This window comes from Hemitrygon akajei, unplaced genomic scaffold, assembly GCF_048418815.1.
Source record: "Hemitrygon akajei unplaced genomic scaffold, sHemAka1.3 Scf000049, whole genome shotgun sequence".
NCBI lineage: Eukaryota > Metazoa > Chordata > Chondrichthyes > Myliobatiformes > Dasyatidae > Hemitrygon > Hemitrygon akajei.
Genome location: NW_027331935.1, coordinates 4,850,302 through 4,922,390, shown reverse-complemented (window position 1 = coordinate 4,922,390; position 72,089 = coordinate 4,850,302). Strand labels below are relative to the sequence as shown.

General features: G+C 45.6%; 2 protein-coding genes and 1 non-coding gene across 4 annotated transcripts in view; 1 reads left to right on the top strand and 2 right to left on the bottom strand.

The window, feature by feature from the left end:
* LOC140721039 (uncharacterized) overlaps nt 1-18,404 on the bottom strand; it is an 18,432-nt gene extending 28 nt beyond the window's left edge. The window contains exons 1-3 of the mRNA XM_073035917.1: nt 18,135-18,404; nt 16,998-17,171; nt 1-6,393 (exon numbers count right to left, since the gene is read on the bottom strand). The exon at nt 1-6,393 is cut by the window's left edge and continues 28 nt beyond it. Coding sequence (XP_072892018.1) covers nt 3,958-5,988 — 2,031 coding nt within the window. The 5' untranslated portion in view covers nt 5,989-6,393; nt 16,998-17,171; nt 18,135-18,404 and the 3' untranslated portion in view covers nt 1-3,957. The remainder of the gene's footprint in view (nt 6,394-16,997; nt 17,172-18,134) is intronic.
* A 20,887-nt stretch (nt 18,405-39,291) lies between these two features.
* On the bottom strand, nt 39,292-52,738 carry LOC140721020 (uncharacterized). Of its 2 annotated transcripts, XM_073035889.1 has the most exons (3): nt 52,673-52,738; nt 45,549-45,898; nt 39,292-43,628 (listed from the first exon to the last, which is right to left on the bottom strand). In XM_073035889.1, exon 3 carries the CDS (start codon nt 43,302-43,304, stop codon nt 42,099-42,101), a length of 1,206 nt encoding a protein of 401 aa, XP_072891990.1. In that variant the 5' UTR covers nt 43,305-43,628; nt 45,549-45,898; nt 52,673-52,738; the 3' UTR covers nt 39,292-42,098. The 2 variants fall into 2 exon arrangements, with proteins under 2 accessions (XP_072891990.1, XP_072891991.1); XM_073035890.1 differs by lacking the exon at nt 45,549-45,898.
* A 14,686-nt stretch (nt 52,739-67,424) lies between these two features.
* trnal-caa (transfer RNA leucine (anticodon CAA)) lies at nt 67,425-67,538 on the top strand. Its single transcript has 2 exons — nt 67,425-67,462; nt 67,504-67,538. It is a non-coding gene; the product is annotated as a tRNA-Leu (tRNA).
* The last annotated feature ends 4,551 nt before the right edge of the window (nt 67,539-72,089 follow it).

Here is a 72,089-nt window from a genome sequence, read left to right as displayed (position 1 = left end):
ATATTTTTAAAAAATGAATATTATTAAGTATTTCAAAGACTGAGCCTCCGCAGAACCTCGGGAGACACCTATTTAAGGTCTGTGTCATTTAAGGTAAAATTGGATAGGTATATGGACAGGAAATGAGTGGAGGGTTATGGGCTGAGTGCGGGTAGGAGGGACTAGGTGAGATTAAGAGTTCGGCACGGACTAGGAGGGCCGAAATGGCCTGTTTCCGTGCTGTGATTGTTATATGGTTATATGGTTATTGTCTATTGTCTATTGAAATGTTGCAAACATACACTACATTTGCTGAAGGGTATTCTTCCCGTCACAGTTCCAAATCATCCCGATTCCTAACCCTTTACCTGGGGAAAATTCTCTCTGTGTCCTTTCTTTTGTATCCTGTCTTCACGTCAGTTCATTTCTGTCCCTTGTATTCACTCTGTGGTTCTCCTCAGCTCCGCCTTCTACATCCATTCCCCACCGTCATACTCCTCATTTGAAGCTATATTCTATTCTCACAGTTTTCATGCAGTATTTGTGTACAGAATTGTCAGCGAATTTTAGGAAAGATATCAACAAAATAGACAGAGTACAGAGAAGATTTACGAGAATGTTACCTGGGTTTCAGCACCTAAGTTACAGAGAAAGGTTGAACAAGTTAGTTCTTTATTCTTTGGAGCGTAGAAGGATGAGGGAGGTCTTGATAGAGGTATTTAAAATTATGAGGGGGATAGATGGAGTTGACGTGGATAGGCTTTTTCCATTGAGAGTAGGGGAGATTTAAACAAGAGGAAATGTGTTGAGAGTTAGGAGGAAAATGTTTAGGGGTATAACGAGAGGGAACATCTTTACTCAGAGAGAGGTAGCTGTGTGGAACAAGCTTCCAGTAGAAGTGGTAGAGGCAGGTTGAATATTTTCATTTTTTAAAAATAGATAGGTATATGGACAGGAAAGGAATGGAAGGTTATGGGCTGAGTGCTGGTCGGTGGGACTATGTGAGACTAGAAGGGCTGAGATGGGCTGTTTCCGTGCTGTAATTGTTTTATGGTTTTATGGTTTAAGTTGCTTGGGAGTAGGTGCAGAGGAGATGTCAGGGCTATTTTTTCTTTTACTTAGAGAGTGGAGAATGTGTGGAATGGGCTGCCAGCAACAGTGGCGGAGGTGTATACAATAGTGTATTTTAATAGATTCTTGGATCAGTACATGGAGCTTAGGAAAATAGAGGGCTCTGTGTATCCCCACTTATTTCTAAGGTAGGGGCATGTTTGGCACAACTTTGTGGGCCAAGGGCCCTGTATTGCGCTGTAGGTTTTCTATGTTTCTCTGTTAACCCTTTAGAAAAAGGGAAATGAGCCATAATGTGGAAAGAAGCCATGAATAAGTAGGTTAACTATCAATGTCATTCTTCCCCAGCCCAGAGCTTTGATGGGCAAAGAACATCACAGACAGAACTGCAGTCAAATTGACTTCTTCAGATTGCAGCAAATTCAAGGGGAACCTCTTCACCCACAGTGTGGTGACTGTTTGTAATCCATCACCAGAGGGAGAGTGGGAGATGGTCAACAGGGGAGGATTGAAAAGGACTGTTATGGAACTGAATCACTGGCAGAGTCCAGCCAGCCTGAGTTGACTCTCTACTGTACACTGTTATAACTTCACTAAGTACTGGAGCCAGAGTTAAAAATAGAACTGATTTATTTGTCTTCGATCCAGAATATTAAACCCCAATCCCAAAAAAGGTGAATATACAGCAGAAAAAAACTCCTCCCGTGCCCAGTGACCAGGGTGCAGAGCTGGTTGTGGTGAGAAGCAGCAATAATTGCAGAGTTCAGCACCAATAGTCACTGTCGAAATTGCATTCAGCAACGGTGATGGACAAATATCCAGCATGCAGCTTATTGAAACTTTCTTCCCAGTGTGAACCCGTTAGTGTGTCTCAAGGTTAGATAACTGATGATTGGGAAGTTTTTAAGGAACAACAGAACTTAACTAAAAAGACAATACGGGGAGAAAAAATGAGGTACGAACGCAAGCTAGCCAGGAATATAAAGGAAGATAGCAAAAGCATTTTTTAGGTATGTGAAGAGAAAGAAGATAGTTAAGAACAAGGATGGGCCCTTGAAGAATGAATTGGGTGAAATTGTTATGGGAAACAGAGAAATGGCAGAAGAATTTAATGAGTACTTTAGATCTATTTTCACTAAAGAAGACACAAGCAATCTCCCAGATGTATGGATGGGCCAAGGACATAGGGTAACAGAGGAAATGAAACAGATTGACATTCGGAAGGAAACGGTGATGAGAAGACTGATGGGACTGAAGGCTGACAAATCCCCAGGTCCAGATGGTCTGCACCCTAGGGTACTAAAGGAGGTGGCCCTGGAAATTGCAGATGCATTGGTAATCATTTCCCAATGTTCCTTAGATTCAGGATCAGTTCCTGAGGATTGGAGAATGGCTAATGTTATCCCACTTTTTAAGAAAGGAGGGGGGGAGAAAACAGAGAACTATCGACCAGTCAGCTTGACATCGGTTGTGGGAAAGATGCTAGAGTCCATTATTAAGGATGAAATAGTGTCATATCTAGATAGCAGTGATAGGATTGGGCCAAGCCAGCGTGGATTTACCAAGGGTAAATCATGCTTGACTAACCTGTTGGAGTTTTTTAGGATGTAACCAGGAAGTTAGACGGGGGAGATCCAGTGGATGTAGTGTACCTCGATTTTCAGAAGGCATTTGATAAGGTCCCACATAGAAGATTGGTGGGTAAAATCAAAGCTCAGGGCATCCGGGGGAAGGCATTGACATGGATAGAAAACTGGTTGGCAGATAGAAAGCAAAGGGTAGCGGTGAATGGGTGTTTCTCGGAATGGCAGGTGGTGACTAGTGGGGTGCCACAGGGCTCGGTATTGGGACCACAGCTGTTTACCATTTATGTTAACGATTTGGATGAAGGCATAGAAAATAACATCAGCAAATTTGCTGATGATACTGAGCTGGGTGGCAGTGTGACATGTGATGAGGATGTTAGGAGAATTCAGGGTGACTTGGATAGGCTGGGTGAGTGGGCAGATACTTGGCAGATGGCGTTTAATGTGAATAAGTGTGAGGTTCTCCACTTTGGGAGTAAGAACAGGAATGCAGATTATTATCTGAATGGTGTAGAGTTGGGTAAGGGAGAAATACAAAGAGATCTAGGAGTCCTTGTTCATCAGTCACTGAAGGTGAATGAGCAAGTGCAGCAGGCAGTGAAGAAGGCTAATGGAATGTTGGCCTTTATTACAAAGGGAATTGAGTACAAGAGCAAGGAAATCCTCTTGCATTTGTACAGAGCCCTGGTGAGTCCACACCTGGAGTATTGTGTACAGTTTTGGTCTCCAGGGTTAAGGAAGGACATCCTGGCTGTAGAGGAAGTGCAGCGTAGATCACGAGGTTAATTCCTGGGATGTCTGGACTGTCTTATGCAGAGAGGTTAGAGAGACTGGGCTTGTACACGCTGGAATTAAGGAGATTGACAGGGGGTCTGATTGAAACATATAAGATTATTAAGGGATTGGACAAGATAAGAGGCAAGAAATATGTTCCAGATGCTGGGAGAGTCCAGTACCAGAGGGCATGGTTTGAGAATAAGGGGTAGGTCGTTTAGGACAGAGTTAAGGAAAAACGTCTTCTCCCAGAGAGTTGTGGGGGTCTGGAATGCACTGCCTCGGAAGGTAGTGGAGGCCAGTTCCCTGGATGCTTTCAAGAAGGAGCTAGATAGGTATCTTATGGATAGGGGAATCAAGGGATATGGGGACAAGGCAGGAACCGGGTATTGATAGGAATTGATCAGCCATGATCTCAAAACAGCGGTGCAGGCTCGAAGGGCCAAATGGTCTACTTCTGCACCTATTGTCTATTGTCTATTGTCTATAACTGAGTGAATCCCTTCCCACATTCACAGCAGGTGAACAGTCTCTCCCCAGTGTGAACTCAAGGATGCACATTTGATGGAGATGGCTGAGAGAAAATCTTCCCAATGTCTGAGCAGGTAAATGGCCTCTGCCCAGTGTGAACTTGCTGATGTACCTTCAGCTGAGATGACCAAGTGAATCCCTTCCCGCAGTCCGAGCAGATGTACGGCTTCTCCCCAGTGTGAACTCTCTGATGTACCTTCAGGTTAAATGAGCAAGTGAATCCCTTCCCACAGTCCGAGCAGGTGAATGGCTTCTCCCCAGTGTGAACTGATTTATGTACCAGCAGTTTTGATGACTGAGTGAATCCCTTCCCACAGTATGAGCAGGTGAACGGCTTCTCCTCAGTGTGAATTTGTTGGTGTCTCTGTAGGTGGGATGACCGAGTGAATCTCTTCCCACAGTCTGAGCACAGGAAGGGCCTCTCTCCAGTATGAATTCGCTGGTGTGCCAGTAGGTCGTGTGACTTAGTGAATCTCTTCTCACAGACTGAGCAGGAGAATGGCCTCTCCCCAGTGTGAACTCGCTTATGTACCCGTAGGTCAGATAACTGAGTGAATCCCTTCCCACAGTCTGAGCAGGTGAACGGCTTCTCCCCAGTGTGAAATCGCTGGTGTCTCTGTAGGTCAGATGACTGAGTGAATCCCTTCCCACAGTCTGAGCAGGTGAACGTCTTCTCCCCAGTGTGAACTCGCTGGTGTCTCTGTAGGTGGGATGACTGAGTGAATCTCTTCCCACAGTCTGGGCACAGGAAAGGCCTCTCTCCAGTGTGAATTCGCTGGTGTGCCAGTAGGTCGGGTGACTCAGTGAATCCCTTCCCACAGACTGAGCAGGTGAATGGCCTCTCTCCAGTGTGAATTCGCTGGTGTCTCTGTAGGGGGAATAACTGTGTGAATCCCTTTCCGCATTCCAAGCAGGTGAACGGCCTCTCTCCAGTGTGAACTCGCTGATGTACCTTCAGTTGTGATGAGCAAGTGAATCCCTTTCCGCAGTCTGAGCAGCTGAACGGCCTTTCTCCGGTGTGAACTCGCTGATGTACCTTCAGCTTAGATGAGCAAGTAAATCCCTTCCCACAGACTAAACAGCTGAATGGCCTCTCCCCAGTGTGAACTCTCTGATGTACCAGTAGTTCTGAGGACCAAGTGAATCCTTTCCCGCAGTCTGAGCAGGTGAATGGCCTCTCCCCAGTGTGAACTCGCTGGTGACTCAGTAGGTCGGATGACTTATTGAATCCCTTCCCGCAGTCTGAGCAGGTGAATGGCCTCTCCCCAGTGTGAATTCGCTTGTGTATCAGTAGGTCGGATGACCGAGTGAATCGCTTCCCGCATTCTGAACAAGTGAATGGCTTCTCCCCAGTGTGAACTCGGTTATGTACCCGTAGATCAGATGACCGACTGAATGTCTTCCCACAGTCTGAGCAGGTAAACGGTTTCTCCCCGGTGTGAACTCGCTGGTGTCTCTGTAGGTCGGATGACTTAGTGAATCCCTTCCCACAGTCTGAGCAGGTGAACGGCCTCTCTCCAGTGTGAATTCGCTGGTGTGCCAGTAGGACAGGTGACTCAGTGAATCCTTTCCCGCAGTCTGAGCAGGTGAATGGCCTCTCTCCAGTGTGAACTCGCTGGTGTCTCTGTAGGTGGAATAGCCGTGTGAATCCCTTTCCACAGTCTGAGCAGGTGAATGACCTCTCTCCGGTGTGAACTCTCTGATGTACTTTCAGTTTAGATGAGAAAGTGAATCCCTTCCCGCAGTCTGAGCAGGTGAACGGCTTCTCCCCAGTGTGAACTCGCTGGTGACTCAGTAGGTGGGATGAGTTGGTGAATCTCTTCTCACAGACAGGGCAGGTGAACAGCCTCTCCCTAGTGTGAACTTGCTGGTGTCTCTGTAGGTGGGATGACTTAGTGAATCTCTTCCCACAGTCTGAGCAGGTGAATGGCCTCTCCCTGGTGTGAACTCGCTGATGTAGCTTCAGTTTGGATGAGCAAATGAATCCCTTCCCACAGTCTGAGCAGGTGAACAGCCGCTCCCCAGTGTGAACTCGCTGGTGTGCCATTAGGTCAGATGACCGAGTGATTCATTCCCCACAAATTCAGCAGATGACCAGCCTCTGCCCAGTGTGAACTGACTGGTGCATCTACAGTTAGGAAGACTGACTGAATCCCTTCTCACTCTGAGAACAGGTGAATGGCCTTGCCAAGTGTGAACTTGCTGATGTACCTTCAGTTGAGATGATGGAGTGAATCCATTCCAATAGTCTGGGCAGGTGAATGGCCTCCCCCATGAGTAAAATGATGGGTGTGCTGGTCGATCAGATGATCAAGTGAATCCCTCCCCACAGTCTGAGTAGGAAGAATGATTGAGTGAATCCCTTGCTCCAATTCTTAAATATCTGGACAGACAGAAAAACTGGTGTGTTGTGTCCGTGATTCCTGAAGAGAAATCCCTTGTCGTTTTTAACCTGTAAAAAGATTTACAACATCCATCAATGGGTGAAGGACAATATTTCAGATGAGATCACTTTGATCACCAAGGTGTGATCTGACATCACACTGTTACAGTGAGAGTCAACCTAAGTTGCAGAGAGAAATCATCTTCGAACTGGGCACAGGGCTGGTATCTGGAATGGAAGGGTACCTTGTATCTCTAATTTCTGTCACCAGCCCTGGATCATTTCCTAGTAGCTTGCTGCACACTTCTACTTTGGGAATTCTACTGATTGAGAGCACATTTGAAAAACTCTACCCCATCTTGTACTTTTACAGTATGGAAGTCCCAGTCAATGTAAGTAAAGTTAAAATCACTTCCTATATCAATCTTTGTTTCTCGGCATAGTCTGTGATCTCTCTGTAAATTTGTTCCTCTCAATCCCTCAGACTGATGGGTGCAACCAACTCCCAGTAATGGTAACAATGTCATAATTCAATGCAGTGAGCTCATCTGACTTTCCTACGGTGCTTCTTGCATTAGATATATGCAGGTCAGCACATTCGCCGCACCATGCACAACCTTTTGTTTGCTGACTTTGTCTGAAGTCTGAACAACATCTGATTGGTGTGAAGAAAACAACCACTTCCGCAATGTCACAGAAACAAAGGAGCTGATTGTGGATTACAGAAGGAATAGAGACAGGCTAACCCCTATTAACATCAATGGATCTGGAGTTGAGAAGATAAACAGCTTTAAGTTCCTCGGCATACACATCATTGTGGACTCACATGGTCTGTACTTACTGGCTGTGTGGTGAAAAGAGCAGAGTAGAACCTCTTTCACCTCAGATGGTTGAAGAAGTTTGGGATGGGGCCCCAAATCCTAAGAACTTTCTACAGGAACACAACTGAGAGCATCCTGACTGGGTACATCACTGCCTGTCATGGGAAGTGTATTTCCCTCAATCGCAGGACTCAGCAGAGAGTGGCTCGGACAGCCCAGCACATCTGTAGATGTCCGCTATTCAGGACATTTACAAAGACAGGTGCGTAAAAATGCCCGTATGATATTGGGGACTCAATTCACCACAACAACAAACTTTTCCAGCCGCTATCATCCAGGAGACGGTACCACAGCATAAAAGCCAGGATCAACAGACTCTGGGACAGATCCTTCCACCAGGCCAACAGACTGATTAATTCTTGCTGATACAATTGTATTTCTATGTTATATTGACCGTCCTATGTAAAAACTATTTATTATAAATTACTATGTTACACATTGCACATTTAGATGGAGAAGTAATGTAAAGATCTCCACTCCTCATGTATATGAAGGATATAAGTCAATTCAATTCACCCTCTCCACTATCCGTTCTGGCATTCTGACTCCAATCTCTCCTGCAACTTTAGTTTAACCACACACCTTGGCACACTAGCACAAGCAAGCTTTACCAGGAGGATATTAGACCTCTGCTGGTATTCATTCCCGAACTAACAAATCCCCTATCAGCCCTTTGACATTCCTCTGCTAGGTAATCCCCCCCAACAGTGTCAAATGTGGTCTAACTCTTGATGCAGTGGATGGCCACAAGTGTACTCGGTGGTGGCTATTTTACCTCATTCCCCTTCCTGACTCTCACCCAGCTTCCTCTGTCCTGTACCGTGGGTGTAACTCACCTCTCTTCATGACATATCCATCCTTCCCTCTGACTCCTGAATGATCCCGAGTTCATCCATTTCCAGCTCCAAATCCCTAATGTGCAGGGTTATATGGAGTCAGGTATGTGACAGTATCAGGGGCACTGAAAGTCTGCCTGCATTCCCACCAATGTCCACTCTAATTTGTAATGACCAGCCAGTGCAAAAATCTCGTGCTGTGCAGTTTTTACCCAGTGACAACAACATGTGTGAACTGAATTTTATTTAGAAAGGTATTCATTTCAACAGTGAGCAAATCAGTCAATAAGAACTTTGATCTCCTCTGCGTTTGATCAAGTTCATCTACACTCTCACACAACCTATGTAGCAGGCCTAGAGCCGGAAATGGAGGATTTTCCCACCAGCACTTTTGCACACAACCTATATGTGATTTTCTTGCTAAATGATGCTTTAAGAAGTCAAATTTCCAAATATAACTCCTCTTCTTCCCACTTGTAAATTCTCCAGCAACTTTTGCATCACCACAATACACACAGGTGTTACGAGTGTACTATTACTGTTGCTATGCTGCTCATGGGAGAGAGAGACGAAACACAGGCACGACCATTTGCTACAGATAAGATGGGAGAGAGAGAGACTGTTGATTTATTGTATTTTGACTCTTCCTGGATTATTTACTTTCACTACAAGGACTTTACTTTGCTCGTTAACATTTCTCAGGAGACTGCAGGAGTGGCCTGATTTGATTGACACCATCATTCAGAGTTGATGGATAGCTGAGACCCCGTTAGTAGGGATAAAAGACAGGTCTGGAGAGACACCCTTCAGACACACCAGTGGACATTGACTGAGGGCTGTGAACCCACAAGGAAGGTGGGGGTTTTGGAGACCGAAGCAGGAGATCGGTCAATAAAACTCCCAGGGTAACAGCAGGGCTGGTGGGTACTTGTGTGTGTGTCCACTCATGCCAGAGTGACGAGACCACCACAGAAGAACGGTCTAGCTGAAGGACGGAGGGGTCAATAGCCGAATGACCACAATGGTGCAACGGAATCAAAAGGCAACAGGAAGGTTTGCTGACTGCAGCTGCTCAATCTCTCACTCTCTCTCTCTCCAACGATTACCACACAACAACTATACCTACCTCAGCACGCATAAACTAAACTGAACTTTATACTTTTCTATGACAATTCATTTACCCCTAGACATCGATAGAGCTTGTTTATTATTGCTAATTATTATTCCCACACTTTTAGTTTTATTATTGCTAACCTGTGTTATATGTATATTTGCATTATTGGTATTGTTTTGCTTATTTTACTAATAAACACTTTTGAAAAGTCTAGTACCACCAGACTCCAACAGATTCTTCTCTCTCTGCTGGTCTGACACCCAGTTACGGGGTACGTAACAAGTTGGAGCCTCGTCTTGGGATTTGATTACCACATTGGGGGGCCAGTGAATTAGAATAAAAGTCCCTTATCTGATCTGGTTGTGCGGACAACCAGACCGGAAACCAGCAGAGAAGGAAATTGACAAATGTTTAAAAGAACCAACAACGGGGGCATTAGAGGATGCCAGAAAGTTGGAATTGGTGAGTGTTGCGAGACGATTGAATCTCTCGGCAGTGAAACCAGTGATGAGAGAGTTAGAAATGCAGACAGCAATAGCTGAGTATTATGTATCCCAAGATGTGTTTCCGTCGGGGGCATTGGACCTGTTCCCTGTGAGGAAACCAGTCGAGCGTGAGTTTCAGTTACAGATAGAAAGATTAAGGTTGGCTGCGGAGAAGGAGAAAAGGGAGCATGAGTTCCAGATAAAGGAAGAGAGAAGAAGCTGATAAGCAGAGGGAGGAAAGGGAGAAAGAGAGGCAGCATGAGCTGAAAATGGAGATGTTAAAGGCATCGCAGGGAAGAGACCAGACAGCAGACCCAAATGAGGGGTTCAAGATTGGTCAGGAGATCCAGTTGGTACCTCCATTAGAGGAGATGGATGTCGATAAGTTCCTCCATTTTGAGAAAGTGGCTGTGAATTAGAACTGGCCTAAGGGGAAATGTGCTGTTTTGTTACAGAGCGTACTGAGGGGGAAGGCTCAGCAAGTGTATTCGGCATTGTCTATGGATGAGTCTAAGGATTAGGAGGAAGTAAAAAGGGCTATACTGAGGAGTTACGAGTTGGTGCCAGAGGCATACCGGCAGAAGTTCTGGAACTTGAGAAAGCGTGGAACCACACGTATTTAGAGTTTTCCCGTGAGATGCAAATGTATTGTGAGCGTTGGTGTGCCTCAAAAAGGGTCGTTGGAGATTATGATAAATTGTTACAGTTAATGCTGATTGAGCAGTTCAAAGGTTGTATCCCTGAAAGTATGAAGATGTACTTGGATGAGAAGGAGACAGTGATTTTGTCTGCGACTGCCAAGTTAGCAGACAAGTATGCCTTAACCCACAAGACAACGTTTTCCTGAAATAAGAGCTACCAGACAGGCAATAGGGATGGTAGAGAAGGCCCACCGGCTAAGGTAGAGAATAAGCCGGGAGCTAGTGGAAAAGGTAAGGAGGAGGAAAAGCAGGCTGGCAGGAAGGCTCCTAGCTTTACGTGTTACAATTATGGGAAAGCTGGTCATATAGCATCTAAGTGCTTTGCTCCGAAGAAGGAGACAGGAAAAGGGAAAACAGCAATCCCTACAGGTTGCATTGAGCCGGTCAATAGATCGATGAGGAAGTTAGATACAGCGCAAGAGGGGTGTGAGAAGTTTATCTTGGAAGGGATGGTGTCTGTGAAGGAGGGTGAAACCCCAGTTCCAGTGCAGATCTGGAGAGGTACTGGGGCTGGTCAGTCATTGATTCTAAAGAAGGTGTTAGATTTTGGTCCTGACACCGAGACTGGGGAGGTTGTGTTAAGAGGTATCGGAAAAGGGACTGAGGCTGTACCTTTGCACAGGATATTTCTGAAATGTGACCTGGTATCTGGACCAGTCGAAATAGGGGTGCAGTGAAAACTACCGATGGATGGCGTGGACTTTCTACTTGGTAACGATCTGGCAGGTGGTGACGTGTATTCAGCAGTGAAATTAACAAGCAAGCCTGTAAGTGCTGAGGATCTGCCCCTAGATTCTAAGGCTTATCCCGCATGCACAGTCACTCGCAGTATGTCTAGAAAGGCGGCTGAGAAAGGAGCCAGTTTAAATGAGTCCAGTGTTGATTTAGCAGAGACATTTTTACCAACCCTGTACCAAGAGGGGTTAGAGGATGTGGAGTTAAGGAAAGTAAAACGGAGGATAGTGGAGTTAAGGAAAGTAAGGTAGACGAAGCAGATTTAGTGTTGTCAAGGAACAAAATTTTGACCTTTGCCCATAAGATACACCTAGGGGGACATTTTGGAGTGAGGAAGGAGGTTAAGGAGGCACAGAGTAAAGATAAGAAACAGATGGGGCAGGTAGAAGGTCCAGGGATGATCTGTCTGGCTTGACAGAGCTGTTTTCAGTTGAACAAGTTAAGTGTGTTCCCGATGACGTCAGAGAAGTCCTAGATGAAAGGGATGCCGCTACCTTGAGGGAGTCTGCTGGGTTAGCAGACAAAGTTGTTTTAACCCGCAAGGTTGTGTTTACTCCAGATGGGAGTGCCCAGAGAGTACCTGGGAAGATCAGGGGAACTTAGAATTTGAAAAAGGGACTGGTATTGAAAGCCCAGAAGAGGCAGATGTCCCATTTGCTTGTGTTCAGGTTGTGAAGGATGTGGAGTCACAGGGTACTGAACGCTGTGTGGAAGCTCAGAAAAAGTCTGAGGTATCTGATTTAGTTGAAAAGGAATGCAGTTCTTTTGGGTCAGATGGACTTGGTTCAGTGGAGAAAGGGGTAACCTTGGCACTGGTAGAAAGTGAGAATTCTCAGTCTCTTGTGTTAGAAGGTGTGTAAAAAATTAGCGATGAGATGGAAGCTGGTGAGATGAATATTATTGAAGGAAAAAGGAAAAGTATTGTTCCTAAACTTTTGAAAAAAGTAAATTTAAAATCGGGTTTGGTTCCAGAAGTTTTGACAAAAGGGATGGGACCGTTAACTAAACATTGGCTTGTTAACAAGGTGCCTGCGAATCAATTACAGTTTGTTTTGAAATTTAAGGATAAACAACTCGATGTTGTTCAAGGATGTGATTTGGTGAGGCAGAACTTGAAGTGTTGTTTTGATCAAGAGGGATCACCTGCAGAAGTTAAATTGGAAACAAATAGAATTAAAGATCCTGAAAATAAAATTAATGACCTGCTTAAAATTAGTGAATTGTGTGGAAGTTCAGAAAATGGGTTTAGTTTGGAAAACATTGGTAATAAGGCAGCTCCTGTGAAAGGAGTCTGTGAAGGCCTATTCCAAGCTGGTGAGCAAGCTAACCACGTGAGGGTTAAGTGGAAAATGGACAAAGGTTGACTAAATGCCACTTTGAATAACAGGATCTGGTTTTGAGGGAATTTGACTTTTTTTGACAAAGCATGTGAAAGATAAAAACACCATGGAAGATTGACTGTTTGAATGTTAAGTTTAAAAGTAAAATAGAGATTAGTATTCACAGAAACTTCTGTAATGTATTACATTATAATCACACATGTATTGGTTCACATTTTATAATATACACCTAAGCTAAGATCACAATCCCTTGGTACTTTTGGCTAACATGAAAAACAAATATAGGTGGTTATAAGTTGGAGTCTGTTGTTACAGGAATTCGATACTAAACTACAACATGTAAAGGGGAGTGACAATGTAATTGCTGATTGTATATCCAGATGTTAATTCGAACGTGTATCTATATTATTTTTGTAGTTAAGACAACTTCTGTATTTTGTTAAACTCTGTAATTCTGTAATATGTTTTATTAGTTAACTTTCACCTTGGTGAAAATTCCTGGAAGGATGGGGGCGTTATGAGTGATGAACAGACCTAATGCACAATGGGGTGCAGAGTTAACCACCCCCCCCCCCCCCTCCGAGAACCATGGACTATTACTGTTGCTATGCGGCTCATGGTAGAGAGAGACAAAACACAGGCACGGACATTTGCTACAGATAAGATGGGAAGAGACAGACTGTTGATTTATTGTATTTTGACTCTTCCTGGATTATTTACTTTCACTACAAGGACTTTACTTTGCTCATTAACATTCCTCAGAAGACTGCAGGAGTGGCCTGATTTGATGGACACAGTCATTCAGAGTTGATGGATAGCTGAGACCCCGTTAGTAGGGATAAAAGACAGGTCTGGAGAGACACCCTTCTGACACACGAGTGGACACTGACTGAGGGTTGTGAACCCACAAGGAAGATGGGGGTTTTGGAGACCGAATCAGGAGATCGGTCAATAAAACTCCCAGTGTGACAGCAGGGCTGGTGGGGTTTAGTGTGTGTGTCCACTCATGCCAGAGTGACAAGTCCACCACAGAAGAACGGTCTAGCTGAAGGACGGTGGGGTCAATAGCCGAATGACCACAATGGTGCAACGGAATCAAAAAGCAACAGGAAGGTTTGCTGACTGCAGCTGCTCAATCTCTCACTCTCTCTCTCCCTCCAACGATTACCACACAACAACTATACCTACCTCAGCACGCATGAACTGAACTGAACTTTATACTTTTCTATGACAATTCAGTTACCCCTAGACATTGATAGAGCTTGTTTATTATTGCTAATTATTATTCCCACACTTTTAGTTTTATTATTGCTAACCTGTGTTATATGTAAATTTGCATTATTGGTATTGTTTTGCTTATTTTACGAATAAACACTTTTGAAAATAGTACCACCAGACTCCAACAGATTCTTCTCTCTCTGCTGTTCTGACACCTAGTTACGGGGTACGTAACACAGGTAACACAATTTCTGTATTGGACATAAATATTTCCCCTGAACCTTCCACCTGACGGTGGTGAACTCAGTGATGGCAATGCCAATGTATATAAAGGGAAGGGCAGTAGTCTATCTCATTGGAGTCCGGCACATTTGTGATGTGAAAGCTACTTGTTGCTCAGGGCAAAAGTTTTGATATCATTATGTACCCAGAGAGAATGGGTTCAAACATGTTCTCACAGGTAGAAAGTTCAGAACATGAGGAGGTTGAACAAGCAACACACTCAAAATGCTGGAAGAATTCTGCAGGCCAGCGAGCATCTATGGAAAAGTCCACTAATGTTGAATTCCTCCAGAATTTTGTGTGATTGCTTAGATTTCCAGCTTCTGCAGATTTTCTCTTGTTTGTGATTGGTGGATGAACAAAGGTGATTTTCTCAACTGGTGATGTAAAAGATTTTGTCCTCTTTCTCCGAGTTCCCAATCCTTGCAATCAGATAGCTGGAGCTCAACTCTGTCTGAGAGATCCATCGGTCCCCATTCCCTCATTAGCCAGAAGCTCTCCGGGGCCCACCCTTTTTGACAGGTAACGGGTGACAGGTGTGTGACAGGTAACATTGTGGGATCTACATGGAAGAGACCGTTTTCACCTGTACTGGATGTGGACTAATATCCTAATAACAGCCTCATGTTTCTTCCAACAGTCTGCGACTTCTGTGTCAATTTGTTCCTCTGGATCCCTCTGAGTGTTCGGTGTCTGTTCTATAGTCCCACAAACATGGTTATACCTTCCATATTTCTCCATTCTACCCATAATGTCTCCCTTGATGATTCCTCCAGTTTGTCCTCACTGAGCACTGTAGTGGCTGAATACTAACACCACATATTTTCCTTTAATCTCTGCCATTTTGTCACCTCTAAAGCAACGGAAACCCGATTGTGGAGGTGAGGGTGGTGTTCAAGCGAGACGCATACGGTATATAAAGTGTTGTGCACTGGACTCATTCCCCACCCTCTCCACACACACACACACACACACACACACACACACACACACACACACACACACACACACACACACACACACACACACACACACACACACACACACACACACACACACACACACACACACACACCTCTTTAACACCACTGAGGCCAGACATATATCGCGAGTCATTTTGTCGAGGATTTTGGTTCCATCTACAACAGGGAGACTCTCTCCTTGGCCAACCTTTTTAATTTTATTTCTGATTTCCAATCAGACATGCTGGTCCACGGTCATTTGTACTACCAACATCAGGCTGAAGAAGCAACACCTCACATCCCGTGTGGGTGGCTCCAACCTGACGGCATTTGCATCGATTTCTCCAGCCTCTAGTAGTTTCCCACTTCTCTCCTTTTACTGTTTCCCCTCGGGAAGGGAAATGAGTGAAGAAGAGTAATGCATGAGGTGAGTGGTAAATTTAGAGGGTGAGAGAGAGGGGAAGACCGTGTGGGATATGGGAGCCAGAAGGGAGAGTGTTTGGGAGAGTGAGGAGAAGAGGGAGGGACATAGGGAGAGAGTTGGAATTGGAGAATGGAGGAGGTTACAGAGAGGCAGAGGTAAGTCAGTGAGAGAGAAGAGTTAGAGGGAGGAGAGAGGGTGTGCGAGGCAGGGGGAGATGGAGAGGGTAAGACAGAGGGTGACTGAGATTGAGGGTGAGGTAGTGGATGATGGGGGTAGGGACAGGGATTGTGGGATGGGAGAGAGAATGGAAGAGTAAGAGAAACAGAGAGGACTGAAGGGGAGAGAGTGTGAGAGAAATGAAGAGAGAGGCATGAGAGAGTAAGGAGATGAAGAAACAGGAGAGAGGAGTACGATTTGTTGATACAGGGGTGAAAGAGAAGGGGGGAGCGAGGAAAGGGGTGAAAGAGAGTACGACACTGGTCGAGTAAGGGTGTAACGGAAAGGGATAGAGTAGAGGAAAGGGGAGGAAGTAAGATGGTGAGGAAGCAAGGGTGATTGACAGGGGCAATGATAAGGAAGGGGTGAGGGAGAGGCGAGACGGTGAGGGAGAGAGGGAGCAAGAAGGGAGGGCTGGAGTAGAGGGCCTATGATGAAGAGGGACTGTGAGGAGTGAGTGGTGAGGAAGATGGAGGAAGTAACTGGGGTGAGGGAGAAAGGCAGGGAGATGGTGTGTTTGATTTGAATTGTGAGACTAACTATTTATTCAGTCCACAGTTGCATTGTTGTTAATCATGTATGTTCACAAGTCACCGAACAAATCCACCGTGGAATTACAGTTCCACGCTGGGAGTTTTACGGCAGACAGGGACCTACTGCAAATCGCCGTACAATGTCAACCCCAGCTGATGCTGGTGTTTCTCCTGTTTAGGTGGCGGTGGGGAAGGGGTTGATCTCAGGTTTGTGTAAATCGGGGGCCGGTTGCAGTGGGAAAGGGTCGGGACTGGACCAGACAGCTGGAGGCTCCGGGATCTCCAGTCTTGCATACCTGGTTTTAGGTTTGGGCCTGAGTTGGGATTGCGAGATCAGACTGTTGTGGTTCCCCAAGCTGGGAGGCTGGATGTGAGTAAAGGGGACCTGTCTATGTGTTGGTGTGGGGTGAATGGTAAGAAATGTGTGGTAATGTAAATTACCCAGGCAGGCGGTAAATTAAGTTTGTCAACGAGGGAGGATCAGGTCCACTGGATCAGACAGATCAGCTTGCGTGTCCTTTCAGGAGGCAACAATTCTCTCTTCATCTTAATTACTGTCTAATCTTCCTGTTAACATTGAGTTTGTTACAGAGCCTCAGAGTCTGCAAGCAGATGATTGGGAGGAAGCAGAGGGTAATGGTGAGAGCCTGTTTCTTGGACGAGTCTTGTGCTTAGTGACGTTCCCTGGGGCTATGCCCATTGCTACTTGTCATCTATGTCAGTAATATGGTTGAGTAAGTATAGGATACGGGGAGAGAGTTTGCAGCATTCAAACAATTACTTTTTTTGAAAGATACTCAGTATAAACACCGCGCTCTCTTTCCCTCTTCCCACTCAGAAGTGACCAAAAGCTACTTCAGTAGATGCAAGATCTGGAACTGAGCCAACACTGTGAGGGAAAGGGAGCGGTTTTAAAGGGCTGGGCTGCCCTTTAACTGAGACTCACCAAACTTTTTCCTGACTGAATCACTGGAATCTCCAAGTCAAGTGGGTTCTCTCCAGTTGATGCTCTCAATCCTCGGGCCGGTTCACGTGTTGCTGTTCCCTGGTCTTCAGTCGTGGTTTGCTTCCAGTTGGGGTTTTTCTTCTAATGAATCTCTCACCGCAAGTCCAACTTTAACTTGAAAGATAATGAAGCATATTAACAATAAAAGGTAACCAAACATTTCTGCTTAATGTTACTAAGAACAAAGCTCACTGAAATTTAAAGATTGAAAGCAAATATAATGATCTCAGTGAACAATCTTTTATTGTCCCTCACACGTCACAAAATGATATGGGATAAGAAGGAGCCACGATTCAGTCATGGTAAAACATAAGACACCGGAACAGAATTAGGTGATTCGATCCATCTGGTCTGCCCCACCATTCATCCATGGCTGATTTTTATCGCAACATCATATTCCTGTCTTCCTCTTGTAACCCCGAAACTACCTAACAATCATGAATTTATTAATCTGTCATAAATATACCCAAATGGCAGCCTCAACCAACCTCTGCAGCAACAAATTCCACAGATCAGACATCTTTTGGCCAAAAAGTTTTTCTCATCTCAGTTTTAAAGGGAAGCATTTTTATTCTGAGACTGTGCTGTCAGATCACAGACTCTCTGTCTAATGGAAACATCCTCTCCATGTCCACTGTATCCAGGCTTTTTAGCATTCGGTAGGTTTACTTAACCACCCCCTCCCCTTTCACCCGCGTCTGAACTCCATTGAGCACAGGTCCAGAACCATCAAATGCTCCTCAAACATAAAGCCGATCATTCCTGAGATTATTCTTGTAAAGCTTGTTAGCAACACACCACGTGATCGTGTGTCACAAAGCGGGGGGCGGGGCAGATCTGCGGCGCACAGCCTCACGTGACCTGTTGGCGGGACTCCCATTTCAGTTCTGCGGAAATAGACAGCCTGGGCTCCTGGTTTGGATCGTTCAATGCAGATTCAGTGAAGTCGACACATTTCTGACGAGCCCAGATGAGTAACTGAGTAATTAATTGAGTACTAAATGAGTAATTGGCTCTCAGTTTGGGGCTGACGGCCAACATCGGATGTCCCCGCTCGGGATCGCTCTCAATACTCACCGATGGGAAAGGGATATCTTCGGCCCGCAGACGGTGATCTCGACCCCCTTCTCCCCGATCCAGGAGGCGAATATCCTTTACCGACCCTGCAGTCAATCCACTTCTCCGCTGATCGAAAGGGAAAACACTGCCCACACGGAGACAGTGAGCATGCGGGTATAGATTGTTACATCATCCGGAGGGCGGGACCTCGGGAACAGATGCGCAGATGCTGCCCATCTGTGGTTAAATGGGAGGGGCAAATGGGATCACGTGACTAGTGGGTTCTCCCACCCCGGGCAGTGCCTCCAGCTACCCACTACTCTGTTTCTCACCTTTAATGTATGAGACATTTTAACCCCCAGGAGAAATATATCGTCTGTCCACTCTATCTATTCCTCTCGTAATCTTGAAACCTCCATCCAGTCTCACCCCAGCCTGCGCCGCTCTGGAGAAAACAACACAAGTTTGTCCAACCTCTCGTTATAGCTCATGTCCTCTAATCCAGGCAGTATCCTGGTAAACCTCTTCCACACCCTCTCCAAAGCCCCGATACCCTTCCGAGAATGGGGGCGCTCAGAACTGTATGAAACACTCCAGATGTGGCCTAACTAGTTTTATAAAGCTGTGTTACGAACTGTAACGTTTGAGAAACGAACCAGTAGCAATAGAGTACACACTGGAGTCTGGTTTTGATGTTAAACCATTTCTTTATTAGGATCTACTTATAATAACTTAGCGAAATAAAGGAAAGTTTATGTGTTATGTGTAAATATAACTCCCAAACTATCGAGCCTGAGGTAACAAAGCTGAGAGACTTGTGATGGTAAAGTAGTAAAATTCAGTAATTCCCGGAATAAATGATGGGAGAGAGATATTTGTAATCTAGGGTGAAACGTAGAGAAAAGGCCGTTACTTCAAAATAACCGTCGTCGAAGTTCTTATCCGTTGAATCCGTCCACATACGAGTTATCAGCGAAAGTGACCTGTCACAGGAATACCGTCTTCCAGGGGTTACCGTACAACATACCCAGGCAAGGGTTAACACAAGCGGTCCCCCAAGATATTCCGCAATCCATTCCTATGGATTATACGAAGTGACAGCCACATACATTCGTTGCGGTTCCGTGTACCGATGATCAACCCACTCTTGTGGGCATAGGAGAGTTCCAAGCCTCAGCTGCGAGTAACTGAAGCTATCAGCTTTTCCACTCACACACACACACTCTCTCTCTCTCTCTCTCTCTCTCTCTCTCTCTCTCTCTCTCTCTCTCTCTCTCTCTCTCTCTCTCTCTCTCTCTCTCTCTCTCTCTCTCTCTCTCTCTCTCTCTCTCTCTCTCTCTCTCTCTCTCCCCCTCTCCCTCTCCCTCTCCCTCTCCCTCTCCCTCTCCCTCTCCCTCTCTCTCCCGACTGCCTGTCTGCAGATCGCTCTCTCTCTCTCTTTTATGGTTAATCCACAGTTAGCGCTGGCAGCCTGTGACTGACGTCATAGTCCCGCCTACTCACGCCGGCGCTCTTAAAGAAACAGTCACAGTACGACCGCAGGCTCGTAACAGCTGCAACACAACTTCCCGACTTTTGAACTCAATGCTTCAACTAATAAAGACAACCATGTCATTTGCCTTCTTAACCACCCGATCAATCTGTGCAGTCTCTTTCAGGGAGCGATGAACTTGGAGTCTGAGATCCCTCTGATCATCAACACTGTTCAGGGTTTTGCATTTAACAGTGTACTGTCTCATACATTCGACCTACCGAGCTGCCGAGATGATCATCACTAATCAAATCTCACTGAGATTTCTCAGATCCTGTTGAATTTATTGTCAAGTGCACAAGTACGGGAAGGTACAGGTACAGAGAAACACTGACTTGTGGCAGCATCACAGGCAAGTACATTCAGATAACACACGGAACACAGATTATACGATTCTCTGTCAGTAACAATCTATTATCTATAAATATGTCATTAACCGTATTTTATATACAGTACGTTCTGTCATGATCAATATTAAAATGTGCAATAACGGACTTGGAAATGTTGAATTTGGTTCCTGTTTCCATTCCTCCTATAATCCACAACCAGCTCCTTTGTTTTTGACACAATGAGGGAGAGGTTGTTTTCTTGACACCACAGTGTCGAGGTGATGACTTCTTCTCTGTCGGCTGCCTCGTTATTATTTGACATTAGACTATTCAGTGTAGTGTCATCAGCAAATCTAATTAGCAGATTGGAACTGTGGGTGGCGACACAAATCATGGGTATACAGAGAGTAAAGGAGGGGGCAAGGAGACAGCCCTGTGGGGTATGTGTGCTGAGGGTCGGAGAGACAGAGGTGAGGGAGCCCACTCTCGCGATCTGACAGGAAGACCAGGATCCAGCTACACAAGGCAGGGTGAAGGCCGAGGTCTCTGAGCTTCTTGTTGATACTTCACGCCTTCGTATGGCTACTGCTCTGCCCATGACTGCAAGGAACTGCAGAGAGCTTTGGAGAGCGGAGACCATCAGAGAAACAAGCCTCCCCTCCATGGACTCTTCCTACACTTCCCCTGCCTCGGAAAAGCAGGCCATGTACTCAGATACCCACAACCTGGACATTCTTGCTGCAAACCCGCTCCCCCATCGGGGAAGAGATACAAAAGCCTTAAAGCGCGCACCACCCGGCTCAAGGTCGGCTTCCTGTCTGCGGTTATAAGCCAAATGAATGGTAAAATGTACTCGACCTCACAGTGTAACTCGACGTGACCCTGCACCATATGTCTATCTGCACTGCACTTGCTCTGCAGCCATAATGCTTTGTTACAGTTATTGTTTTGTCGTATATCAGCTCAATGTACTGTCGTAATGTATTGATCTGTGTGGCTGGTACGTCAGACAAGCTATTCACTGTAGCTCAGTACATGATGATAATAAACAATATCCCCATTTTAATTGTGTGGAAACATTAGACAGACTGAGCTCCTGCTTTGGAACCACAGAAGGAAACTTAACGGACTGTTGTAATTTCTGAGGAATGCAAATAAACGGAAAAGGCTTCAATCTCGCATTACGATCTGCGGTAACTGGGATCAGGTGACCGGTGGTGGGTCTCCCATATCAATATCAGAATCTGGTTTAATAGCACCGGCATATGTCCTGAAATCTGTTGTCTCTGCGGCAACAGGAGAACCTAATTCATAACAATAGATTTTAACAACTATGAATTACAATAATATATATATTAAATCGTTAAATTATATAAGTAGTGCAAAAAGAAACATAAAAACTGAACTAAACTCATAATTGTGGAAATTCTGGAGCAAAGCTTAACTGAACTGTTCACATTGATGAGAAGCTCAGGAAAATAAAAAATAAAAAATAAAATATAAAATAAAAAAAACTCATCTCCACTCCTCTGACTTCACCCCATACCCTTTGATGCGCTGGCTAATCAAGAAGCTATCTATCTCTGCCTTAAATACACCCAATGACTTGGCTCCACAGCCACTCATGGCAACAAATTCCACAGATTTACCACCCACTGACTGAAGTAATTTATCCGCATCTCTATTCCAAATGGACGTCTTTCAATGCTGAAGACATGCCCTCTTGTCCTAGTATCCCCTACCATTGGAAATTTACTTTGCCATATCTAATCTGTAAAGGCCTTTTAACATTCAGAATATTTCTATGAGATCCCTATTATTCTCCTGAAATCCAGGGGACACAACCCATGAACTGTCAGACCCTTCTCATATGGTAAACCTTTCATTGCTGGAATAATTCTAGTGAATCTTCTCTGAACCCTCTCCAATGCCAGTATATCATTTCTGAAATAAGGATCCCAAAACTGCACACAATGTGTCATCTCACGAGTGCCTTACGGAGCTGCACCATCGCATCCCTGCTCTTAATTCAACCCATAGAGACTCTACCATCCAATCATATGTCATCTCCTTCCAATGATTTAATACTGTACACAGGGCCACATCACTTCCTGTGCCTACTCACCTCTCTTTCAGATACACAGTACATCGTTGGACTTTCAGCTCCCAATGGCAGCCACTCTTTAGCCAAGTCTCACAGATAGCTACAGCGTCATGTTTGCCAATCTGTAGCTGGATTTCAAGAGTGTCCATTTTATTCCTGATGCTGCGTGCTTTCAAATACAACACTCAGTCCAGCATTTGTTGCTTTCTGTTTTAATTGCACGTTGACTCTAATGCCCTGTAACTCATGCCATTGGTTTTGATTAAGCTTCATCTCCTGACTGTTCTTTCTATAATCTCTGTTGCACGCCATCTTTGATTTATTTCTGTTTTCCCCTTCCTCTGCCCAATCACTCCGGTTCCCATCTCTCTGTCAAATTCGTTTGAACCCTCACTAACAGCTTTATTCAATATGGCTGTTAGGATATTGCACCCCTTTGTATTCAGGTGTAACACGTCCTTTTTGTACTGGTCGTACCTCCCCCGGAAGAGGCTCCAATGATCCAGGAATCTGAAGCCCTGCCCCCTACACTAGTCTCTCAGCCACACATTAATACGCCTGATCATGCTATTCTTTCGTCGCTAGCACGTGGTGCAGGCAGCAATCCTGAGATTACTACCCCAGAGGTCCACAGGGGTAACGTTTCTGTTTACGTTCTATGTTGGCAACGTTTCTGTTTACGTTATATGTCAATGCATCGGATGAAAGTATTGATGGCCCTGTGGCGAATATTGAAAGGACCAGATAGAGAGGTTGTGGAGGGCTATAGTATCTGGTTATCACAATGCCGTAAATACAATATAAATGTACAAACGATAGGCTTGCTCCGCGGCTGGAGATTCTAAATTGGAGAATGGCGCTTTATTCACAAAATCCTCATAGCCCACAGTGACTGTGCACTGATCCCAGCAATGGACCCCGCCACTGCAGCCCCACAGTGCACTACGTACTGATTGCAAAGCTACGAAATTTCATATGAATAGCCTCCCCTACCCCAACTCCACTCTTTCTGCGTCACCAGCAGACTGGGACATCTCATATCTCGCTGCCTCCGCCAAGACATTAAACTGTGAACAACTGTGGTCAGGGACTGATCTCTGGGATTCTCCAAACGCTACCTCCTTCCAGTCTGAAAACGACCCACTCATCCAGCCACACACTACCGGCAGTTTATCGATCTCCAACGAAAAAGCCTAATCACCTAATCCTGGGGTTCAATACCATTGCTGACTCTGACTTTACCACCGATAGATACCAGGAGGGACATAATAATCTGAAAGTCTCTAGTCACAGCCGTGTAAATAAAATGTGATCTCAGTAGGTGTGTCGCGCATGCTCAGAATGCGAAGGAGATAGACAAACTGAGCCAGGCCACAGACTGACGAAGGGGAGCAATGATCCATTTTGATACAGACGGAAGCAGAGAGTTTAATATTGTGCCTGATGCCGGAACTGTGGCCAGTTAGAAGATAAAGTCTTGTTCCTCCAAACTATTTTGAGCTGTGACAGTGCTTTTTATCAGAAGGCACCATGGGGCCTAAAATTACCTGAGTTGAAATGTTGCCCTTCACCCACTGACGTGCTTTTGTAAACTTTTAGCAGTGTAGAAAAGTCAAAGGATTTGTGATTGGGAATCACAAACACAACAGGAATTAATTCTTATTCTCAATAATTTCTCCTTTGGCTCCTCCCACTTCCTCCAAACCAAAGGCGTAGCCATGGGCACCGGCATGGGTCGCAGTTATGCCTACCTTTTTGTTGGCTTTGTGGAACAGTTCATTTTCCAAGCCTATATGGGCATCCGTCCCCCTCTTTTCCTTCGCTACATAGACGACTGCATTGGAGCTGCCTCCTGCACGCATGCTGAGCTCGTTGACTTCTTTAACTTTGCCTCCAATTTTCACCCTGCCCTCAAATTTACCTGGTCCATTTCTGACACCTCCCTCCCCTTTCTTGATCTTTTTGTCTCCATCTCTAGAGACGGCTTATCTACTGATATCTACTATACACCTACAGACTCTCACAGCTACCTGGACTGTAGCTTCCCATCTTCGCACCCTGTCTCTTACAAAAATGCTATCCCCTTCTAACAATTCCTCCGTCTCCGCCGCATCTGCTCTCAGGATGAGGCTTTTCGTTCCAGGACGAAGGAGATGTCTTCCTTTTTTAAACAAAGGGGCTTCCCTTCCTCCACCATCAACTATCAAGCTTGGGAAACAATGTTTAAAGTCTTACGATGGTAAAGTAGAAAAGTTCAGTAATCCACGGAATAAGTGAGTGAGAGGAGAGATTTGTAAATCCACACGAACATGTAGAGAGAAGGCAATTACGCAGAATTCCACACACATTCCACGCTGGGTAAACGAAATAACTGTCGCCGAAGATCTTATCCGTTGATTCGTTCCGAAATCCACTTCGAAATATCACCAGGTGACAGTGACAGGAATATCGTCTTCAAGTGGTTACCACAGAACACCCCGATTCCAGGTAAGGGCCAACAGAAGTGATACCACGGGATACTCCAACAAATCCACACGTATGGATTATACGAAGTGACAGACACACATCCGTTGTACACTGCGTGCCGATGATCAACCCGACCTTCTGGGCATGGAAGAGCTCCAACCCATAGCAGTGACAAGCTGAAGTTCCAACAGTCTCAGTCTCTCCCTCTCCCTCTCCCTCTCCCTCTCCCTCTCTCTCTGTCTCTCTCTCTGTCTCTCTCTCTGTCTCTCTCTCTCGCAGGCTGCCGCCCCTTGTCTCTGACGTCAGAGTCCCGCCTCTCACAGTGAACGAACCTCAAACAACACACACAAAATGCTGGTGGAACACAGCAGGCCAGGCAGCATCTATACGGAGAAGCACTGTCGACGTTTCGGGCCGAGACCCTTCGTCAGGACTCTGATCAGCCTCTGTCTTCAAACGAGCCCGCGGTCTTGTAACACAATGCACCTCTAAAGTCTGACAGAAGACGAGCTTCGATGGAGCAGAGTCAGAAACCAGAGTTGCCAGACTGAGTCAGGGCTTTGGGGCTCCAGAGAGAGATGGGGTCTGGAGTTTACGAGGAGGAGGAGGAATCAGACCAGCAGGATGTGGCTAAAAATGAAAGATTAGAAACATTTGGAAACCGGTTGACCGAGAAAACGTGGTTAATTTCTGCAAAATACTGGTGGAAATCAACAGATCAGGCAGCAAATGTGGAGAGGAATAAATGGACAACGTTTAGGCCGACTCACTTCAGTATGCCTAGACTGTGTACTCCTCTGCTTAGTTGCTGCCTGAACTGCAGAGCTCCTCCAGCATTGTGTGTGTGCGTCTCTGTATTTCCAGCAACTGCAGAATGTCTTGTCTGCATTTCTGCATTTGTAAGAGGATTTTACTTTGCCATTAGATACACATTGATATTGATTATCTTCTTATGGGAGCCGCTTTCTGCATTAAAACAGCTGCTGAGTTTTCTATACACACAGAAAAAAGCTGAGGTATGGACATTGAACCAGTACATGCAGAAACTTTTAACTGCAGCGTGATTACCCGTGAAGCACCGATCAAATGCGCAGGCGTCAGGGCTGCAGCGGTCTCCGGATATCACGCATGCGCGCAGTGCACAAAAAGCCTCGGAAAATGTCGGAAGCAGGTAAGAGCGATTCTTCGTGATATTATCTTAAACTCCGACCTCGGGACAATTGCTGTGAGTTCCGGAACATTGCACCCCGCAATCCCGGGACAGTCCTGCCCTCTTCCATCTCTCCAGCCCCACGACCCGTACACCAGCCCCGGGGAGCTTCCGTCTGATGAGGGAATGGGAGCCGATGGATCTCTCAGACAGAGCTGAGCTTCAGCTATCTGAATGCAAGGATTGGGAACTCGGAGAAAGGGAACAAAATCGTTTCCATCACCAGTTGAGAAAATCACCTTTGTTCTACCTGCAATTACAAACACTTATCCACTTGGCGCGTGGCCAAGTGATCTGAAGGTCACTAGTTCGGGCCTCAGCTGAGGCAACGCGTTGTGTCCTTGAGCAATGCACTTAACAACACATTGCTCTGCGACGACACCGGTGCCAAGCTGTATGGGTCCTAATGCCCTTGGACAACATCGGGGGCGTGGAGAGGGGAGACTTGCAGCATGGGCAGCTGCTGGTTTCCCATACAACCCTGCCCAGGCCTGCGCCCTGGAAACCTTCCAAGGCAGAAATCCATGGTCTCATGAGACTAGCGGATGCCTATATAATCAAAAACAAGAGAAAATCTGCAGATGCTGGAAATCAAAGCAACACACACAAAATGCCAGAGGAACTCAGCATTAGTACTCTTTTACATAGATTTTGCCTGGCCTGCTGAGTTCCTCCAGCATTTTGTGTGTGTTGCTTGTTCTATTTCCTCTTACTCTGGACTTTTCTACCAGTGAGAACATGTTTTGTCCCCTTTTCTCTTGGTACATAATGACATCAAACTCCTTTGCCCTGGGCATCATGTAGCTTTCACATCACAAATGTGCCAGACTCCAGTGAGACAGACTACTGCCCTTCCCTTCACATTCATTGGCATTTCCATCAATGAATTCACCACCATCTATCACCAGGGGGAGGGTTCAGAGGGAATATTTATGTACAATACAAAAACTGGTGTTACCTGCATGTATTGTAGTGATGCAAAAGTTGCTGGAAAATTTGCGTGTGGGAAGAAGTGGAGTGATATTTGGAAATTTGACTGTTTAAAGCGTTGCTTAGCAAGCAAATCACATATGGATGGTGTCCAAATGCTCTGACGAGAAAATCCTTAATTATCCACTATAGGCCTGCTACATAGGTTGTGTGAGAGTGCAGATGAACTCGATCAAACCCAGAGGAGATAGAAGTTCCAGGTTGCAGGACACAGGAAACTGGGTGAAAGTCAGGAAGGGGAACGATGTTAAATAGCCATCGTAGAGTACTTTTGTGGCCATCCCCCACAACAATAGATGGACCACTTTAGAAAGTGTTGGAGGGAATTAGCTGGCAGTGGAATGTCAAAGTGGTGATACATGATTTGTTAGTGAGGGGAACAGAACTAGAAGGGGACTAATAGCCTAGGGGTGAGGCTTGCTACTGCTTGTGGGGGGGGGGGGGGGGGTTTGAGGTTAAACTAAAGTTTCAAGGGGTATGGGCCAGAATGCCAGAACAGATACTGGAGAGGGTGAATTGAATTGATTTTCTTACTTATATCCTTCATATACATGAGGAGTACAAATCTTTATGTTGCATCTCCATCTAAATGTGCAATGTGCAATTTATAGTAATTTACAATAAATTGTATGTACAACAGCACAGTCAATATTACACAGAAATACAATTCTTTCAGCATTGAATTAAAGTCTGGTAGACTGGTGGAAGAAGCTGTCCCAGAAAGTTTGTTTTGACACCGGACAGATGTTGTTCAGACCTCAGACAAAGTCATCAATCAAGAGGTTGAGCATGGTGTGAAGACTGTCCTGAGCTGTGTATATCACAATGCAAGAATTATCATAGGAAAGCCTGATGAGCTCAGGACAGGGAATTATGATATTGTAGCCATTACTGGGACTTGGTTGCACCCAACAGTCTGAGGGATTTAGAGGAACAAATTTGTAGAGAGATCACAGACCATGCCAAGAAACAAAGGTTGATTGAGTAAGTCATTTTAACTTTCCAAATGTTGACTCAGACTCCCATAATGTAAAAGGACTAAATGAGGTAGAGTTTATCAAATATGCCCTTAATCAGCACATAGAATTCCAGACATAGAAGTATGCAAAAAGCTATTAGGAAATGATCCAGGGCTAGTGACAGAAATTAGTGTATGAGAACACTTTGTATCTAGTGATCATAAGGCCATGAGGTTACAAGTAAATATGGAAAAAGAGAGGTCTGGACCATGGGTTGAGATTCTGAGTTGGAGAATGGTCAATTTTGATGGTATCAGAAAGGATCTGACAAGTGTGGCTTGGGCAGGCTGTTTTAGATAGATAGATAGATACTTTATTCATCCCCATGGGGAAATTCAACTTTTTCCAATGTCCCATACACTTGTTGTAGCAAAACTAATTACATACAATACTTAACTCAGTAAAGAATATGATATGCATCTAAATCACTATCTCAAAAAGCATTAATAATAGCTTTTAAAAAGTTCTTAAGTCCTGGCGGTAGAATTGTATAACCTAATGGCATTGGGGAGTATTGACCTCTTCATCCTGTCTGAGGAGCATTGCATCGATAGTAACCTGTCGCTGAAACTGCTTCTCTGTCTCTGGATGGTGCTATGTAGAGGATGTTCAGAGTTTTCCATAATTGACCGTAGCCTACTCAGCGCCCTTCGCTCAGCTACCGATGTTATACTCTCCAGTACTTTGCCCACGACAGAGCCCGCCTTCCTTATCAGCTTATTAAGACGTGAGGCGTCCCTCTTCTTAATGCTTCCTCCCCAACACGCCACCACAAAGAAGAGGGCGCTCTCCACAACTGACCTATAGAACATCTTCAGCATCTCACTACAGACATTGAATGACGCCAACCTTCTTAGGAAGTACAGTCGACTCTGTGCCTTCCTGCACAAGGCATCTGTGTTGGCAGTCCAGTCTAGCTTCTCGTCTAACTGTACTCCCAGATACTTGTAGGTCTTAACCTGCTCCACACATTCTCTATTAATGATCACTGGCTCCATATGAGGCCTAGATCTCCTAAAGTCCACCACCATCTCCTTGGTCTTGGTGATATTGAGACGCAGGTAGTTTGAGTTGCACCATATCACAAGGTCCTGTATCAGTTTCCTATACTCCTCCTCCTGTCCATTCCTGACACACCCCACTATGGCCGTGTCATCAGCGAACTTCTGCACATGGCAGCACTCCGAGTTATATTGGAAGTCTGATGTGTACAGGGTGAACAGGACCGGAGAGAGTACGGTTCCCTGCGGCGCCCCTGTGCTGCTGACCACCGTGTCAGACTTACAGTCTCCCAACCGCACATACTGAGGCCTATCTGTCAAGTAGTCCACTATCCAATCCACCATGTGAGAGTCTACTGTTTTCTGGCAAAGGAGTACTTGGTAAGTGGCAGTTGTTCAGGTGAAGTTTTGGGAATGTAGAGTGTGTATGTGCTTGTTGAAATAAATGTTGAAGTGTAACTGGTGCAGGCAACATTGGTTTCCAAGAGATATTGTGTTCCTCTAAATGCCTCAGACTGTTGGGTGCTACCAAGACTCATTGATGACTATAATATCATAATTTCATGCCCTGAGTTCATTTGACTTATTTTTTAGTCGTCTTCTGTTGGTTTCTAAAAGCTTCCCAATAGTTTTTGCTCTTTTGTTTGCCCTCTTGTTGGCTTTTATGTTGGCTTTGGCTTCTCATTTTAGCCACTGTTGTGTCATCCTGCATTTCCAATGCTTCCACTTCTTTGGGATGTATCGATCACTCAGTTCCTGCATTGCTCCCAGAAACTCCAGCCATTGCTGATCCAATGTCAGTCCTAACTTTTCCCTTCCAAACAAGTTTGGCCAGCTTCTCTGTCATAGAATCATGGAGAAGTTCAGTTTGAAAACAGGCTATTTGGCCCATTGTGCCAATGCTGAAAATGCCTTATGCAACTACCTGCACTGGGACCATCACCCTCCATCCCCCTACCATCCAGGCTCCCATCCAAACTTCTTTAAAATGGTGAAATTAAGCTCATTTTCACCATTTGTGCTGGCATCTCATACCACTCTCTCATGACCATTTCAGTAAAGAGCTTTTCCAAATGTTTCCATTAAATTTTCACCTTCCCTCTTACCCATGATCCTCTGTTTCTCATCCCACCCAACCTCAGTGGAAAACCTGTTTGCATTTACCCTCATACCCTCATAATTTTGTATACTTCCAACAAATCCTCAAAACAATGTATAATTTCCTTGTTTATGTTTAGAGTTTTTTTAGGTGTATAAGCTGTTGAGGGGCATTGATCATGTGGATAGCCAAAGTATTATTCCCAGAGTGTTTCAGTTACTGTGGGGCCAGGCACCCATGCAGCTCAGTAGGAACAGGGAATACCAATGGACAGAGACAAACTGAGCCAGGTCACATATTGGAGATGGCAGAAATGCCCCATTCTTACAGAGACAGGAAGAGCATCAGAGATACCAGCATTGTGCCAAGTTAGAAGATGACTTCTCACTCCAACTAGGGTTGAAACTCACTGTAACAGTGTGATGTCAGATCACACCTTAGCAAATCAAGTGATTTTATCTGAAATGTTGTCCTACACCCATTGATGGATTTTATAAATCTTTTTACAGGTTAAAAATGAAAAGGAATTTGTCTGCAGGAATCTTGAACACAACACACCAGTTTTGATGTCTCTGTCCAGATATTTAAGAAGTGGAGCAAGGGATTCAATCGATCATCCTTCCTACTCAGACTATGCGGAGCGATATACTCCATCATCTGACTGACTGACATACCAGTCATTTTACACAGGGGGAACCCGTTCATCTGCTCAGACAGTGTGGAGGGATTCACTTGGTCATCTCAACTGAAGGTACATCAGCGAGTTCACAATGGGCAAGGCTATTCAGCTATTCTGTGTGTGAGAAGGGATTCAGTCGGTCATCCCACCTGTGGACACACCAGTCAGTTCACACTGCACAGAGGCTGGTCATCTGCTGAATTTGTGGGGAAGGATTCACTAGGCCATATCTGACTAATGGCTCACCAGCGAGTTCACACAGGGGAGTGGCCGTACACCTGCTCAGAATGTGGGAAGGGATTCATTCGGTCATCTAAACTGAAGGTACATCAGCGAGTTCACACTGGCGAGAGGCCATTCTCCTGCTCGGACTGTGGGAAGGGATTCAATGAATCATCTCAACTGAAGGTGCATCAGAGTTCACACTGGGGAGCGGCCATTCACCTGCTCAGTCTGTTGGAAGGGATTCACTTGCTCATCCCAACTGAAGGTACATCAGAGAGGTCACACCGGGGAGCGACCATTCACCTGCTTGGACTGTGGGAAAGGATTCACTTGCTCATCCCAACTGAAGGTACATCAGAGAGTTCACACTGGGGAGCAGCCGTTCAATTGCTCGGACTGTGGGAAAGGATTCACTTGCTCATTTAAACTGATGGTACATCAGAGAGTTCACACTGGGGAGAGGCCATTCACCTGCTCAGACTGTGGGAAGGGATTCACTTGCTCATCCCAACTGAAGGTACATCAGAGAGTTCACACTGGGGAGAGGCCGTTCACCTGCTTGGACTGTGGGAAGGGATTCACTTGCTCATCTAAACTGAAGTTACATCAGCGAGTTCACACTGGAGAGAGGCCATTCACCTGCTCAGACTGTGGGAAGGGATTCACTTGTTCATCTAAGCTGAAGGTACATCAGCGAGTTCACACTGGGGAGAGGCTTTTCATATGCTGAGACTGTGGGAAAGGATTCAGTCGGTCATCTTAACTACGGAGACACCAGTAATTTCACACTGGGTAGAGGCCGATCACCAGCTCAGACTTGCGGAAGAGATTCTTTCAGTCAAATCAACCAAATGTGCATCATTGAGTTCACACTGGTGAGAGGCCGTTCACCTGCTGTGAATGTGGGAAGCAATTTACTCTGTCATTAAACCTCATGTAACTCTTGCTTTGGCTAGCAGATTTATATAGGGGGTGATAGACCCCTGGCCCAGCCAAATATAAGGAATCTCGTTTGGGTGGGTGCTATGTGATGACCCCTGTTACAAATCAGTACCCTGAAATAACAAATGGTACACAATATGTGATTAAACAATTGAGCTTTATAATTCTTACTTTGACTATATAGTTAGTGAAATAAACCAAAAGAAAAGAGAAAGGGTTCACTCTCACCATTCGAGTTTTCTCATCTCTCCCCATCAAAAGACCACGAAAATCTCTCTTTCAGACTAACAAGAAAGAACATTGCTGTCATTGGATAGCCTTGCACTCCAAACCCTTTTATCTCTCATTGTAACCTAAACAATGCTGCTACATATAAACCTTTACCTCAGCAGTGAAACATTACATAGAGGCCATTACATGAGCAGTGAAACCTTGCAGCGTGTTACACTTGTGACACACTACCGGGTTCACACTGGGGAGAAAGTTTCAATGAGCTGCATGCTGGATATTTGTCCATCGCCGTTGCTGAATGCAATTTTGAGAGTGACTGTCGGTGCTGAACTCTGCAATTATTGCTGTTGCTCACCACACCCAGTTCTGCACCCTGGTCACTGGGCATGGGAGGAGTTTCTTCTGCTGCACATTCACTTTTAATGGGACTGGAGTTTCATGTTCTGGATCTGAGACAAATAAATCAGTTTATTTTAAACTCTGTCTCCAGTACTTAGTGAATTTATAACACACCTTGTGTGAGTCAACTCAGGCCGGCTGGACACTGCCAGGGATTCTGTTCCACGACAGTCCTTTTAAATCCTCCCCTGTTGTTCCCCTCTCACTCTCCCTGTTGTGATGGGTTCCAAACAGTCACCACTCTGTGGGTGAAGAGGTTTCCCTTGAATTTTCTGCAGACTGAAGAAGTCGAGCTGACTGCAGTTCTGTCTGAGATGTCCTTTGGCCCTCTAATTTCTGGACTGAGGAAGAATGCCATTCGTAGTTAATCTCCTTATTCAGGGCTCATTTCCACATTATGTGCAATTTTCCCTGCTTCTTAAGATAACACCACTGTCCTCCAAAGACTGAAAGCAGAATGGGAAACGAAGCAGGGTCAGAAGCCAGAGGCGGGTCTGCACAGGGCAGAGTTTGGGGCTCTGGATGATGGTTGGTGTAAGAATGTATGATCAGGAGAAGGGATTCAGCAGGACGTGGCAACAAATGACACAGTAGCAACATTTGGAAGCTGATTGGCAGAGAAAATCTTTTGGTTGTCTGATAATACAAACAATAGCTGTGGTGAGGTGCTTCACTGGTCAAGGAACATTTGTGTGTTGGGAATGGTTTTATCTATTGAGCGAGTTGTTCCTGCTTATTTATCCTGTAATATTATATCCAGATAATTATTATGAATTGTCCTATCTGACATAATGTATTGATTATCATATAATGTTAGATTTTAACTCTAAAACTGGATCAGGCTTGAATTTATGGTGCCTTGATGAAGTGATGGAGGTCATTCATGAGTTTGTATTTTAAAGCAAGATGTTGGTGAATGATATTTAGAACTTCATTGTACCTGCACAAGTGATCAGATTGAGTTCAACTACTGCAGAATCCTGGAATGTGTTGGATTGTGTCTGGTTTCTCTTGGCATTTTCTGCACTTACTGCTTTGTTTTTTATTTGTATTTCATGTATTTTTGATTTTTTTTTCATTTTGTTAACCACCTTGTCCTGTATTTCTGCAAGGAACCCCTCTGTTTGTGGGAAGAAGTCTCGAACTCTCAGTGGAGTGCTCAATGCTTCTTTGTCAACATCTCATCTGCTCAGAATGTTGGGATATCTCCCATGGAGGGTCATACTCATTCCACTGGTTAATGCTTTCTTCCATAGTGGTGATTCATTTTTCTGAGTTGGTCTTTCATTTAAGTTTTCTGGTCTGTATTGCTTATCACGATTGCATATACACACATGGAATGATGAATCCTGTTCATTTTTGATGAAAATATATACTTAGTTTTATCTGACTGTTGTGTGATTTTTTATCATGTGTGTTATATCTCTTCCTCCTTCTGTCCAAGCTAGTGTTAATCTAAATGGGTTTGGGTGTAAATAGTCTTTTCTAAAGTTTTCTAAAGTTCTTATTTATCTTTGTAAATTCTACTGATTGAAATGGGACCAAGATATTTTTATAAAAAATAATTCAATGTCAGTGTTTATTGCCTTTGTTGTGTTTGTTAACTATTGAGCTCAGACAGGTTTTTTTAAAGCCTTGAACTAAATTTTTCAAAGGTTTTCCCTATTTTGCACTACTTCCTATTTTCTTTGCTTCTTGATATTCCAGATACATGGGTATCAAGAGTCCCGATAAAGGGTCTTGGCCCAAAAAGTTGATTCCCATCCATAGATGCTGCCTGACATGCTGAGCCCCTCCAGCACTTTGTGTGTATTACTCTAGATTTCTGGCATCTTCAGGTCCTCTTGTTTCCCAGATACTTACATGTTTCTTGAAAGGACAAGCCAGGAACAAGCTGGTCATGGGGTTGTGTGGCCCTGTTGTTAAAATATTCAATAAAATCATTAGAAAGAGATGGCATAGTGTTGGGAGTTGTAGAAACTGTGGGTAGAATTAAGAAACAGCAAATGTAAAAAAAAAATCCCTGATGGGAATTGTATAGAGACCTCCAAACAGTAGTAAGTATGTGGTCCACAAATCAGAATGGAAGATAGAAAATGCCTGTCAAAAGGGCAATATTTATGGGGGATTGTCATGTAGGTGATTCAGAAAATTAGGATGGTGTTGGTCTCAGGAGGAAGAACTCCTAGAATGCCTACGAGATGCTTTTTGGAGCAGCTCGTGGTTGAGGCCACTTGGGGATCAGCAATTCTGGATTGGGTGTTGTAATGAACTGGAATTAATTAGGTCACTCAGGTTCAAAGAACCCTTAGGGGCAAGTGATCTTAATGTGATCAAATTCACCCCGACATTAGAGAAGGAGAAGTTAAAGTCAGATGTGGAATACAGAGAATTAGAGAGGCATGAGAGAAAAATTGGTCAAAATTGATTTGAAAAGAACACAGGCAGGGTTGAAAACAGAGCAGCAATGGCTGGAATTTCTGGAAGCAATTTGGAATGCGCAGGATATACACATCACAAAGAGGAAGTAGTATTCTAAAGGTAAGGTGACAAAACCGTGGCTGATAAGAGAAACTAAAGACAACATAAAAACCAAAGAGATGGCTTAGAGCAAAAATTACTAGGAAGCTAGATGATTGGGAAGCTTTTAAGAACAAACAGAATGCAACTAAAATAATTAAGAAGGAAAAGATGGAATACATAGATGAGCTAGCCAGCAATATTAAAGAGGATACCAATTTTTTCTTCAGGTACATGTAGTGTAAACGAGAGGCTGAAGCGGATATCAGACCTGGGAAAAATGATGCTGGAGAGGTAGTAATGGCGTGGGTGCGGAAGGTGATGGCAGATGAACTGAATAAGTATTGTGCATCACTCTTATCTGTCGAAGACACTTGCAGGAATATGGAAGTCCCAATTGTTAGTGGTCAGAATGTTTAAAGTTATGTTACCCGGGAGAAGGTTCTTGGGAAACAGATGGTCTGAAGGTAAATAGGTCAGCTGGATCAGGTGGTACACCAACCGGAGATGGCTGAAGAGATATGAAGACATTAGCAATGATCTTTCGAGAATCGTTAAGGAAATTTTCAGAAGTTTTCTGATGACTCTGCCATAGTTGGATGCATCAGCAAGGGAGATGAGGCTGAGTACAGGGCTACAGTGGGAAACTTTGTCACATGGTGTGAGCAGAATCATCTGCAGCTTAATGTGAAAAAGACTAAGGAGCTGGCGGTGGACCTGAGGAGGGCTAAGGCACCGGTGACCCGTTTCCATCCAAGGGGTCAGTGTGGACCTGGGGATATGAATTGAAAATAAACTGGACTGATCAAAGAACACTGAGGCTGTCTACAAGAAGGGTCAGAGCCGTCTCTATATCATGAGGAGACTGAGGTCCTTTAACATCTGCTGGACGATGCTGAGGATGTTCTACGAGTCTGTGTTGGCCAGTGCTATCATGTTTGCTGTTGTGTGCTGGGGCAGCAGGCTGAGGGTAGCAGACACCAACAAAATCAACAAACTCATTCGTAAGGCCAGTGATGTTGTGGGGGTGGAACTGGACTCTCTGACGGTGGTGTCTGAAAAGAGGATGCTGTCCAAGTTGCATGCCATCTTGGACAATGACTCCCATCCACTCCATAATATACCGGTTAGGCACAGGAGTACATTCAGCCAGAGACTCATTCCACCGAGATGTAACACTGAGCGTCATAGGAAGTCATTCCTGCCTGTGGCCATCAAACTTTACAACTCCTCCCTCGGAGGGTCAGACACCCTGAGCCAACAGGCTGGTCCTGGACTAATTTCCACTTGGCATAATTTACTTACTATCATTTAATTATTTATGGTTTTATATTGATATATTTCTACACTATTCTTGGTTGGTGTGACTGTAACGAAACCCAATTTCCCTTGGGATCAATAAAGTATGCCTGTCTGTCTGTCATTATATCCCAAGAAGTTTCTTCCTTCACTAGTCCCCCTCTCTCAGTTTTTGCCTATTCTTCAAATTTGTCTGTCCTGCTGCAGTCGCATTGCTTCCCCAGCAGTAATAACGCCTCCACCTATCTTTGAATCACCCGCAAACCTTGCCACAAAGCCAGCAATTCCATTATCCAAATCAGTGACAAATAATGTGAAAAGCAGCGGACCGATTACTGCCCCATGAAGACCACTAGTCACTGCTAGCCAACCAGAAAAGGCTCCTTTAATTCCCACTCGCTCCCTCTTGCTGTCAGCCATTCTTCCTATCCATGCCAGTATTTCTTCTGATTTTTATCCTGTTAAACAGTCTCGTGTGTGACACCTTATCAGATGCCTTCTGAAAATCCAAGTAAATGATATCCACTGCCTCTCGGTTGTCCATCATGCGTATGACTTCCTCGAAGAACTCTAACAGATTTGTCAGGCAAGATTTCCCTGTACAGAAGCTATGCTGGCTTTGACTTATTTTATCATTAGTCTCCGAGTACCCCAAAACCTCATCTCTAATAATAGACTCAAACACTTCCCCAGCATGAGGTGAGGCTAACTGGACTATAATTTGCTTTCCTTTGCCTTCCTCCCTTCTCAAATAGTCGATTGTCATTTGCAATCTTCCTGTCCTCCGGGACCATGCCAGAAGCATGCCTGTAATGAGGCAACCAGAATTTAGCAAATTACTCCAAGTGGGGTCTGACCAGGGCCCTGTATACCTGCAACATTTCCAATCGGCGCTGAAACTAAATCCCACGGAAGGCCAATGCACCGTATGCCTTCTTAATCACAGAGTCAACCTGCATAGCAGCTTTGAGTGTCCAAAGGACTCGGACCCCCAAGATTCCTCTGATCCTCCACACTGCCATGAGTCTTACCATTATTGCTATATTCTGCCATCATATTTGACCTACCAAAATGAACCACCTCACATATTTCTGGGCTGAACTCCATTTGCCACTTCTCAGCCCAGTTTTGCAGCCTATCAATATCCCGCTGTAACCTTTGACAGCCATCCACACTATCCAGAACATCCCCAACATTTGTGTTACCAGCAAATTTACTAACCTATCCCTCCACTTCATCATCCATGTTATTTATAAACATCACGAAGAGTTGGGGTCCGAGAGCAGATCCCTGAGGCGCTCCACTGGTGACCGACCTCCATGCAGAATATGACCCAACTACAACCACTCTTTGTCTTCTGTGGGGAAACCACTTCTGGATCCAGAAAGCAATGTCCTCTTGGATCCCATGCCTGCTTACATTCTCAATAAGCCTTGAATGGGGTACCTTGTTAAAGATAATCTGAAAATCCAAGCTAAAAACATCCGTTGCTTCTGCTTTATCTATCTTGCCTGTTATTTCCTCAAAGTATTCCAAGTGATTTGTCAGACACTATTTTCTCTAAAGGAATCCTGCTGACTTTGGCCTATTTCATCATGCATCCCCAATTACAGTACCCAAAAACACTCACCCTTAATACACTCTAACATCTTCCTGACCACTGAGGTCAGACTAACTGTCCTACAATTTTCTTTCTTCTGCCCTCCCTCACTTCTTAAAGAGTGGAGTGATATTTGCAACTTTCCAGTTTGCCAGAACCGTTCCAAAATCTAGTGATTCGTGATAGATCATTACTCATTACTTTAAAAGAAAACTTAGGGGGAGCTTCTTCATTCAGAGTCGGGGAGAGTGTGCAGCGAGCTGCCAGAGCAAGTGACAGGGACGATTTCAAACTTTAAGAGAAGTTTGCTTATGTTCATGGATGAGAAGTATATGGAGGGCTATGGTCCAGGTGGAAGTTGTTGGAACTCGGCAGATTAATGCTTTAGGACGGACAAGATTTTTCTGTGCTGTAGTATTCTATGACTTTAATGCCTTCACAATCTCTTCAGCTACCTCTTTCCGCACCCTGGTGTGTTCACTTTCAGGCTTTTCAGCTTCCAAAACACGTTCTCTCCTTTGTAAAAGCAGTGGGTGGCTTCAATCTGCAGGAGAATTGGGAGAGTCAGATTGGTGTGAGATCACAACAGAGGGAATGTATTGAATGCTTACGAAATGGATTTTTAGAGCAGCTGATGGTTGAGCCTACTCGGGGAACTGCTATCTTAGATTGGGTGTTGTGTAATAACCCAGATCTTGTTAGGGAGGTTAATGTAAAGGAACCATCAGAAGGCAGTGATCATAATGATTGAATTCCTGCTGCAGTTTCTAAGGGAGAAGCATACGTCACATGCATAGTATCACAATGGAATAAAGGGAATTACAGAGGCATGAGAGAGGTTATTCCCCAGGTGGATTTGAGAAGGATACTGGTGGGGATGATGTCAAAGCAGAAGTGGCTGACGTTTCTGGGAATAGTTCATAATGTACTGAATAGGTCATAATCTCCCGCAGTAGTAGTTCACAAACGGCGGGGCTAGGCTACCGTGGCTGACAAAGGAAGTTATGGACTGTATAAAAGCCAAGGAAAGTGCTTTTCAGGTAGCAGAAGTGAGTAGGAAGTTAGATAATTGGGTAGCTTTGAAAATCCAACAACAGGAAACTGCAAAAAGTTATATGAAGGGGAAAGGTGAAATATCGCAGCAAACTACACAATAATATACACCATTATAAAAAATGCGAAAGGGAGGTGATAGTTTATTTTGGACCTCTGGAAAATGATGCTCATGAGGTGGAAATGGGGAAGAGATGGTAGATGAACTTGATAGGTACTTTGCATCTGTCTTCTCTGTGGAAGACACAGCAGTGTGCCAGAGATCCGTGAGTGTCAGGGAGCAGGAGTGAATGTCATTGTTATTACAAAGGAAAACGTGCGAGGCAAACTCAGGTTCTTAAAGTGGATAAGACACCTGGACCAGAAGAAGTACATCATAGAGCCCTGTGTAACGTTTTAGAAACAAATCAGCAGCAATACAGTTTACACCGGAGTCTGGTTTTGATGTTAAAACCATTATCTTTATTAGATAGATAGATAGATAGATAGATAGATACTTTATTCATCCCCATGGGGAAATTCAACATTTTTTCCAATGTCCCATACACTTGTTGTAGCAAAAACTCATTACATACAATACTTAACTCAGTAATAATATGATATGCATCTAAATCACTAACTCAAAAAGCATTAATAATAGCTTTAAAAAAAACTACTTATAATATTTTAAGTTAAACAAATTAAACAAAAGTTAACAGTGTTATGCGTATAGATATGGGTAAATATAACTCCTAAACTATCGAGCCTGGGGGATCAAGGCTTAGAGTCTGGAGATGGTAACGTAGGAAACTTCAGTAATCGGAGGAATAAATGATCAGAGAAAGATACTTGTAGTCCAGGGTAATTGTAGAGAGAAGGCAATTATGTCGAATTCCACAGGTAAACGCAAACTGTCGTCGAAGATTTTGTTCGTTGAATCGATCCAAAATCCACTTAGATATATCAGACGAATGTCGTCTTCAAGTGACTACCACATAACATATCCAGGTAAGGGTTAACTTCAAGTGGTCCCACATTACATTCCTAAATCTACTCCTTTGGATTATACGAAGTGACAGACACACATTCTGGAGCAAACCTTGCCCTGGCAGTTCTAAATAAAAGTCTTACTCAGACTACGAGAGTAGCTGTTCTGTCTCCCTCGTTCCGACTGTGTGTGTGTGTCTCATATCTATCTATATGTATCGCTCTCTCTAAATCTCTATCTCGCTCTCTCTCTGAGCTGCGATAGCTGCCGGCTGACGTCACTGTTAGTCCCGCCTCACTCAGGAACTTTCTTAAAGTGACAGTCCACAGCAAACGAAACCGAGGGATTCGTAACACCTGAGAGAGGTTGCTGAAGAGATAACAGACGCAATGGTCATGACCTGTCAAAAATCACTTGACAAGGGGTCCCTTGCAGAAATACACATCAATGTGGTCAACAAAAGGAAAGAAAAATCGAAAGTACATGAAATACAAACAATAAGGCAGTAAGTAATTTTTACACTCCGTTGATGTGACTGTAACGAAACCCCATTTCCCTCGGGATCAATCAAGTATGTCTGTCTGTCTGTCTGTGTAGAAAATGCCAAAAGAAATCAGACACAATCCAACACATTTCAGGACCCTACAGCAGTTTAACTCAATCTGATTAATTACAAAGGTACAATCAGTGGCAAATATGATTCACCAAAACCTTGCTTTAAAATACAAACGCATGAATGTCCTCCATCACTTCATCGAGGCACCGTAAGTTCAAGCCTGATCCACTTTTAGAGTCAAAATCTTACAAATTATATGATAATCAATACATTATACCGAATAGGACAATCTATAATAACCATCTGGATACAATATTACAGGATAAACAAGCAGGAACAAGTCCCTCAATAGACAAAAGCATTCCCAACACACACACGTTCCTCAGCCAGTGCAGCACCTCACAACAGGAATTGTTTGTGTAATCAGTCAGATAACTGAATGATTTTCTCTGTCAATCAGCTTCGAAATGTTGCTACTCTGTCATTCGTTGCCACACCCTGTTGCTGATTCCCTTCTCCTCATCATACGTTCTTACGCCGACCATCGTTCAGAGCCTCAAACAATGCCCTGTGTGGACCCACCTCTGGTTTCTGACCCTGCTCCATTGAACATCAAACTAATGGTTTCCCATTCAGCTTTCAGTGTTTGGAGGACAGTGGTGTTTTCTAACAACCCTTCAGAAGCAGGGAAAATGACAAATAATGTGGAAATGAGCCCTGAATAGGGAGGTTAACAACTAATGTCATTCTTCCTCAGCCCAGAGATTTGAGGGGCGAAGAACATCTCAGACAGAACTGCAGTCAGCTCGACTTCCTCAATCTGCAGAAAATTCAAGGGAAACCTCTTCACCCACAGAGTAATGACTGGAACCCCCCCCCCCCCACAGGGAGAGTGAGAGATGAACAACAGGGGAGGATTTAAAAGGACTGTCGCAAACAGTATCACTGGCAGGGTCCAGCCGGCATGAGTTAACTCTCTACTGTACACTAGGTGTGTTGTAAATTCACTAAATACCGGAGACAGTTTAAAATAGAACTGATTTATTTGTCACTGATCCAGTCCCATTAAAGGTGAATGTGCAGCAGAAGAAACTCCTCCCGTGCCCAGTGACCAGGGTGCAGAACTGGGTGTGGTGAGCAGCAGCAATAATTGCAGAGTTCAGCACCGACAGTCACTCTCGAAATTGCATTCAGCAACGGTGATGGACAAATATCCAGCATGCACCTTATTGAAACTTTCTCCCCAGTGTGAACCCGGTAGTGTGTCACATGTGTAACATGCTGCAAGGTTTCACTGCTCATGTAATGGCCTCTCTGTAATGTTTCACTGCTGAGGTAATGGTTTCTCTGTAGCAGAGATAACAGGGTTGTGGTGTGCGATGCTATCCAATGAGAGAAATGTTCTTTCATTGAGTCTGGAAGAGAGATTTTCACGGTCGCTTGCTGGGACAGATGAGAAGACACAAATGGAGAAAATGGGCCCTTATTTTTTCTTTACTAACCCTATAGTGAAAGTAAGAATTATAGAGCTCAGTCCTTTAATGACATACTGTGTACTGTTTGTTATTTCGGGGAACTGATACGTAACAGGGGACACATCGCGCAGCATCCACCCAAACGAGATTTCTTTAGTTTGGCCATGCTGGGGGGGGGGGGGGGGGCGTGAACACCCCCTATATTAAGCTGCTAGGCGAAGTGAGAGTTACATATGGTTACATGACTGAGTGAATCCCTTTCCACATTCACAGCAGGAGAAAGGCCTCTACCCAATGTGAACTCGCTGGTGTCTCTGCAGTTGAGATGATGAAGCGAATCCCTTCCCACAGTCTAAGCAGGTGTACGGTCTCTCCCCAGTGTGAACTGACTGGTGCGCTTGTAGGTTGGATGACCGAGTGAATCCTTTCCCACACTCTGAGCAGGTGAATGGCCTCTCCCCAGAGTGAACTCGCTGATGTACCTTCAGTTGAGATGACTGAGTGAATCCCTTCCCACAGTCCGAGCAGGTGAACAGCCACTCCCTGTTGTGAACTTGCTGGTGAGCAATTAGGGAGGACAAACGAATGAATCCCTTCCCACAGTCTGAGCAAGTGAATGGCCTTTCTCCAGTGTGAACTCTCTGATGTATCTTCAGTTTAGATGACCGAGCGAATCCCTTCCCACAGTCTGAGCAGGTGAATGGCCTCTCTCCAGAGTGAACTCTCTGATGTATCTTCACTTGAGATGACCGAGTGAATCCCTTCCCACAGTCTGAGCAGGTGAATGGCCTCTCTCCAGTGTGAACTGATTGGTGTACCTTCAAATTAGATGAGCAAATGAATCCCATCCCACAGTCTGAGCAGCTGAATGGCCTCTCTCCAGTGTGAACTCGCTGATGTACCTTCAGTTGAGATGACTGAGTGAATCCCTTCCCGCAGTCTGAGCAGGTGAATGGCCTCTCTCCAGTGTGAACTCGCTGATGTACCTTCAGTTGAGATGACTGAGTGAATCCCTTCCCACAGTCTGAGCAGGTGAAAGGCCTCTCTCCAGTGTGAACTGATTGGTGTACCTTCAAATTAGATGAGCAAATGAATCCCATCCCACAGTCTGAGCAGCTGAACGGCCTCTCTCCAGTGTGAACTCGCTGATGTACCTTCAGTTGAGATGACTGAGTGAATCCCTTCCCACAGTCTGAGCAGGTGAATGGCCTCTCTCCAGAGTGAACTCTCTGATGTATCTTCAGTTTAGATGACTGAGTGAATCCGTTCCCACAGTCTGAGCAGGTGAAAGGCCTCTCTCCAGTGTGAACTGATTGGTGTACCTTCAAATTAGATGAGCAAATGAATCCCATCCCACAGTCTGAGCAGCTGAACGGCCTCTCCCCGGTGTGAACTCGTTGATGTACCTTCAATTGAGATGAGCAACTGAATTTCTTCCCACAGTCTGAGCAGGTGAACGGCCGCTCCCTGGTGTGAATTTGCTGGTGAGCCATTAGGTCAGATGACCAAGTGAATCCTTCCCCACAAATTCAGCAGGCGGCCATCCTCTTCCCAATGTGAATTAACTGGTGTGTCCACAGGTGGGAAGACTTTCTGAATCCCTTCTCACACACAGAACAGGTGAATGGCCTTGTCCCAGTCTGAACTCGCTGATGTACCTTCAGTTGTGATGAGCAAGTGAATCCCTTCCCACAGTCTGAGCAGGAAGGATGATCCAGTGAATCCCTTGCTCCACTTCTTAAATATCTGGACAGAGACAACAAAACTGGTGTGTTGTGTTCGAGATTCCCGTAGACAAGGGCTTCGTCATTTTTAACCTGTAAAACAATTTACAAAATCCATCAATGGGTGAAGGGCATCATTGCAGTGAGAACACTTGGGTTATCAAGGTGTCATCTGGCATTAAACTGTTACAATGAAGTTCAACCCAAGCTGGAGACAGAAATCATCTTCTAACAGGACACAGAGCTGGTATCTGGAATGACCCTCAAATTCTCTGATGCTCTTCCTATCTCTATAAGAATGGGGCATTTCTGCCATGTACAATCTGTGACCTGGCTCAATTTGACTGTCTCCATTCCCTGTTCCCACTGAGCTGCATGGATTCCTGGGAGTGGAAGCATTGGACAGGCAGGAGGACAAAACTGTAGCTAAACTGAGAAGCCAAAGCCAAAGAGAGGGCAAAATATAGAGCAAAACCTATATGGAAGCTTTTAGAAACCAACAGAAGATGACTAAAAAAAAAGCCAGATGAGCTCAGGGCATGGGATTATGATATTGTAGTCATTAATGAGTCTTGGTAGCACCCAACAGTCTGAGGCATTTAGAGGAACAAAATATCCGGGGCCTCAATATTTCTTGAAAACCCAGGTTCCTGCACCAGTCACCTTTCATCTTTTATTTTATCAGGCACATACAAGCTCTACACCATCAGAATTTCACTTCTGAAGGCCTCCCAGTTACCAAGTACTCCTTTGCCAGAAAACAGCCTGTCTCATAGCACACTTGTCAGATCCTTTCTGATACCATCAAAATTGACCTTTCTCCAATTCAGAATCTCAACCCGTGGTCCAGACCTCTCTTTTTCCACCTTTACTTTGAATCTCATGGCATTATGATCACTAATTTCTGTCACCAGCCCTGGATCACTTCCTAACGGCTTATTGCACACTTCTACATCGGGAATTCTACGTACTGATTAAGGGCACATTTGACAAACTCTGCTGTATCTAGTCTTTTACAGTATGGGAGTCCCAGTCAATATATGGAAAGTTAAAATCATTTACTGAATCAACCTTTGTTTCTTGGCATGGTCTGCAATCTCTCTACAAATTTGTTCCTCTAAACCCCTCAGACTGTTGGGTGCAACCAAGTCCCAGTGATGGCTACAATATCGTAATTCCCTGCCCTGAGCTCATCTGGCTTTCCTACGATGCTTCTTGCATTGTGATATACACAGCTCAGCACATTCATCACACCATGCTCAACCATTTGATCACTGACTCTATCTGAGGTATGAATAACATCTGACTGGTGTCAAGAAAACAAACTCTCCCTCATTGGCACAAAAACAAAGGAGCTGATTGTGGACAACAGGAGGATTGGAGACAGGCTAACCCATATTGACATCAAGATATCAATGGATCTGGGGTTGAGAGGGTGAACAGCTTTAAGATCCTCAGCAGAAACATCAACAAGGATCTCACATGGTCTGTACATACCGGCCGTGTTGTGAAAAGAGCACAGGAGCCCCTTTTTCACCTCAGATCATTGAAGACATTTGGTATGGGCCCAAATCTTAAGAGCATTCTACAGGGAGACAATTGAGAGCATCCTGACTGGCTGCATCACTGCCTGGTATGTGAACTGTACTTCCCTCAATCTCAGGAACCTGCAGAGAGTGGTGCAGACAGACCAGCGCATTGTAGATGTGAACTTCCCATGATTTAGGGCATTTACAGAGACAGGTGTTTATAAGGGGCCCAAAGGATATTGGGGACCCAATTCATCACAACCACAAACTGTTCCTGCTGCTACCATCCAGGAAACGGTCCCACAGCAAAAGGACTAATAGGCTTCGGGACATCATCTTCTACCAGGCCATCAGACTGATTAATTCATGCTGATGGAATTACATTTCTGCTATATTGACTATCCTATGTACAAACTATTTATTAGAAATTACTATAACTTACACATTGCACATTTAGATTGAGATGTAACGTAAAGATTCCTACCCCTCATGTATATAACAGACTCCCAGCTGATCCAGAATTCATCCATTTCAAGTTCCAACTCCTTAAGGTGCAGGGTTACAAGCTGCAGTTGGATGTACATCTTGTAGGTGAGGGCATCAGGGACACTGGAGGTCTCCCCACCTTCCCACCAATGTCCCCTCTAATTTGTAATGACCGGTGTGTACATAAATCTTGTACTGTGCATTTTTTTACCCAGTGACAAAATGTGCATAGTGATTTTTATATAGTGAGGTATTCATTTTAACAGCTAGCAAATCACTGTCAATAAGAACTTTGATCTCCTCTGGGTTCGATCGAGTTCATCTGCTCTCTCACACTATATAGCAGGCCTGTAGATAGAAAGATAGATAGATAGATACTTTATTCATCCCCATGGGGAAATTCAACATTATTTACAATGTCCCATACACTTGTTATAGCAAAACTAATTACATACAATACTTAACTCAGTAAAAATATGATATGCATCTAAATCACTCTCTCAAAAAGCATTAATAATAGCTTTTAAAAAGTTCTTAAGTAGTTTACTTAATACATTGAGTCCTAACCCCGGCACTTTAACATATCTTACTCCTGGCGGTTGAATTGTAAAGCCTAATGGCATTGGGGAGTATTGATCTCTTCATCCTGTCTGAGGAGCATTGCATCGATAGCAACCTGTCGCTGAAACTGCTTCTCTGTCTCTGGATGGTGCTATGTAGAGGATGTTCAGGGTTTTCCATAATTGACCGTAGCCTACTCAGCGCCCTTCGCTCTGCTACCGATGTTATACTCTCCAGTACTTTGCCCACGACAGAGCCCGCCTTCCTTACCAGCTTATTAAGACGTGAGGCGTCCCTCTTCTTAATGCTGCCTCCCCAACACGCCACCACAAAGAAGAGGGCGCTCTCCACAACTGACCTATAGAACATCTTCAGCATCTCACTACAGACATTGAATGACGCCAACCTTCTAAGGAAGTACAGTCGACTCTGTGCCTTCCTGCACAAGGCATCTGTGTTGGCAGTCTAGTCTAGCTTCTCGTCTAACTGTACTCCCAGATACTTGTAGGTCAATGAAGGATTTTCTCACCAAAGGTCTTGCATATTGTCCGTAAGTGGTTTGTTTGCTAAATTATGGTTTAAAAAGTCAGAGTTTCAAATATCACTCCACTTCTTCCCATTTGTAAATTTTCCAGCAACTTTTGCATCACCACAATACACATAGGTAACACCAGTTTCTATATTGGACATAAATATTTCCCATGAAACCTCCTGAGGAATTAAGGATACATACATAAAAAAACATTTTGACCCTATGTAAGCTCTGGCTAAAAGAATATTTGGGACTGAACAGGAATTTTTGAACTGAAGTCAACTTTGTGTTCAGTGGTTTGCTAAGACAGGCTCATTACCAGTTCTCTGTGGCTTGCAGAGAGACACACTGAGAGCTGATTACATTATGCATTGCACCCTCATTAGCTGATAACATTATACATTGTACCCTCATTTGAGTGAAGGGAGGAGAACTCGCTGATAAGGACAGGAATGAACATCTGTCTGTAATTAAGTCAGGGCCTTGCAATGGGAATAACTGATAAGGACTGAACAGTACATCCACCTGTAATTAAAACCTTCGTTTAGCAAACTCTCTTATCTATGTAATTAAGTTTTGCAATAGTAAAGTCTGGGGCTTACTATATATAAATGTCTGGGTTCATGTATAAATACACGGCTGTAACCTGACTGAGTCAGTCCACTTGTCAGATGGTGGCAGTGCTTACGTGCCTTCCCTTTGACAACTGGGTCTCAAACTCCTGCAGGAGAATGCACAATAAACTGTGGTGACAATAAGAACCTGGTCTCCCAAGTTTTATTCAGATTCCACTTTAACGTTTAGCGTCTCGAACAGGATCCCAATATAGGGAGTGCCAAGCAGACTGGCTGAGTAAGCGGCTGGACCACTCAGGGGACGGTGGAGACTGACTGGGCACTCAATAGTTATTTTATCTTTCGTCGCTCTCCGTTTGTTCCTTTCGGGGTACGGTCCCTCGCCCAAGGCTAATCGTATACCTTGACGGGATCAGGAAAGAATCTGTTGGGAGACTCGTATAAGGGAGGCAAAATTTTACTAAGTGGGCAGGAGGCGGTTCCAGGTAAATTTCACTAAGTAGACAGGAAGCAGACGTGCCGGGTAAATTTATTAAATGAGCATGAAGTGCCAGCCGGGTAAATTTATTAAATGGACAGGAGGTGTCAGCTGGGTAAATGTATCTGTTTGTTAATTAAGCAGGAGGCTTTGTACCGGGTAAATTACTTAGAGAACATGGGTCAATTGCAGTCGATTGATATGAGTGGGCCGGGAGCAGCCCTACACAATGTGTGAGAGTTTTCCAGACAAGGAAAAAGATTTGCGCATGTTGAGTGCAGCACTGAATAAGAAATTGGGGGACAAAATCTGGCCACTGTGGGGGAACCAGGTATATTACCTCATGAGAACAAGCAGTAAATTTGATATGGAAAAAAACTGTGGAAAGAAGTGGAAATTGTTGGAAAGGGAATGGAAGGATAAGGCAGATGCAAAGTGGAATGGTACATTATTAGCAAGTTGGAGGAATAATGCATGTGACAAAGGGTACGTACAGCAGGAGGAACGCCAAAGTTTGGGAGACGCTAAAAGCGGTGCGTGAATGGGTGGATAGACGAAGAAAACAAGAGCAGGGAAAACAACATAAGCAAACTGAGTCTAGCCTAGATAGGAGAGAATGGCAGGAATGTCAGTCTGAAGTTCGAACTGATAGGGAAACAAGAGATCCCAAACCCATGTCTGGCATACCAACCCTGTTACAGGACAGTGACTGTGATGAGGTGTGGGCACCCAAGGTACTCCACCCCAACACCTCACCAGGAGCCGAGTGCACCCAGTGCTCCCGAACCCCAATCCTCCCAGTACTCAGATATGGTGACCACTCGGGTAAAACAGTGGCGGCAGGGAAGGGGGAGGTCCCTATACCATGAGATTCAGAAAGGGAATACCTACGATTATTCCGAGACAGGGAGGGAAGTATCCAATAGAACCCCAGAGGTAATTGCTCCACAAAGACATTGGCTCAATGGAAGAAGCGAGAGAGTGGTAGTGGAGGATTGCTACTCTGAGTGGTGGCCTGTGACTAGTGGTGTGCCAGAGGGATCAGTGCTGGGTCCATTGCTACTTGTTATCTATATCAATGATCTGGATGATAATGTGGCAAATTGGATCAGCAAATTTGCCGATGATACAAAAATTGGAGGTGTAGTTGACAGTGAGGAAGGTTTTCAAAGCTTGCAGAGGGATTTGGACTAGTCACCCTGGGACTAAAGAACAACCGACATCTTCCCCAGTTACTGACACCCCCCCAGTGGTGGGCACTTAATCTGTACTCCACTGTGTTTGAACCCCTTCTGCCAGCGGCTGACCCTCATGTGACTCTGTGCTATGACCCTCCGGGGTGCTCAACTGAGGAAAGCCAATATTATGCATCCCTCGAGGGACAGAAGTTCCCAGTCACGGTGACTGGAGAGATTAAAGGAAAAGTGGGCAGTGCATTTCTGGCCAAAGTTCCAGATTTCTTTGGCGACAGACAGGACTGGTTGTTCCCCATACTACCACCGTCAGGGTTTGCCCCGGGTTCAAACCAAAGACCCTGGGGTTCCTTGCCTACAATTTGATGTAACAAGCCTCCAGCAACAAGGGAGACTGGCAAAACTTGGTCGCGGGACAACTCCAATACTGGAAGGAGTCTGAGGTGAAGTCAGGACATCTTGTAAAACACTCTATCAATATTGACTGAACCCTAGACGTTGTACGCCGTCTCTGGGCAACCTCAGGCCATGAAGACGGCCGCACCAACTGCCCCCCATCTGGATCACCGTGAAAGATTCTCCCATCCATTCCGCAATACGCCCTCAAGCCTGAGTAAATGTTTTATGAGGATATGAAGTTCTTTTGTGGATCCAGCAGGAAAACAATATTCTGACTATGTGATAGTGACAGACAGTGAAATAATTGAGCAGGCCTCTTTTGAAGCAGCTGTCTCCACCCAGGAGGCTGAGCTGTTTGCTCTGACTCGTGCCTGTATCCTAGCAACAGACCAAAGTGCGAACGTTCACACAGACTCCCATTATGCATTTGGAGCTGTACATGACTACGGGGCTCTCTGGGAACAGGGGGGTTCCTGACTTGCTTTGGCCACCCCATTAGTAATGCCACCTTTATAAACAACTTACTCACCGCTCTACAGCTACCTCGAGTTTTGACTATTATTAATGTGCGGCCCACACCCGCCAGTCGGACTGGGTCACTAAAGGCAATGCTTTACCAGATCAGACAGCGAAAAGTGTGGCACAGTCCTCGGTAGTTGTAGTCTCCTCGGGTTCCCATCAAGCAATCCTCCGTGACTTAAGCAGAACGGGTTTGCCAGACATGTGGGAGGTACGTACTTCAGCGGGACGCCTCTGATGAGGAGCGCAAACTGTGGTCCCAGATGGGGTGCCAGAAAGATCCCGACCGAGGTTTTTGGATCACCCCAGCGGGACAGGTTTGTGTTCCTACACAGTTTTTACCAATATTGGTCGATTATATACAGAACTGTACACACCTGGGAAAGGAGGGAATGGTTGGTAACCAGCACACTGGGTATGTCTCCCTCGACAGATGGACCTTTTTCCTGTCTACAAGTTGATTTTATTGAATTGCCTAGAGAACATTGCTATTGATACTGCTTAGATATTATAGATGTGTTTAGTAGATGGTTTGAAGCTATTCCAGCTACCACCAATACAGCTATGACTGTTGTGAAGGTATTATTACAGGAAGTAATTCCCAGGTATGGCCTGCCAGAGATGCTGAGCTCTGACAATGGCCCACATATTGTGGTGACAGTGAACAAAGAGGTATGTAACAAACTAACTATGAGGCAATAATTCCACTGTACACACCACCCATGGACTGCTGGCATAGTGGAAAGAGTCAATGGCACTCTGAAGAGTAAATTGGCCAAACTAACGGTGGTTACTGGACTCACTTGGTTGAAGGACCTACCATTAGCCCTATTCCACATGCGGGTTACCCCACAGGGGAAAACAGTGTTGTCACCAGCTGAAATCATCATGAGGACACCCTGGGAACCAAGACCTTGTATACCATTGTTGCCAGAAAGTCTACCAGCAAAATTCAAAATTCATACTCTTGGGGAAGAGATGGGAAATAACCAAAATTCTCCAAGCATTACATACACAGGTATGACAGGCTTACAAGGAAGAGAACTACCCCGCAGAGAGGAGTGACTATCCCACCCAAGAACCTGGGAATATTGTTCGGATCAAGAACTGGGATTGTGGGAAACTCGGATCTCGGTGGAGACAACCATATCAGGTGTTACTGACAACTCCACGGCTGTGAAACTGAAGGGGCAATCTCGTTGGATACACTGAACAGTCTGCAATCATGTAGAATGACTCTTGGACTAAAGGAAAATGTATTGTCTGATAGTGGTATTCATGCTTATGTCTTTGACAGGGCTCACCCCAGCATCCGGGGGGCACCCATGTTGACACCTTTGTCTGTCACACCGATGCCAAACAGGTAGAACTAGGGGCCTGCTAGGTTTGTGCTGAAATTCCGCAGCATGGTAAACTATGATTCCAATGTCAGTAATCCCGCTCAACCAGAGTGAGGAACTCTCAGCCTGGGCTTTCTCAAACAACACCCGGGGAAGTGAGGTGAGGGACTGTGGTATTATCAGCGATGAATGTGGCTGTCAGTGTTCTGAGGGATGGTATCTCAGGCTCCCACCAAACGGAACTTCCTAGACTGGGAAACATGCATCCTGGCCATACTTGCAGGTGCCCGGCAGCGGAGAGGAATAACTGAGACTGAGTGATTTTGGATGATCACTTTTCTCTCCTATGGAGTAGCCAGGAATTCACCAGAGATTATCAATTTGGCTACAGCACTTGAGCTGGCCACAATACTGCAGAGGCCCTGACAGAAACACAGGCCCAAGTAACAGAAATATCCACTGAAATGATTGCAATCCGGCAAACAGTCGTACAGAATCGTATGGCTTTAGATTTTATCCTCGCTGAGAAAGGGGGAATCTGTGTTATTATTGAAACAGAATGCTGCACCTATATCCCTGATCAGTCTAACATTACATCTCTCTCCGAGCACACTGCCAAGGAGATTGACAGCATCAAGAAAGTAGAGCAGGATTTACACGGGTTCACTGAAGGTTCGAAATGGTGGTCTTTGAAGGCCTGTTTGTTAATATATGGGGCATGATATTGCATTATGGCCTAATAGTTGTGCATATCATTGTAATAATAACTGTTGTACACTGTTTCTTCCTACTGATAAGTCAATGCTGTACTCAGTTGCTTTCTCTGTAAAAAAAACTACTGCTTTGTTGATCATGTAATGATCAAAAGGAGGGAATGATAAAGTATGCAAAAGGGTTAACACTTGGTTAAACAATAGCAGCCTGCTTTTCTGAAAGAAACTGCTGATGAGCACCAGATGTGCTAAGCCATGCTGAGCCCTATTTCTTCTTGATGGAAGCTAGCTCGGGTTCCAGGATGCTCATCTCCTTGTGCACTCACGTGTAGAGATAGGACAGCTTCAGTCAGTTCTCTGTGTGTAAGCCATTATGATTATTTTGTCTTTAGGGGCTGTCATGTAGTAAATAACTTTGGCTCCAGCCTGCCTTGTGTGGTGGGTATCTGGACAGATATATCTGTGGTGTAAGGGGAATTGTTAGTCAGTTAGTGGATTGGGCAGGAACAGTCATAGACTCTTCCTGTTTGAGTGACTAACTGAATAAGCCCCGGGTGCTTGGAATAAAGAGTTTGTATTTATACGGTCTCTGAGTGACTTTATCCGGATTCGACTTTGACAGAATGGGAGTGGTTTTAAAGGACTGGGCTGCTGGAAACATATTACCAGACCTAGAGTGATTGCAACTGGATCTGACAGAGGCATAACTGGTTCCTCTGGGCACATTCAGTCTCACTTCCAACTATTTCCTTCCTTCCTTTGTACAGGTATGTAATCTCTAAAGAACCAGTGTTTGAGTAAATGAGACTCACCAAACTTTCTCCTGACTGAATCACTGGATTCTCTGAGTCAGATGGGTTCTCTCCAGTTGATGCTCTCAATCCTCTGATGTTGATGGTTCACATCATCACTTGTTGATGTTCCACTGTCTTCAGTTGTGGTTTGCTTCCAGTTGAGGTTTTTCTTCCGATAAATCTCTCACCGCAGGTCTAACTTTAACATGAAAAATAATGAAGCACGTTAACAATAGAAAGAACAAAATATTTCTGCTTAATGTTACTAAGAAGAAAACTCACTGAAATTTAAATGTTGAAGGCAAATATAATGATCTCAGTAAACAATCTTTTATTGTCCCTCACACGTCACAAAACGATATGGGAGAAGAAGAAGCCATCATTCAGTATGGTAAGACATAAGACACAGGAACAGAATTAGGTGATTCGATCCATCTGGTCTGCCCCACCACTCAACCATGGCTGATTTTTATTCCAACACCATATTCCTGCCTTCCTCCTGTAACCCTGAAGCGACTTAGCAATCATCAATATATTAATCTCTGTCATAAACGTACCCAAATGGCAGCCTCGACCACCCTCTACAGCAACAAATTCCACAAATCAGACATCCTTTGGCTGAAGAAATTTTTCTCACCTCAATTTTAAAGGGAAGCATCTTTATTCTGAGACAGTGCTATCAGATCACAGATTCTCTGTCTAATGGAAACATCCTCTCCATGTCCACTGTATCCAGGCTTTTCAGCATTCGGTAGGTTTACTTAACCAACCCCTCCCCTTTCACCCCCGTCTGAACTCCATTGAGCACAGGTCCAGAACCATCAAATGCTCCTCATACATAAAGCCGATCATTTCTGAGATAATTCTTGCAAACCTTGTTAGCAACACACGACTTGATCGTGCGTCACAAAGCGGGGGACGGGGCATATCTGCGGCACATAGCCTCACGTGACCTGTTGGCTGGACTCCCCTTTCAGTTCTACGGAAATAGACAGCCTGGGCTCCTGGTTTGGATCGCTCAATGCAGATTCAGTGAAGTCGATACATTTCTGACGAGCCCAGATAACTGGGTACTAAATGAGTAATTGGCCCTCATTTCGGGGCTCAAGGCCAACATCGGATCACCCCGCTCGGGATCGGTCTCAATACTCACCGATGGGAAAGTGATATCTTCGGCCCGCAGACAGTGATCCCGAATCCGCAGAACGCAACCCGCCTGGAGACTGTGAGCATGCGCAAAGCGATTGGTGCATCATCCGGAGGACGGGGCCTCGGAAGCAACGCACATATGCTGCCCATCTGCGGTTAAATGGGAGGGGCAAAGTGGATCACGTGACCCCCTCTCCCGGGCAGTTATTCCAGCTACCCATTACTCCGTGGACAGAAGCAAACTTGCCACTCACATCTCCTCTCACCCTAAATGTATTAGACATTTCAACCACCAGGAAAAATATATCGTCTGTCCACTCTATTTATTCCTCTCGTAACCTTGTAAACGTCCATCTAGTCTCACCCCAGCCAGCGCCGCTCTAGAGAAAACAACACAAGTTTGTGCAGCCTCTCGTTATAGCTCATGCCCTCTATTCCAGGCAATATCCTGGTAAACCTCTTCCACACCCTCTCCAAAGCCCCGACATCCTTCCGAGAATGGGGGCGCCCAGAACTGTCAGAAACACTCCAGATGTGGTCTAACTAGTTTTATAAAGCTGTGTCACGAACTGTAACGTTTTAGAAACGAACCAGCAGCAACAGAGTTCACACTGGTGTCTGGTTTTGATGTTAAACCATTTCTTTATTAGGATCTACTTCTCATAAGTTAACGAAATAAAGGAAAGTTAACAGTGTTATGTGTGTACATGTGTAAATATAACTCCCAAACTATCGAGCCTGCGGGAAAAAAGCTCAGAGTCTTGTGATGGTAAAGTAGGAAAGTTCAGTAATCCCCGGAATAAATGATGGGAGAGAGATATTTGTAATCCAGGGTGAAACGTAGAGAAAAGGCCGTTACTTCAAAATAACCGTCGACGAAGTTCTTATCCGTTGAATCCGTCCATATACGAGTTATCAGCGAAAGTGACCTGTCACAGGAATACCGTCTTCCAGGGATTACCACACAACGTACCCAGGCAATGGTTATCACAAGATATTCCACAACCCACTCCTATGGATTATATGAAGTGACAGCCACACACATTCGTTGTGGTTCCCTGTACCGATGATCAACCCACTCTTGTGGGCCGAGGAGAGTTACAAGCCTCAGCTGCGACAAACTGAAGCGATCAGCTTTTCCAGTCTCTCTCTCTCTTTAGATTGGCCGACTGCCTGTCTGCAGATCGCTCTCTCTCTTATGGTTAATCCACAGTTAGCGCCGTCAGCCTGTGACTGACGTCATAGTCCCGCCTCCTCACGCCGGCGCTCTTAAAGAAACAGTCACAGTACGACCGCAGGCTCGTAACAGCTGCAACACAACTTCCCGACTTTTGAACTCAAAGCTTCAACAAATAAAGACAACCACGCCATTTGCCTTCTTAACCACCCGATCAATCTGTGCAGTCTCTTTCAGGGAGCGATGAACTTGGAGTCTGAGATCCCTCTGATCATCAACACTGTTCAGGGTTTTGCATTCTCATCCTCTACATAGCACCATCCAGAGACAGAGAAGCAGTTTCAGCGACAGGTTACTATCGATGCAATGCTTCTCAGACAGGATGAAGAGGTCAATACTCCCCAATGCCATTAGGCTTTACAATTCTACCGCCAGGACTTAAGAACTTTTTAAAAGCTATTATTAATGCTTTTTGAGATAGTGATTTAGATGCATATCATATTTTTTACTGAGTTAAGTATTGTATGAAATTAGTTTTGCTACAACAAGTGTATGGGACATTGGAAAAAAAGTTGAATTTCCCCATGGGGATGAATAAAGTATCTGTCTATCTATCTATCTATCTTAACAGTGTACTGTCTCATACATTCGACCTACCGAGCTGCCGAGATGATCATCACTGATCAAATCTCACTGAGATTTCTCAGGACCTGTTGAATTAATTGCCAAGTGCACAGGTACGGGACGGTACAGATACAGAGAAACACTGACTTGTGACAGCATCACAGGCAAGTACATTCAGATAATACAAGGAATACAAATTATACAATTCTCCCTCAGTAACAATATAGAAATATGTTTTACGTCATCCTGCTAATAGGACCAGAACAACACGGGCTGAGCGGCGGCTCATCTCAGGCGTTTCAGTGTGAAGGCGCGAGGCCAGGCCGCCAGTCCATTCCCTCCTCCTTCAGGTTTCACCGATCACCGTGTGTTTCTCTGTCTCTTCCTCACCCCCACCTTTTATTCTCATGTCCTGCCGAAGGGTTTCGGTCGGTAACGTTGACTGTACTATTTTCCTAGCTGTTACCCGGACTGCTGAGTTCTTCCAGCATTTTGTGCGCGTTGCTCGCATTTCCAGCATCTGCAGATTTTCTCTTGTTTGAGTTCGGGAAAGTTAACTCACTACCTACCGTCAGACCTCTCCGCTTGGGACCGGCTTCAGTACTCACCGAAGAGAAACTGTTGGTGTTACCCCGCAGAGAATAATCCGTTCCTGGCTCCCCGTCCTAGCGGGGAAGGACCCCTCCCGATCCCGAACCCTCCGCCGACCCGCTTCCACAAAGGACGAAAAAAACAACGGAGCATGCGAGATCTGTAATAGCGTCATCAGGCAGTGGGCGGGGCCTCAGAAACAAACCCAAAGGTGCTGCGGACCCGCGGGGAAACAGGGTCACGTGATTATGGGTCGCCCACGTGACCCGGAGACTCCGCTCCTCCCCTCACACGCTGCCCAATCCACCGCCACATTTCCCACATCATTTCATTATTTCCCTATCCTATTTTCATACGTACACCGGATACGTATTCAACTTTTTCCCTCCGTATCTTCCCCGATCCCTTTCCCTCCACCGCCAGGTCACAGAGTTCTCAGAGTTATAGTTTCGATACCCATCCCGGGCAGACACACAATTCAGACCACACAGGAAATGTGCTGGTTTTATTTAAATCACTCTATGCTTATAAACACTAATTTCTATTCACATTCCTCTGGCCTCACTGGACAGGAACACTGAAACATCAAGTGAGAAATAGGTAGGACATTCTAACCATCAACAAGATGACGGCTGCTCTCCCATCTCAGCCACATGTTACTCCCCGATCCTCATTTCCTCGATCCCTTCGGTCTCCACACATCTGCCGGCCTCTGTTTTATGTGAGGACAGTCACCAAGTCTTCACCGCCCTCTGTGGTGGGGATTTACAGACATTCACAACCAGCGGAGTGGAGACATTTCCCCTCATCTCAGTTCCGGACAGTCCACCCACTTTTCCAGAGACTGGGATCCCTGGTTCAACCGGTAATGATGTTGTTCATTTCAATGTGTTCACCTCTCAATCCTCGATTCTCGAAATGAAAGGGTAATCACATTTGATCTTTCTCCATCTGATGACCCACCACTCCAGGGATCAGTCTGGTGAACCTTCATTGCACTCTCTATAACAAATACTCTCTAAAAACTTTGCTAATCCTATATGGAATTAATTTCCATCTTCTGTAGCCCCGTGTTTCGCCAAACACTCAACTCCCATCCCTGCCACTATTTCCAACCCCACTTCCCCCCTCAGCTGGATCCACTTCTCACTCCCCAGTTCATACCCATCCCCACCCCTCACCTCTTTTCTCTGAATATTTCCCGTCCACTCTCAGTCCAGAGGGAGGATGTTGGCCGAAATGTTGACGGTCCATTTCCCTCCACAGATGCTGCCCGACCCATTGAGTTCCTCCGGCAGTTTGTTCTTTGGTCTGTATAACCCGTGTTAGTATGGGGAGCGGGATTTTACACCATATTCCAGGGACAGTCTCAACAAATCCCAAATAATTGTCACTTTGCCCGGACCATTGGCCCCGCTTGCAGGGCAACAGTTTGCCGGTGTTTGCCCCCCAATGTGGTGAATCCCTCTGCTCGCCACCACCGTGGGCTCGGGCATTTCCACAGATCAGCCCCTCCTGTCCCCACCGGGACAAACATCCTGTCCGCCCCCTCTCACACCATCTTCATCCCTTCAATAAATTACCCCCTCTCCTCACTTTTTATGTCGTGATCCCTCCACGGGGAAGCGGCATCAAGCGACGGATCGTGTGGTCTCCTACTACCTCCTCAGACTCCGGCTGCCGGAGACGCTTCAGAAACGCCCCCAACTTTCCTCGGATGGAAGTAGATATAAATCAAAAAGCGGGACATTTTCTTTGAAATTTGTTCCGCTTTAACGTGCAGTTCGAGCTGCAGCAGGAGACGGCTCAACGCCCGCTCGGCTGGTCCGCCTTCACTACTGGGTGTACCCAGTGATTGACATCACTTCGCACCAATGGGAATAGCGCAGCTCTGCAATCAATTCAATTCCTCCGTTGACTGTTCGGGGAGGGGGGCGTTGGCTCTTGCTTAATTGCTCAGCCGTTAAACCGAAAAAGCTCGAGCACAGCAGCGCGTGTGTGACGGAAAGCAGGTGCAGATATGAGGAGACCATGGGTGACGTCAGGCGCGTGGGGGCTCCTGTGTGACGTCACGTGAGGGGGAGAGCTTCAATTTTAGAACATCTTTTGTTTCGTACGATGTGGAACAACAAAATTAAATTAGTGTTTCAGCACTGAATCCGGTGCTGTGTGACGTAAAGTCCTGTGTCCAGTTGTTGACTGAGTGGGCAGCGCGGTTTTGTCTCGACTGGAGGCTCCAGGCTCTCCTCAGCCCCGGTTTTGACTTTGCGACCGAGCCCCGGCTGTGGGATCAATTCCTTGTGGTTCTCCGAGGGGTTTGGGGTGAAGGGACGGCTCTGTCTGTGTGTGGGTAGAGATTATGAATGGAGTGTGCGTCCGGGTCCCGAGACGAATGAAGCTGTAAACAAGGGGGGATCTGGTGAATTGGATCAGACAGCTTACCCCGCGTGTCCTTTCAGGAAACAACAAACATTTTAATGACTGTCTAATCTTGCTGCTAACAAGATTACGTGTTACAAAATTGTGTGTTACAGAGCCCCAGAATCTAGGACAGCCGTCATGGGCTGCGAGTGCAGATAGGGAACGAGGTCACTGAATTGTACATCAGAGAAGGTCACGGGTTTGTACAGCCTCCTATGAGATCTGCTGGCACATCGGGAGTCTGAATGGGAAAGGTAATAGGGAAGGGGCTGAGGAGAGAGTTTAAACATGTTCAGGGGTGGAGGGGTACAGGAGCTGTCTAATAGATCGTTTTGATTGTTTTTTGTGTGTAATCTCACAGGTGGTGACTGAGGAAGAAGCTTGTTGACGGAGGATACCCAGAGGCGAGTAGGTCAGACACAGAATCAGGAATTGAATTGAATTGACTTACATCCATGAAGAGTAAAAACCTTTACGTTATGTCTCCATCGAAATGTGCAACGTGCAATCATAGTCATTTATAATAGTTTATAATAAATAAAACCGACAATGTAATATAGAGTACACTCAAATCAGCATGTGTTCATCAGTCTGATGTCCTGGTGAAGAAGCTGTCCCAGAGCCTGTCGGTCCGGCCTTTTATGTTGCGGTACCACTTCCTGCATGGTGGCAGCTGGAATAGTGACAGTGATGTGATTTCCTGTGGCACGGGTACAGACTGTCGACTCAAGTGAGGAGTTTGTGTGGAGATGCAGCTTCCCCGGAGGTGGAGGAAAGAGGACACACCAACAGGTGGGACCAGCTGTGGGAAGACATGGTTTGTCAGGTCTGACGACGGGCTGAATGTACCATCACCTTCAGACTGAATCAGAAAACCGTTCTAAGGGTATTTAAAATGTCAGAAGCAGGGGCAGGTGTTGTGTCTCCATCAGACCCTCAGTGAGATGTTTCAAGTTACAATGTGCAGGGAGGAAAGCACAGTGTTTGGGGGCAGATTTCGTCACTGATTCTGACACAGTGAGAGGGTTAGTTTTGCAGTAAGGAAGCAATATTAATGGAAGAAGACACAGGAACTTCATCAATTGCCAGTTGTTCAGCAGAAGTGACCAATCTAAGTTACTTTGCGAGAAACAGATACTTGCAGTGGCGACAAAGGGGTGCAGTCTGGTTTATTTCTGGTTGGACAGGGGTGTGGGATTTTGAAATCAATCCCTTGTGGTGCCACCATCGTTAATTTAGTGTGTCCAGAGTAGAGGGTCACACAGTACGGAAACAGGCTTTTGGCCGGCCATACCCGTTCTGACCATCCACTCACTGTCTACACTGGTCCCATTGATCAGCACTTGGTTCATAGCCGACTGTATCTCGGCAGTTTCAATGCTCATCCTCTTCGTAAATGTTGTGAAGGGACCTGCCTCCATCACCACCTCGGACAGTGCGTTCCAGATTTCAACTACCCTCTGAGTGAAAAATCTCTTCCTCAGATCCCTCTAAACCTCTTCATCCTCTGCTTAAATTTGTGCCCTCTGATCTGTGACACGTCTGTCCCAGGATCGAGGCTGATATGGGCATCAGTGAGGCCTTTGATACGGTTCAGCATGGGAAGTTGCTGTGGAAAGTTAGATCACATGGGATCCAGGGAGAGCTGGCTCACTGGATGCACGGTTGCCTTGATGGTAGGAAGCAGAGAGTGATGGTGGGAGGCTGTTTATTGGACTCAAGGCCCAGCCTAGTGAGGATCCCCAGGGTTACAGCCATTGCTTTCATTATTCATTGATATTTAATTATATTTGCATTTGCACAGTTTGTTGAATTCTATGCTCTACTTCAGGGGTGTCAAACTCATTTTAGATCACGGGCCAGATTGAGCAAAATACAGCTTCATGCGGGCCGGATCAGTCGGACGCGTGCGAACGCAGCTTTCGGTGCCTCCGTTTTTTCAGCCTGCTCTCATGTGTCTCCGTCTCTGCTATAACTACAAAGTGTTTCACTTTACAAATTCCGTTTCTTATGAAGAAGACTGCCGAGCAAGACTGCCGAATAAACACTAAAAACCCTGAAAACCTGGTACCTGAATAAACTCAGTATTAGCCATATCATACGCCATAGGCGCTTCGATTACTGGGGCCAGCTTTAATAGTAATTAGATATTATCTCGCGGGCCAAAGATAATTCCACCGCGGGCCGTATTTGGCCCGCGGGCCTTGAGTTTGACATATATCCTCCCACAAACCCCTGTATAAAGGCGATTGGAGGCACTGCTCCTCGTTCAGTCTCCAGGATGTTGTGTGGTGTTTGCTTGCTGCTGACGGTGCTTTCTTCCAGCCAGTAAAAGCCTACCTTGACTCATGTCTCTGAGAGTTATTGATGGCGCATCAGATAGCCAGAGGCTTTTTTCCCAGGACGGAAATGGCTAACACGAGTGGGCATGGTTTTAAGCTGCTTGGAAGTAGGCACAGGGGAGACGTCAGAGCCAAGTTTTTTAAACAAAGAGTGGTGTCTGTGTGCGGAATACGCTGCCAGCGACGGTGGTAGATGCTAATACAATAGGGTCTTTTAAGAGATTCTTAGATTGGTACATAGAGCCTTGAAAAATAGAGGGCTATGAGGTAGGGTAATTCTAGGCAGTTTCTAGAGTAGGTTACATGGTCGGCACAACATTGTGGGCCGAAGGTCATGTAATGTGTTGTAGATTTCTGTGATTCTCTGAAATTCAAGGGAAATCTCTTCTCCGACGAACTGGTGACCAGTTGCAACCTGTCATCACGGGGAGAGTGAGAGGTGAACAGCAGGAATAGATTTTGATATACTGATACGGAACAGAAATATGGGCTGGGACCAGATTGGCTGAGTGGTCTTTCTAGTGTACATTGTGAGTGTGGTAGAGACAGTAAGTACCTGTGACAGGGGATTTGATACAGAACCTATTCAACATTCACAGATCCACAATATTAAACATCAGTCCTGGGTCCGATGAGCAGCCGCAAGAACTGCCGAATCTGACAGTAACAGTCCCTCATGAACCTGCAGCTTCATTCAGTCACCGTGAAGGTTAAACATTTAACACGGAGCTGGCCACCGCCCAAATAGGAAAAACACCGGCAAACGCTGCGGTCGGCAAGACGCAGGAGGTTCACCGTAGCGCCAATAATGGCCGGAGGTCTGTATGGCGCCACCAGTGGCTGTAGGTCTGCACATCACCACCTGTGGCCGGAGGGCGGAGGGACAACGGAGAGGTAAATCACAAACGACGAAGTCTGCAGATGCTGGAAATACAGAGCAACACACACAAAAATGCTGGCGGAACTCAGCAGGCCGGGCAGCATCTATCGAAAAGTGAACCCTCCTTCAGGATTGAAATGGAATGGGGGAATTATGTGAAAAAATCGGGGCAGGAGAGGAAATATCTAGCTGAAAGGTGATAGGTGAAGCCAGGTAGGTGGGAAAGCTCGAGCAGAAGAAAATAGAATCTAATAGGAGAGGAGAGTGGAGAATAGGAGCAGTGGCCCCAGAGAGACGTGATAAGCACGTGAGAGGACGTGAAAAGTCAGAGAGGAAGAAAGGGAGTGAGAGGGAGGGAGATTTGTTCACCGGAAGGAGAAATCGATATTCTTGCCAACAGGTGGTGGTGGTGGGGGGGGGGGGGGGGGTGTTACCCGAACGGAATATAAGGTGCAGGTCCTGGACCCTGAGGGTGACCACAGCTTAGCACAAGAGGAGGCGATGGGTTGACACGTCGGGACGGGAATGGGAATCGGAATCTAATTGAAAATGTTTGGACACCGGGAAGTCCCGCTGGGAGCGGATAGTTCAAAGATCAGTTTATTATGAAAGCAGGTATCCATAAACAATTCTCGCGGGTTTTTTTCTTCTCCAGACAACCACAAAACAAAGAAAGAGCATGAAAGTCGTTCAGAGAGAAAAATCAAACTCCCACCCCACCCCCCGCATCAAAAAGAACGGCATCCCGATCATCAAACCCCAAAACCCACCCCCAAGCACAGAAGGGAACAATAACATTGATCCGACCCCCCAAAATACAACCCTACCCCGCACAACTGCGGAGGAGCTGGTGTCACCAGTGTAGAGGCGGCCGCATCGGGAGCAGCGGACACAATAGGCGACCCCGGAAGATTCACAGGTGAAGTGTCGCCTCACCTGGAAGGATGTTTGGACAACAGAGAGAGTTCGGCCGTCCGGCCCATTCACTGTGACACCCCGAACTCCACATCAAATCCGTCCAAACGAATCTGGGCGAACTTTAATGACCAATAAATATAATTCCTCTCAGCGATCAGCAGTCTGAATGAATGACTGACTTTAAAGAGGAAGGGGTGTCTATGGTCCACATTGTCAGGGTGTTGAGTTTACCAGGAGACAAAGACTGCAGGGACGAGAGATTTTCTGTTGACTAATACACTGTGTGTGGACCCCGCTGGCAATTCTCGTGTTGTGACCCGAATCGAGACAAACACCACGCTGCCCACTCCACCAACAACACGGCACAGCCGGACACATAACAGGGAACTTTACATCAGACAACACTGGATTCATTGAAGAAACCCGTGATTAATGTTGTTGTCCCACTGAAATCATCAGAAACGTCCATTCAGGTGTTTTCAAATGGGAGCGCTCTCCCACGGGTGACGTCACATAGGTGAATCCACGCGACTGACGTCACACATAGGTCCCCACACCGGGACCTGCCCTCGCGTGCGCGGTGTTTACGTCACCCGCGCGCTGGAGAGCTCGAGCTTTATCGGTTTAACGGCTGAGCTACCAATCACGTGACCATCCCCTCCCCCACCGCTGAAAAACAAAGCTTCAAGAGCTTCGCTTTTTCCATTGGTGCGCAGGAATGTCAATCACTGGTTACACCCAATAGCGAAAGCGGACAAGCCGAGAGGGCGTTACCCCGCTGAGTTCGTCTCTCGCTGCGGTGCCGGAGTCTGGACAGAGCGGAACAAATCTCAATGTAAATGTCCGCTTTCTGATTTCTATTTCCCTCCGAGGGAAGTTGGGGCGTTTGTGCAGCGTCTCCTGCGGCCAGAGTCTGATGTATCACTGAGAGGTAGGAGGAGACCGCTCGGCCCGTCGGTTTGATGCCGGTTCCCCGGGGTGAGGAGAGGGAGAGGGGGATTTTATTGAAAGGATGAAGATGGTGAGAGACGGGTCGGACAGGATGTTTGTCCCGGTGGGGACAGAGGGGCTCATCTGTGGAAATGTCTGAGCCCACGGTGGTGGCGAGCAGAGGGATTCACCACATTAGGGGGCAAACACCGGCAGACTGCTGCCCTGCAAGCGGGGCCAATGGTCCGGCAAAGTGACAATTATTTGGGATTTGTTGAGACTGTCCCTGGAATATGGTGTAAAATCCCGCTCCCCATACTAACACGGGTTATACAGACCAAAGAACAAACTGCCGGAGGAACTCAGTGGGTCGGGCAGCATCTGTGGAGGGAAATGGACCGTCAACATTTCGGGCCGAGACCCTCCCTCTGGACTGAGAGTGGACGGGAAATAGTCAGAGAAAAGAGGTGAGGGGTGGGGATGGGGCAAGAGCTGGGGAGTGAGAGGTGGATCCAGGTGAGGGGGGAGGTGGGAAGGTGGAAATAGTGACAGGGGTGGGAGGTGAGTGGTTGGGGCAACATGGCAACATCGTCCATTGCTGCAGACGATGGAAATAAATTCCATAAAGGATTAACAAAGAGGTTAGAGAGTATTTGTTATAGAGAGTGCAATGAAGATTTACCAGACTGGCCCCTGGAGTGGTGGGTCATCATCAGATGGAGAAAGATCAAATGTGATATCCCTTTCATTTAGAGAATCGAGGACTGAGAGGTGAACACATTGAAATGCACAACATCATTACCAGTTGAACCAGGGATCCCAGTCTCTGAAAAATCCTAGAAAAGTCCTGGCTGGCCACAGTACAAACAATCCCCATTCTCCACCTCCATTTTCGCTGCTGAGCACTCCCTTTTGGTCGCTGAGGGCAGGCATCCTAGAAAAGTCCTGGCTGGCCACAGTACAAACAATCCCCATTCTCCACCTCCATTTTCGCTGCTGAGCACTCCCTTTTGGTCGCTGAGGGCAGGCATCCTAGAAATGTCCTGGCTGGCCACAGTACAAACAATCCCCATTTCTCCACCTCCATTTTCGCTGCTGAGCACTCCCTTTTGGTTGCTGAGGGCAGGCATCCTAGAAATGTCCTGGCTGGCCACAGTACAAACAATCTCCATTTCTCCACCTCCATTTTCGCTGCTGAGCACTCCCTTTTGGTCGCTGAGGGCAGGCATCCTAGAAATGTCCTGGCTGGCCACAGTACAAACAATCCCCATTTCTCCACCTCCATTTTCGCTGCTGAGCACTCCCTTTTGGTCGCTGATGGCAGGCATCCTAGAAATGTCCTGGCTGGCCACAGTACAAACAATCCCCATTTCTCCACCTCCATTTTCGCTGCTGAGCACTCCCTTTTGGTCGCGGAGGGCAGACATCCTAGAAATGTCATGGCTGGCCACAGTACAAACAATCCCCATTTCTCCACCTCCATTTTCGCTGCTGAGCACTCCCTTTTGGTCGCTGAGGGCAGGCATCCTAGAAATGTCCTGGCTGGCCACAGTACAAACAATCCCCATTCTCCACCTCCATTTTCGCTGCTGAGCCTCCCTTTTGGTCGCTGAGGGCAGGCATCCTAGAAATGTCCTGGCTGGCCACAGTACAAACAATCCCCATTTCTCCACCTCCATTTTCGCTGCTGAGCACGCCCTTTTGGTCGCTGCGGGCAGGCATCCTAGAAATATCCTGGCTGGCCACAGTACAAACAATCCCCATTTCTCCACCTCCATTTTCGCTGCTGAGCACTCCCTTTTGGTCGCTGAGGGCAGGCATCCTAGAAATGTCCCGGCTGGCCACAGTACAAACAATCCCCATTTCTCCACCTCCATTTTCGCTGCTGAGCACTCCCTTTTGGTCGCTGAGGGCAGGCATCCTAGAAATGTCCTGGCTGGCCACAGTACAAACAATCCCCATTTCTCCACCTCCATTTTCGATGCTGAACACTCCCTTTTGGTCGCTGAGGGCATGCATCCTAGAAATGTCCTGGCTGGCCACAGTACAAACAATCCCCATTTCCCCACCTCCATTTTCGCTGCTGAGCACTCCCTTTTGGTCGCTGAGGGCAGGCATCCTAGAAATGTCCTGGCTGGCAACAGTACAAACAATCCCCATTCTCCACCTCCATTTTCGCTGCTGAGCACTCCCTTTTGGTCGCTGAGGGCAGGCATCCTAGAAATGTCCTGGCTGGCCACAGTACAAACAATCCCCATTTCTCCACCTCCATTTTCGCTGCTGAGCACTCCCTTTTGGTCGCTGAGGGCAGGCATCCTAGAAATGTCCTGGCTGGCCACAGTACAAACAATCCCCATTTCTCCACCTCCATTTTCGATGCTGAACACTCCCTTTTGGTCGCTGAGGGCAGGCATCCTAGAAATGTCCTGGCTGGCCACAGTACAAACAATCCCCATTTCTCCACCTCCATTTTCGCTGCTGAGCACTCCCTTTTGGTCGCTGAGGGCAGGCATCCTAGAAATGTCCTGGCTGGCCACAGTACAAACAATCCCCATTTCTCCACCTCCATTTTCGATGCTGAACACTCCCTTTTGGTCGCTGCGGGCAGGTATCCTAGAAATATCCTGGCTGGCCACAGTACAAACAATTCCCATTCTCCACCTCCATTTTCGCTGCTGAGCACTCCCTTTTGGTCGCTGAGGGCAGGTATCCTAGAAATGTCCTGGCTGGCAACAGTACAAACAATCCCCATTTCTCCACCTCCATGTTCGCTGCTGAGCACTCCCTTTTGGTCGCTGAGGGCAGGCATCCTAGAAATGTCCTGGCTGGCAACAGTACAAACAATCCCCATTTCTCCACCTCCATGTTCGCTGCTGAGCACTCCCTTTTGGTCGCTGAGGGCAGGCATCCTAGAAATGTCCTGGCTGGCCACAGTACAAACAATCCCCATTTCTCCACCTCCATTTTCGCTGCTGAGCACTCCCTTTTGGTCGCTGAGGGCAGGCATCCTAGAAATGTCCTGGCTGGCAACAGTACAAACAATCCCCATTTCTCCACCTCCATGTTCGCTGCTGAGCACTCCCTTTTGGTCGCTGAGGGCAGGCATCCTAGAAATGTCCTGGCTGGCCACAGTACAAACAATCCCCATTTCTCCACCTCCATTGACCGACAAGCCTGAACAACATTCTGACTGTTTTATCTCATCCATGATGGAATGATGAAACAGACACAGGAGACCGAACGGCCTTTCCGCACGATGTCTCATTTTCTTGTGAACCTTGTCACATCTTCGCTTTATCCCAAAATCATGAGATTACTGAGCCTTGTAGTCTACTTACCAACATCCATCTGTAAAGCAGCGTTGCCGGGTATAATTAAAACCTCCTGCGTTCAGTTTCTGTTGACATTGTTGCGATCAACTCCCACCCAGTTTTTAGATTCAGTCCTGTCTATAAACGTTTATTTCTCCGCTTCCCTAAATGTGAAAGCGATGAGACTTCCAAGCGTTCTCATCCATCTCAACAAACGTCCTTCCCAAATTCTTGCCGAGACGCGTCTCACGAGTCTTTGAATTGTAATATTTTACAGCTTCACTCTCCACAGAAACTGCCTAATCTGAGCAAACTGTAACACTCTCGCTTTCATTTCCGATTGACAGGATGATATATGTGTTTGTGTGGATATGACTTTCCTTACAAAGCAGGCATTTATTCCGTTCTCAAACACACATCAAAAGTTGTCAGGGTGGCCGAGTGGTCTAAGGCGCCAGACTCAAGGAATGAAAGTCCATCCGACAAACGGGAGTGTTCTGGTCTCCATCTGGGGTCGTGGGTTCGAATCCCACTCCTGACAAAATTTGTCTTTAAGAATTCAATCGTAGCGACGTTATTTCTGCAAACAAACCCTGGGTTTTTGAGGTGGATTAGAAAAACTGTTGGAGGATAAGATTATGTTTTTGACACTGTTCATCGTATTGCAACAGATCACCGTACACCGAATTCTGAGTGAGTGATTTATTCAGAAAAACAATTCACGTTGAAGCATCTCGTCCCGAAACGCCGGCTGCTTACGCTTTTACACAGATGCTGCCTGGTCTGCTGAGCTCCTCCTGGCATACTCAGCTATCAATATAGAAAAGTTTCTGAAGTGAAATCATTGGTTGTCAGATGATTTAATGGATGGGTATGTGAGCGTACATTATCACCTGTTGATGAAAGGTCTGATTGCTGATGGGTAGTAACTGTTCTTGAACGTGGTGGTGCGAGTCCTGGGGCTCCTGTACCATCTACCCGATGGCAGCAGCGCAAAAAGAGCATGGCAGGATGGTGACGACCTCTGACGGTGGATGCTGTTTTCCGATTACATCATTTTATGTGGATCTGCTTAATGTTTGGGAGTGTTTTCCCGTGATGGACTGAGCCGAATTCACTGACTTTTTAAAGATTTTCCTTCAAAGGTACGGTATTTCCGTACCACGTCTTGTTGCAGACAGACAATATACTCTCTACGACCCATCTATAGAAGCTCATCAAGGTTTTGGATGTCATGCTGAATCTCCGCAGTCTCCTAAGAAAGTAGAGGAAAGAGTCATACCAACAATTTAAAGTTACTGACGCGCCCCGCCTCTGATCCTCCAAGGAGAACTGGCTCAAGGACCTCTGGTTTTCCCTCTGCTGAGGACAACAATCAGGCCTTGGTCTTGCCGACATAGAGTGATAGTGTGTTGGCACATCTTGTTTAAAACGATCCCCTCTTAGTTGAATTGTATGCCCTAAGAGAGGATCGTTTAAAGACATGTAAACCCTGGAATGGAGATAACTTCTGCGTACTCTACCATTCTCTATGCCTCAAAATCTAAGAAACGTCTATTAGATTCCCCCTCACTTCTGATGCTCCAGAGAAAGAGAACAAGTTTGCCCAAACTTTCGCTATTGCACAAACCGTCTAATTCAGGTAGCATCTTGCTGATGCTCTTCTGCACACTCTCCAAATCCGCGTCATCCTTTCTCTGGAGGATGGCCTGAACGGAGTGCAGCACAATTCCAGTGCTGTGATGCTGTACGCGCTGATTCCGCACATGCTCGGCAATCTGAGACCCTCTCATCAAAGCAGTCATTCAGAATATTCCGAAATACAGCTGTTTATCTGGCATGTGGAGACAGTAGTGCAGGTGCTGTCAGGGTGGCCGAGTGGTCTGAGGCGCCAGACTTAAGGCGAGTAAGTCACTTCCTAGTAAACGCGAGTGTTCTGGTCTCCAACGCGTGGGTTCGAACCCCACTCCTGGTAAATACTCTGTTTTTCACGTGCTGTTATTTATAATGCAATCACTGTAATTTTACTGCAGCGATCAAAGCCTAGTCTGTTTGGGAGTATGAGAAAGTCTCAATTAAGATAAAGATTTTGTTTTAGTCACAACAGAGTGCAGAACAACGGGTTACATGGGATTCAGGCTGCAGCGTTTGATGAGAAAGAGGCCTCGTTGAAGAGTGTCTGCGTCACGTTCTTAACCGTGGCTGTTGTTTGGACAGAATGACATTAGGGCCATTCAAACACGTTGTTGGTTTCTATATTGAAACGACATTTTACATAGTCGTTCTTAATCCGCGGAGATCAGTAACGTGCGTTGAACACCTTTCTGGATTTGGGAATATCGGATTGATCATTCCGGACTGGATTATATTCACTTTCCGTTGCAATGCAGATATTTTAAGTCGTACAGCATGGAAAATAGCCTTCGGCCCAATTGGTTCGAAGTTCAAAGCAGAAAGTAAATGTTGCATCACAGCATATCTATATACATATATCACCATTTGCAGCAATGGGATTGACATTCCTGCGGGCATCCAAGAAACACAATAAAATCCATGAAGGGCCGCACTAACAGGACGGTCAAAACACTCAATGTGTACAATACAGCAATCTGTGCAAGTCAAGTGAAAGAATAATGATAATAGCAATATTAATTGTTATTTTACGCAATAATCCAGGGCGACTATGAAGCTCACTGGAGTTTGTTTAGATTTAACCTCTCACAGAGACAACCAGATGAATTACACATTGACAGAGGATCGAATATGCACGATTTGAAATTATTCACGTAAAGCTGAAATACTTAATACAGATAGTAAATATGATTTCAAAAGTTATAAAAATAAAATCTGGACAAAATCAGCGTATTAGATTAAACGTGGAGAGTTGCAATTGAGGTAGCATAATATGTAACAGAACTGCAGGATACAGTACAACTGATGGTTGAATACTCTTATTTTATATGTTAATGACTTGGATGCTGGAATTGACGATCATACGGACAGGTTTGCGGTCCAGATGAAGATAGGTGGAGGTGCAGGAAATCTGGTGTAAGTAGAAAGTCTACAAAATGACAGAGGAAGATGAGGAAAATGGGCAAAGAAGTGCCAGACATGAAACACAGGCACGAAATGCATGGTGCTACACTTGAGCAGAAGAAATAAAATGGAAGACTATTTTCTGATCATAGAGAAAATTGGAAAATCTGAGGTGCAAAAGGACTCAACGTTATTCGTCCAGCATTCCCTGAAGGTGAATATGCATGTTGCGAAAGTGGTGAGAAAGGCCAATGCGATGTTGGCGATCATTTCCAGAGGAATGGAGTATGGATGCAGCGATGGAATTTTCAGGGTTTGAAATGCACTGATGAGGCCTTACCTTGAGTACTGTGAGCAGTTTGGAGCCCCTTGTCTGAGACAGGTTGTGTTGTCACTGGAGACGGTTCAGAGGTGGTTTAGAAAATTATTCCCGGGTTGAAAGCTTTGTCATGCGAGAAGCATGTGCTGGTCCTGGGTCTCTACTCAGGGGAATTCAGGAGATTGAATGGTTCGCGCATCAAATCACCCCCTGGACAGTCTCTATCACTCGTGTCACCCAGCTGACTACTGGACCGTCTCTCCCCGTGTCTATCACTCGGGTCTCCCGGCGTCTTAGGCGCTCCTGCTCCATGACTAAACTCAGCTTCCCTCTGTTTCATCAGCTGCGGATGAATGTCAGGAACCCCCGCTGGAACCAATCGGCGAGACCTCTTTCGGAAAGGGATGCCCTCGGTTGCTCTAATACCGTGGCAAGTACTCTTTAAGAAATCAAACTCAGAACTGCCAGTGGAAAAGGCGTCTTCACGTTCCAACACGTTATCAGTTAATCTCCATTTCCATTCCTCGAACATTTCAGCAACTTTAGGGTTTCCGGTCGCTCTAGCTGCTCCCAGAATGTTACATGACAGGTTGAGACAGGATGCACCGCACTGTTCCCCCTTTCCGCTCATCATCCTACTTAGCAGGAACTTGCACCTTCTCAAAAGCAGCTCTGAACACATGGTGAATGGACAAGGTGTTCAAAAAGTTCTCTCTACTTCTCTCTTTGCATGCTCCTTGGAACTTTCTCACAAGAATAAAAAGAGTTCCATCCGTTTCCATAGTCTCAGTTACCCCAACATCTGCTTCCATAAATGCCAGCTTCAACGAAAAGTAGCCATTGTATGGGTATTTATCAGTACTAAGCCCCGGAATTCCAAGGGCACTAACAGGCACCAATGGCAAGTACGTGGACACCGATTGTAAATGACACTAGAAGACACTAGACACCAGGATATGACAGCACAATACAGACCCTTCGGCACTCGATTTTAAGCCAAGCCATATATCTCTTTCATTCATTTGCCTGTGCAAGAGGCTCTTAAATACCCCTAATGTTTTAGCCTCCACCACAATCCCTGGCAAGTCATTCCAGGCACTCACAACCCTCTGTGTAAAAAAAAATTACCCCTGATGTCGCCCATAAACGTCTCTCCCTTAACTTAACTGTGTATGTCTGCCCTCTGGTGTTTGCTATTCGTGCCCTGGGAAACAGGTACTGGCTAGCACCTTATCTATGCCTCTCATAATCATGTAGACCTCTATAAAGACCCCTCTCATCCTTCTATGCTCCAAAGAAAAATGTTCCAGCTCTGCTAACCATGCCTCATAACACTTGTTTTCCAATCCAGGCAATGTCCTTGTAAATCTCCTCTGCACCCTCTCCATAGCTTCCACATCCTCCTATAATGAGGTGACCAGAATGGAAAATAATACCTTAAGTGTAGTCTCACCAAAGTTTAGTAGAGTTGCAACATGACCTCTCTACTCTTGAACTCGATCCCCCTATTAAAGAAGCCGAGCATCCCATAGGCCTTCTTAACTATTCTATTAATCTGTGCAGCAACCGTGAGGGATGAATAGATTTGAACGCCAATGTCCCTCTGTTCATACACACTCTTAAGTAACTGACCATTAACCCTGTACTCAGCCTTCTGGTTTGTCCTTCTAAAATGCATCACCGCACACTTAATCGGATTGAACTCCATCTGCCACTATTCTGGCCAACTCTGCATCC

Coding starts and splice junctions, on each gene's coding strand:
- LOC140721020 (XM_073035889.1), bottom strand. CDS start 43,304: ATGGCTCACCAGCAAATTCACACCAGGGAGCGGCCGTTCACCTGCTCA.